Source organism: Salmo salar, chromosome 03 (genome assembly GCF_965601325.2).
Source record: "Salmo salar chromosome 03, fSalSal1, whole genome shotgun sequence".
Classification (NCBI taxonomy): Eukaryota; Metazoa; Chordata; class Actinopteri; order Salmoniformes; family Salmonidae; genus Salmo; species Salmo salar.
The window spans coordinates 1,502,917-1,575,005 of NC_138293.1; the positions used below are offsets into that span (position 1 = coordinate 1,502,917).

At 45.7% G+C, this 72,089-nt stretch overlaps 2 protein-coding genes across 4 annotated transcripts in view; both read right to left on the bottom strand.

Annotated features, from left to right (window-relative positions):
• Positions 1 to 4,617: 4,617 nt before the first annotated feature.
• Positions 4,618 to 22,621, bottom strand: LOC106596090 (tripartite motif-containing protein 29). 3 transcript variants are annotated; one of them, XR_014391814.1, is made up of 8 exons: positions 21,966 to 22,620; positions 17,161 to 17,256; positions 16,701 to 16,934; positions 16,383 to 16,542; positions 14,283 to 14,357; positions 13,327 to 13,449; positions 5,324 to 5,690; positions 4,618 to 5,253 (listed from the first exon to the last, which is right to left on the bottom strand). XR_014391814.1 is itself a non-coding variant. In XM_082973162.1 (7 exons), exons 1-7 carry the CDS (start codon positions 22,554 to 22,556, stop codon positions 5,614 to 5,616), a joined length of 1,356 nt encoding a protein of 451 aa, XP_082829288.1. In that variant the 5' UTR covers positions 22,557 to 22,620; the 3' UTR covers positions 4,618 to 5,613. The 3 variants fall into 3 exon arrangements, 2 of the variants coding, with proteins under 2 accessions (XP_082829288.1, XP_082829289.1); XM_082973162.1 differs by having other exon boundaries at positions 4,618 to 5,690; XM_082973163.1 differs by lacking the exon at positions 14,283 to 14,357 and having other exon boundaries at positions 4,618 to 5,690; positions 21,966 to 22,621.
• A 30,769-nt stretch (positions 22,622 to 53,390) lies between these two features.
• LOC106596172 (leucine-rich repeat-containing protein 24) overlaps positions 53,391 to 72,089 on the bottom strand; it is a 19,281-nt gene continuing 582 nt past the window's right edge. The window contains exons 2-7 of the mRNA XM_045714334.2: positions 69,821 to 69,983; positions 68,631 to 68,909; positions 65,217 to 65,385; positions 60,821 to 60,978; positions 58,018 to 58,695; positions 53,391 to 54,494 (exon numbers count right to left, since the gene is read on the bottom strand). Coding sequence (XP_045570290.2) covers positions 54,195 to 54,494; positions 58,018 to 58,695; positions 60,821 to 60,978; positions 65,217 to 65,385; positions 68,631 to 68,909; positions 69,821 to 69,983 — 1,747 coding nt within the window. The 3' untranslated portion in view covers positions 53,391 to 54,194. The remainder of the gene's footprint in view (positions 54,495 to 58,017; positions 58,696 to 60,820; positions 60,979 to 65,216; positions 65,386 to 68,630; positions 68,910 to 69,820; positions 69,984 to 72,089) is intronic.

Here is a 72,089-nt window from a genome sequence, read left to right on the forward strand (position 1 = left end):
CATTCAAACAGTTTTAGAAACTTCAAAGTGTTTTCTATCCAAATCTACTAATTATATGCATATTCTAGTTTCTGGGCAGGAGTAGTAACCAGATTAAATCGGGTACGTTTTTTATCCGGCCGTGAAAATACTGCCCCCTATCCCAAACAGGTTAATGAATATGATGTCAGATCAGTTGGTGTCTAATAATATGAAAATATTTTGACTCTGGTCCCAAGTAGCAGTTTACTCTGGGCACGCTTTTCATCCGAACATGAAAATACCCTGTCGCAAACAGGTTTTAATACGCTGGCGCTGCCACCATTATAATCTGAACTGAGCTAAGATTATTCAGCCAGAATTGAGACAGAAAGATAATGGTGGCGAGAGGCCAAGGGGTGTTAATCATTTACATAAGAAGGAGTGACCATGTGTGTCATCTGAAGGTGGAAACCTATAAAACCAGAGGTTTGGGAGCGAGTAATCAGATGTTCCATGGAATTACTTGGCTTTTGATACTTTTGTAATAAAGTCTAATTTAATTTACAAGTTCCAGTATCTGAGAAATATTTGATTCAATATTTCCACGACACAGGAAGGGTACCACATGAGGGAGGAGGATGTCTTCCCTGTAACACACAGCGTTGAGATTGCCTGCAATGCCAACAAGCTCTGTCCGATGATGCTGTGACACACCGCCCCAGACCATGACGGACCCTCCACCTCCAAATCGATCCCGCTCCAGAGTACAGGCCTCGGTGTAATGCTCATTCCTTCGACGGTAAACGCGAATCCGACCATCACCCCTGGTGAGACAAAACCGCGACTTATCAGAGAAGAGCACTTTTTGCCAGTCCTGTCTGGTCAAGCGACGGTGGGTTTGTGCCCATAGGCGACGTTGTTGCCGGTGATGTCTGGTGAGGACCTGCCTTACAACAAGCCTACAAGCCCTCAGTCCAGCCTCTCTCAGCCTATTGCGGACCATCTGAGCACTGATGGAGGGATTGTGCGTTCCTGGTGTAACTTCGGCAGTTGTTGTTGCCATCCTGTACCTGTCCTGCAGGTGTGATGTTCAGATGTTCCGATCCTGTGCAGGTGTTGTTACACGTGGTCTGCCACTGCGAGGACGATCAGCTGTCCGTCCTGTCTCCCTGTAGCGCTGTCTTAGACGTCTCACAGTACGGACATTGCAATTTATTGCCCTGGCCACATTTGCAGTCCTCATGCCTCCTTGCAGCATGCCTAAGGCACGTTCACGCAGATGAGCAGGGACCCTGGGCATCTTTTTTTTGTGTTTTTCAGAGTCAGTAGAAAGGTCTCTTTAGTGTCCTAAGTTTTCATAACTGACCATAACTTCTATGGGCTAGGTGGGACGTTTGCATCCCACCCTAGTCAACAGCCAGGGAATCGCGTAGCGCGAAATACAAATACCTCAAAAAAGCTATAGCTTCAATTTCACAAACATATTACTATTTTACACCATTTTAAAGACAAGACTCTCGTTAATCTAACCACATTGTCTGATTTCAAAAAGGCTTTACAGCGAAAGCAAAACATTAGATTATGTCAGGAGAGTACCCTGCCAAAAATAATCACACAGCCATTTTCAAAGCAAGCATATATGTCACAAAAACCAAAACCACAGCTAAATGCAGCACTAACCTTTGATGATCTTCATCAGATGACACTCCTAGGACATTATGTTATGCAATACATGCATGTTTTGTTCAATCAAGTTCATATTTATATCAAAAAACAGCTTTTTACATTAGCATGTGATGTTCAGAACTTGCATACCCACCGAAAACTTCCGGTGAATTTACTAAATTACTCATGATAAACGTTGACAAAATACATAACAATTATTTTAAGAATTATAGATACAGAACTCCTTTATGCAAACGCTATGTCAGATTTTAAAATAGCTTTTCGCGAAAGCACATTTTGCAATATTCTGAGTACATAGCTCGGCCATCACAGGCTAGCTAATTTGACACCCACCAAGTTTGGGGCTCACTGAACTCAGAATTACTATTAGAAAAATTGGATTACCTTTGCTGTTCTTCGTCAGAATGCACTCCCAGGACTTCTACTTCAACAACAAATGTTGTTTTGGTTCAAAATAATCCATAGTTATATCCAACCACCTCCGTTTTGTTCATGCGTTCAGGTCACTATCCGAAAGGTAACGCGCGAGCGCATTTCGTGACAAAAAAATTCTAAATATTCCATTACCGTACTTAGAGGCATGTCAAACGCTGTTTAAAATCAATTTTTATGCAATTTTTCTCGTAAAATAGCGATAATATTCCAACCGGGCAACGTTGTATTCATTCAAAGGCTGAAAGAAGAAAAATGGAGAAGTCTTGTGAACGCGCATCTCAGTCTCACTGTCCCCAGGCTGACCACTTACAAACTCTGCTGCTGTACTTTGCCCAGAGACAGCAGACACCCCATTTCCACTTTTTAGCGGCTTTAGAGAGCCAATGGAAGCCTTAGAAAGTGTCACGTTACAGCACAGATGCTGTATTTCCGATAGAGATGCAACAGAAGGACAACAAATTGTCAGACAGGGCACTTCCTGTATGGAATCTTCTCAGGTTTTGGCCTGCCATATGAGTTCTGTTATACTCACAGACACCATTCAAACAGTTTTAGAAACTTTAGAGTGTTTTCTATCCAAATCTACTAATTATATTCATATTCTCGTTTCTGGGCAGGAGTAGTAACCAGTTTAAATCAGGTACGTTTTTTATCCGGCCGTGAAAATACTGCCCCCTAGCCCCAACAGGTTTTAATTGCCTACCGTCGGTAAGATGTTAGTGTCTTAACGACCGTTCCACAGGTGCATGTTCATTAATTGTTTACGGTTCATTGAACAAGCATGGGAAACAGTGTTTAAACCCTTTACATTGAAGATCTGTGAAGTTATTTGGATTTTTACGAATTATCTTTGAAAGACAGGGTCCTGAAAAAGGGACGTTTATTTTTTTGCTGATTTTAGTAATGCTTGTCATTGTATGGAAACGGTCTATTGTGGTAAGTCTGTATATTGGAAGCCTTTTATTTCTACTGTGACACCTAGTGGACACCTGTGGGTTTTCTAATAAAGAAGCAAAGGGTTATGGGTAAGATGGCATTGTTAGTTGTGAACTCGTAGAGCCCCACGGTGGAGGTGTCATAATACCCATAAAACCTAGCGGTCAAACAGGGAAATGGTTACACTCGTTTTCCACCATTCATTTTTCCCATGGGGAATTTTAGAAAATCTTAAAATAAGGGCTGGTTTCGTGTGTCCTTTCCCTGGCATGAAGTTTTGATCACAATCTAAATCTCTTTCGGACAAGGTGACTTTTATCAATGTATTCAACTGTATTTACTCTCAGATTCTAAAATACTAATTATCATCAAAGTAGACATCTTGCAAAACTACAAATCCCTGCATGCTCCTGCACGTCGTTCTAGCTGATACATTTACTAACAGGTATTGATCCTACAGGTCATCTCTAACAGGTATTGATCCTGCAGGTCATCTCTAACAGGTATTGATCCTACAGGTCATCTCTAACAGGTATTGATCCTACAGGTCATCTCTAACAGGTATTGATCCTACAGGTCATCTCTAACAGGTATTGATCCTACAGGTCATCTCTAATAGGTATTGATCCTACAGGTCATCTCTAACAGGTATTGATCCTGCAGGTCATCTCTAACAGGTATTGATCCTACAGGTCATCTCTAACAGGTATTGATCCTGCAGGTCATCTCTAACAGGTATTGATCCTACAGGTCATCTCTAACAGGTATTGATCCTACAGGTCATCTCTAACAGGTATTGATCCTACAGGTCATCTCTAACAGGTATTGATCCTACAGGTCCTCTCTAACAGGTATTGATCCTACAGGTCATCTCTAACAGGTATTGATCCTACAGGTCATCTCTAACAGGTATTGATCCTACAGGTCATCTCTAACAGGTATTGATCCTACAGGTCATCTCTAACAGGTATTGATCCTGCAGGTCATCTCTAACAGGTATTGATCCTGCAGGTCATCTCTAACAGAGGTTTAACATGCCTGTTATAGTGTGGTGGACTGGTTAGTCTGGTTCCAGAGGTTTAACACGCCTGTTATAGTGTGGTGGACTGGTTAGTCTGGTTCCAGAGGTTTAACATGCCTGTTATAGTGTGGTGGACTGGTTAGTCTGGTTCCAGAGGTTTAACACGCCTGTTATAGTGTGGTGGACTGGTTAGTCTGGTTCCAGAGGTCAGCCTTATAACCCATGGTTATCATGGAGACATTGACAGGTAGACATCACTGCGTTAACGGCTCGTCAACCTGTTCTCCAACTTCATGCTAACCCGAACACATCGCTCCAACATTTGTTAAAAGTCTATTTAAGACTACAGTACCAAGCTCAGTGATTTTATTCTCTGTGGAACATGGAACAGGACACTGATCTCATTGTTGGAGGAACTTCCTCCTTAAGGCCTGCGTTTGTGTTGTGATACCAGCTATAGTAAAAACCCAAGTTGTATTTACTAGGAAGCAAACAGGAAGCAAACAGACCTAAACATTTTTGCAACAGTGTCCCACTAATGAATACACCACCAGAAAGAAGAAGCAAGACAGACGAGGTTAAAAGCAGATTTGTGTATTTATTTCATCGTGTCACTTAAAAGCATTCATTACAGACTGATTTATTATAATTAAAGATCTCTGGGGGGGGGGGGGTGGGGAGAAGAAAAAATAAAAATAACATAATTATAAATCGTGTCTTTAAAAAGTTATACTGTATAACTGTTGGTGTTGAAAGCAACAAGCACTGATTCATCACTACATTATGTCTGACAGAGAGAGGTTCCCACAGTCTCAACCTCTACTTTAGGCATCCCCTCTCCCTCTCCTCTGCAAAACCGTTCTCTCCCATCGTTCTTCCCACAGTCTTAACCTCTACTTTAGGCATCCCCTCTCCCTCTCCTCTGCAAAACCGTTCTCTCCCATCGTTCTTCCCACAGTCTTAACCTCCGCTTTAGGCATCCCCTCTCCCTCTCCTCTGCAAAACCGTTCTCTCCCATCGTTCTTCCCACAGTCTCAACCTCTACTTTAGGCATCCCCTCTCCCTCTCCTCTGCAAAACCGTTCTCTCCCATCGTTCTTCCCACAGTCTTAACCTCCGCTTTAGGCATCCCCTCTCCCTCTCCTCTGCAAAACCGTTCTCTCCCATCGTTCTTCCCACAGTCTCAACATCTCCTCTCCCTCTCCTCTGCAAAAACTGTTCTCTCTCCCATCGTTCTTCCCAGTCTCAACTTCTAGACATCCCCTCTCCCTCTCCTCTGCAAAACCGTTCTCTCCCATCGTTCTTCCCACAATCTTAACCTCCGCTTTAGGCATCCCCTCTCCCTCTCCTCTGCAAAACCGTTCTCTCACATCGTTCTTCCCACAGTCTCAACATCTCCTCTCCCTCTCCTCTGCAAAAACTGTTCTCTCTCCCATCGTTCTTCCCAGTCTCAACTTCTAGACATCCCCTCTCCCTCTCCTCTGCAAAAACAGTTCTCTCTCCCATCGTTCTTCCCAGTCTCAACCTCTAGGCATCCCCTCTCCTCTGCAAAACCCTTCTCTCTCTCTGGCTGAGTTACAGCTTCCTGCGTGGGTGTGATTTCCTCTGCAACATCCTCTGTCTGGAGCCGCTGGAAGAGGAGAGCTTGGATCCTGAGACGACAGAAGAGTTAGTCAGAATAACTCTAGGAGGACCTGGGACTTTACTGTAAAACTAGATACAACCTGGGACAGAGCGGTATAGTGACATGTCTTTACTGTAAAACTAGATACAACCTGGGACTTGGACTTGGGCTGTTGGGGGGGACTGGAGTTGGGCTGGAGAACTGGAGTTGGGCTGTTGGGGGGGACTGGAGAACTGGAGTTGGGGGGACTGGAGAACTGGAGTTGGGCTGTTGGGGGGGACTGGAGAACTGGAGTTGGGCTGTTGGGGGGGACTGGAGAACTGGAGTTGGGCTGTTGGGGGGACTGGAGTTGGGCTGTTGGGGGGGACTGGAGAACTGGAGTTGGGCTGTTGGGGGGGACTGGAGTTGGGCTGTTGGAGGGGACTGGAGTTGGGCTGTTGGGGGGGACTGGAGTTGGGCTGTTGGGGGGGACTGGAGTTGGGCTGTTGGGGGGGACTGGAGTTGGGCTGTTGGCGGGGACTGGAGTTGGGCTGTTGGGGGGGACTGGAGTTGGGCTGTTGGGGGGGACCGGAGTTGGGCTGTTGGGGGGACTGGAGAACTGGAGTTGGGCTGTTGGGGGGGACTGGAGAACTGGAGTTGGGCTGTTGGGGGGGACTGGAGTTGGGCTGTTGGAGGGGACTGGAGAACTGGAGTTGGGCTGTTGGGGGGGACTGGAGTTGGGCTGTTGGAGGGGACTGGAGTTGGGCTGTTGGGGGGGACTGGAGTTGGGCTGTTGGGGGGGACTGGAGTTGGGCTGTTGGGGGGGACTGGAGTTGGGCTGTTGGGGGACTGGAGGACTGGAGTTGGGGGACTGGAGAACTGGAGTTGGGCTGTTGGGGGACTGGAGAACTGGAGTTGGGCTGTTGGGGGGGACTGGAGAACTGGAGTTGGGCTGTTGGGGGGGACTGGAGAACTGGAGTTGGGCTGTTGGGGGGGACTGGAGTTGGGCTGGAGTTGGGCTGTTGGGGGGGACTGGAGTTGGGCTGTTGGCGGGGACTGGAGTTGGGCTGTTGGGGGGGACTGGAGAACTGGAGTTGGGGGGACTGGAGAACTGGAGTTGGGCTGTTGGGGGGGACTGGAGTTGGGCTGGAGTTGGGCTGTTGGGGGGGACTGGAGTTGGGCTGTTGGCGGGGACTGGAGTTGGGCTGTTGGGGGGGACTGGAGTTGGGCTGTTGGGGGGACCGGAGTTGGGCTGTTGGGGGGACTGGAGAACTGGAGTTGGGCTGTTGGGGGGGACTGGAGAACTGGAGTTGGGCTGTTGGGGGGGACTGGAGTTGGGCTGTTGGAGGGGACTGGAGAACTGGAGTTGGGCTGTTGGGGGGGACTGGAGTTGGGCTGTTGGAGGGGACTGGAGTTGGGCTGTTGGGGGGGACTGGAGTTGGGCTGTTGGGGGGGACTGGAGTTGGGCTGTTGGGGGGGACTGGAGTTGGGCTGTTGGGGGGACTGGAGGACTGGAGTTGGGGGGACTGGAGAACTGGAGTTGGGCTGTTGGGGGGACTGGAGTTGGGCTGTTGGGGGGGACTGGAGAACTGGAGTTGGGCTGTTGGGGGGGACTGGAGTTGGGCTGTTGGAGGGGGCTAGAGTTGGGCTGTTGGGGGGGACTGGAGTTGGGCTGGAGTTGGGCTGTTGGGGGGGACTGGAGTTGGGCTGTTGGCGGGGACTGGAGTTGGGCTGTTGGGGGGGACTGGAGTTGGGCTGTTGGGGGGGACTGGAGTTGGGCTATTGGGGGACTGGAGGACTGGAGTTGGGGGACTGGAGAACTGGAGTTGGGCTGTTGGGGGGACTGGAGAACTGGAGTTGGGCTGTTGGGGGGGACTGGAGTTGGGCTGTTGGGGGGGACTGGAGTTGGGCTGTTGGGGGGGACTGGAGTTGGGCTGTTGGGGGGGACTGGAGTTGGGCTGTTGGCGGGGACTGGAGTTGGGCTGTTGGGGGGGACTGGAGTTGGGCTGTTGGGGGACTGGAGTTGGGGGACTGGAGAACTGGAGTTGGGCTGTTGGGGGGACTGGAGAACTGGAGTTGGGCTGTTGGGGGGGACTGGAGAACTGGAGTTGGGCTGTTGGGGGGGACTGGAGTTGGGCTGTTGGAGGGGACTGGAGAACTGGAGTTGGGCTGTTGGGGGGGACTGGAGTTGGGCTGTTGGAGGGGACTGGAGTTGGGCTGTTGGGGGGGGACTGGAGTTGGGCTGGAGTTGGGCTGTTGGGGGGGACTGGAGTTGGGCTGTTGGCGGGGACTGGAGTTGGGCTGTTGGGGGGGACTGGAGTTGGGCTGTTGGGGGGACTGGAGGACTGGAGTTGGGGGGACTGGAGAACTGGAGTTGGGCTGTTGGGGGGACTGGAGTTGGGCTGTTGGGGGGGACTGGAGAACTGGAGTTGGGCTGTTGGGGGGACTGGAGTTGGGCTGTTGGGGGGGACTGGAGAACTGGAGTTGGGCTGTTGGGGGGGACTGGAGAACTGGAGTTGGGCTGTTGGGGGGGACTGGAGTTGGGCTGTTGGGGGGGACTGGAGTTGGGCTGTTGGCGGGGACTGGAGTTGGGCTGTTGGGGGGGACTGGAGAACTGGAGTTGGGGGGACTGGAGAACTGGAGTTGGGCTGTTGGGGGGGACTGGAGTTGGGCTGGAGTTGGGCTGTTGGGGGGGACTGGAGTTGGGCTGTTGGCGGGGACTGGAGTTGGGCTGTTGGGGGGGACTGGAGTTGGGCTGTTGGGGGGGACCGGAGTTGGGCTGTTGGGGGACTGGAGAACTGGAGTTGGGCTGTTGGGGGGACTGGAGAACTGGAGTTGGGGGGACTGGAGAACTGGAGTTGGGCTGTTGGGGGGGACTGGAGAACTGGAGTTGGGCTGTTGGGGGGGACTGGAGTTGGGCTGTTGGAGGGGACTGGAGAACTGGAGTTGGGCTGTTGGGGGGGACTGGAGTTGGGCTGTTGGAGGGGACTGGAGTTGGGCTGTTGGGGGGAACTGGAGTTGGGCTGGAGTTGGGCTGTTGGGGGGGACTGGAGTTGGGCTGTTGGGGGGGACTGGAGTTGGGCTGTTGGGGGGGACTGGAGGACTGGAGTTGGGGGGACTGGAGAACTGGAGTTGGGCTGTTGGGGGGACTGGAGTTGGGCTGTTGGGGGGGACTGGAGAACTGGAGTTGGGCTGTTGGGGGGGACTGGAGAACTGGAGTTGGGCTGTTGGGGGGGACTGGAGTTGGGCTGTTGGAGGGGGCTGGAGTTGGGCTGTTGGGGGGGACTGGAGTTGGGCTGGAGTTGGGCTGTTGGCGGGGACTGGAGTTGGGCTGTTGGGGGGGACTGGAGTTGGGCTGTTGGGGGGGACTGGAGTTGGGCTGTTGGGGGACTGGAGGACTGGAGTTGGGGGACTGGAGAACTGGAGTTGGGCTGTTGGGGGGACTGGAGAACTGGAGTTGGGCTGTTGGGGGGGACTGGAGAACTGGAGTTGGGGGGACTGGAGAACTGGAGTTGGGCTGTTGGGGGGACTGGAGTTGGGCTGTTGGGGGGGACTGGAGAACTGGAGTTGGGCTGTTGGGGGGGACTGGAGTTGGGCTGTTGGGGGGGACTGGAGTTGGGCTGTTGGGGGGGACTGGAGTTGGGCTGTTGGGGGGGACTGGAGTTGGGCTGTTGGGGGGGACTGGAGTTGGGCTGTTGGCGGGGACTGGAGTTGGGCTGTTGGGTGGGACTGGAGTTGGGCTGTTGGGGGGGACTGGAGTTGGGCTGTTGGGAGGGACTGGAGTTGGGCTGTTGGGGGACTGGAGTTGGGCTGTTGGGGGACTGGAGTTGGGGGACTGGAGAACTGGAGTTGGGCTGTTGGGGGGGACTGGAGAACTGGAGTTGGGCTGTTGGGGGGGACTGGAGAACTGGAGTTGGGCTGTTGGGGGGGACTGGAGTTGGGCTGTTGGAGGGGACTGGAGAACTGGAGTTGGGCTGTTGGGGGGGACTGGAGTTGGGCTGTTGGAGGGGACTGGAGAACTGGAGTTGGGCTGTTGGGGGGGACTGGAGTTGGGCTGTTGGAGGGGACTGGAGTTGGGCTGTTGGGGGGGGACTGGAGTTGGGCTGGAGTTGGGCTGTTGGGGGGGACTGGAGTTGGGCTGTTGGCGGGGACTGGAGTTGGGCTGTTGGGGGGGACTGGAGTTGGGCTGTTGGGGGGACTGGAGGACTGGAGTTGGGGGGACTGGAGAACTGGAGTTGGGCTGTTGGGGGGACTGGAGTTGGGCTGTTGGGGGGGACTGGAGAACTGGAGTTGGGCTGTTGGGGGGACTGGAGGACTGGAGTTGGGGGGACTGGAGAACTGGAGTTGGGCTGTTGGGGGGGACTGGAGTTGGGCTGTTGGAGGGGACTGGAGTTGGGCTGTTGGAGGGGACTGGAGTTGGGCTGGAGTTGGGCTGTTGGGGGGGACTGGAGTTGGGCTGTTGGGGGGACTGGAGTTGGGCTGTTGGGGGGACTGGAGTTGGGCTGTTGGGGGGGACTGGAGTTGGGCTGTTGGGGGACTGGAGTTGGGGGACTGGAGAACTGGAGTTGGGCTGTTGGGGGGACTGGAGAACTGGAGTTGGGCTGTTGGGGGGGACTGGAGAACTGGAGTTGGGCTGTTGGAGGGGACTGGAGTTGGGCTGTTGGAGGGGACTGGAGTTGGGCTGTTGGAGGGGACTGGAGTTGGGCTGTTGGGGGGGACTGGAGTTGGGCTGTTGGGGGGGACTGGAGTTGGGCTGTTGGCGGGGACTGGAGTTGGGCTGTTGGGGGGGACTGGAGTTGGGCTGTTGGGGGGACTGGAGGACTGGAGTTGGGGGGACTGGAGAACTGGAGTTGGGCTGTTGGGGGGACTGGAGTTGGGCTGTTGGGGGGACTGGAGGACTGGGGGGGACTGGAGTTGGGCTGTTGGGGGGGACTGGAGGACTGGAGTTGGGCTGTTGGGGGGACTAGAGTTGGGCTGTTGGGGGGACTGGAGTTGGGCTGTTGGGGGGGACTGGAGTTGGGCTGTTGGGGGGGACTGGAGTTGGGCTGGTGGGGGGGATTGGAGTTGGGCTGTTGGGGGGACTGGAGGACTGGAGATGGGGGGACTGGAGAACTGGAGTTGGGCTGTTGGGGGGACTGGAGTTGGGCTGTTGGGGGGACTGGAGTTGGGCTGTTGGGGGGACTGGAGTTGGGCTGTTGGGGGGGACTGGAGGACTGGAGTTGGGCTGTTGGGGGGACTGGAGTTGGGCTGTTGGGGGGACTGGAGTTGGGCTGTTGGGGGACTGGAGTTGGGTTGTTGGGGGACTGGAGTTGGGCTGTTGGGGGAACTGGAGGACTGGAGTTGGGCTGTTGGGGGGGACTGGAGGACTAGGTGGGGAGTGGAGTTGGGCTGTTGGGGGTACTGGAGGACTGGAGTTGGGCTGTTGGGGGGGACTGGAGTTGGGCTGTTGGGGGGACTGGAGGACTGGAGTTGGGGGGACTGGAGAACTGGAGTTGGGCTGTTGGGGGGACTGGAGTTGGGCTGTTGGGGGGACTGGAGGACTGGGGGGTACTGGAGTTGGGCTGTTGGGGGGGACTGGAGGACTGGAGTTGGGCTGTTGGGGGGACTAGAGTTGGGCTGTTGGGGGGGACTGGAGTTGGGCTGTTGGGGGGGACTGGAGTTGGGCTGTTGGGGGGGATTGGAGTTGGGCTGTTGGGGGGGATTGGAGTTGGGCTGTTGGGGGGACTGGAGGACTGGAGATGGGGGGACTGGAGAACTGGAGTTGGGCTGTTGGGGGGACTGGAGTTGGGCTGTTGGGGGGACTGGAGTTGGGCTGTTGGGGGGACTGGAGTTGGGCTGTTGGGGGGACTGGAGTTGGGCTGTTGGGGGGACTGGAGTTGGGCTGTTGGGGGAACTGGAGGACTGGAGTTGGGCTGTTGGGGGGGACTGGAGGACTAGGTGGGGAGTGGAGTTGGGCTGTTGGGGGTACTGGAGGACTGGAGTTGGGCTGTTGGGGGGGACTGGAGTTGGGCTGTTGGGGGGGACTGGAGTTGGGCTGTTGGGGGGGACTGGAGGACTGGGGGGGACTGGAGGACTGGGGGGGACTGGAGGACTGGGGGGGGACTGGAGTTGGGCTGTTGGGGGACTGGAGTTGGGCTGTTGGGGGGACTGGAGTTGGGCTGTTGGGGGGACTGGAGTTGGGCTGTTGGGGGGACTGGAGTTGGGCTGTTGGGGGGACTGGAGGACTGGAGTTGGGCTGTTGGGGGGACTGGAGGACTGGAGTTGGGCTGTTGGGGGGACTGGAGTTGGGCTGTTGGCGGGACGGGAGTTGGGCTGTAGGGGGACTGGAGTTGGGCTGTTGGGGGGACTGGAGTTGGGCTGTTGGGGGGACTGGAGTTGGGCTGTTGGGGGGACTGGAGGACTGGAGTTGGGCTGTTGGGGGGACTGGAGTTGGGCTGTTGGCGGGACGGGAGAACTGGAGTTGGGCTGTTGGGGGGAACTGGAGTTGGGCTGTTGGGGGGACTGGAGAACTGGAGTTGGGCTGTTGGGGGGACTGGAGTTGGGCTGTTGGGGGGACTGGAGTTGGGCTGTTGGGGGGACTGGAGTTGGGCTGTTGGGGGGACTGGAGTTGGGCTGTTGGGGGGACTGGAGGACTGGAGTTGGGCTGTTGGGGGGACTGGAGGACTGGAGTTGGGCTGTTGGGGGGACTGGAGTTGGGCTGTTGGCGGGACGGGAGTTGGGCTGTAGGGGGACTGGAGTTGGGCTGTTGGGGGGACTGGAGTTGGGCTGTTGGGGGGACTGGAGTTGGGCTGTTGGGGGGACTGGAGTTGGGCTGTTGGGGGGACTGGAGTTGGGCTGTTGGGGGGACTGGAGTTGGGCTGTTGGGGGGACTGGAGGACTGGAGTTGGGCTGTTGGGGGGACTGGAGTTGGGCTGTTGGCGGGACGGGAGAACTGGAGTTGGGCTGTTGGGGGGAACTGGAGTTGGGCTGTTGGGGGGACTGGAGAACTGGAGTTGGGCTGTTGGGGGGACTGGAGTTGGGCTGTTGGGGGGAACTGGAGTTGGGCTGTTGGCGGGACGGGAGAACTGGAGTTGGGCTGTTGGGGGGAACTGGAGTTGGGCTGTTGGGGGGACGGGAGAACTGGAGTTGGGCTGTTGGGGGAACTGGAGGACTGGAGTTGGGCTGTTGGGGGAACTGGAGGACTCGAGTTGGGCTGTTGGGGGAATTGGAGGACTGGAGTTGGGCTGTTGGGGGAACTGGAGGACTGGAGTTGGGCTGTTGGGGGGACTGGAGTTGGGCTGTTGGGGGAACTGGAGGACTGGAGTTGGGCTGTTGGGGGGACTGGAGTTGGGCTGTTGGGGGAACTAGAGGACTGGAGTTGGGCTGTTGGGGGAACTGGAGGACTGGAGTTGGGCTGTTGGGGGGACTGGAGAACTGGAGTTGGGGGGACTGGAGTTGGGCTATTGGGTGGGACTGGAGTTGGGCTGTTGGGGGGACTGGAGTTGAGAAACTGCTGTAGGGGACGGCTGAGTCATGTTACAGTTCTGTAGAACCTACAGCTACCTGACAGGTCTCCCTCAAAACAAGAGGTCGAGCAAGTCTCCACATCAGACCAAAACCCACAACTATCATCGTCCGGTACTGGATTTGACCAATAGAGTTATAAAGTTGGTTTCAGCATTATCTACTATTAGGTTTCTACTTACCGAAGGGTGAGAACGCGAAGCCCCCGAATGTGGGGACCGCAGCTCCGGGGCTGAGGAACGGGTTGAGACCCCCACCGCCGGGGGTCTGCTCTACTGCAGCCAGAGCTGGCGGAGGAGCCACAACTAGATAGGAGGAGACAGAACAGTCAGAACACAGGAAATACCCACAAACAACTGCTCGGACCGGTCCCAGACTCTAGCCCAGAAACAACTGCTAGGCCCGGTCCCAAACAGACTCTAGTCCACAAACAACTGCTAGGCCCGGTCCCAGACTCTAGTCCACAAACAACTGCTAGGCCCGGTCCCAAACAGACTCTAGTCCACAAACAACTGCTCGGCCCGGTCCCAAACAGACTCTAGTCCACAAACAACTGCTAGGCCCGGTCCCAAACAGACTCTAGTCCACAAACAACTGCTAGGCCCGGTCCCAAACAGACTAGTCCACAAACAACTGCTAGGCCCGGTCCCAAACAGACTCTAGTCCAGAAACAACTGCTCGGCCCGGTCCCAAACAGACTCTAGTCCACAAACAACTGCTATGCCCGGTCCCAAACAGACTCTAGTCCAGAAACAACTGCTCGGCCCGGTCCCAAACAGACTCTAGTCCACAAACAACTGCTAGGCCTGGTCCCAAACAGACTCTAGTCCACAAACAACTGCTAGGCCCGGTCCCAAACAGACTCTAGTCCACAAACAACTGCTCGGCCCGGTCCCAAACAGACTCTAGTCCACAAACAACTGCTAGGCCCGGTCCCAAACAGACTCTAGTCCACAAACAACTCCTAGGCCCGGTCCCAAACAGACTCTAGTCCACAAACAACTCCTAGGCCCGGTGCCAGAAACACAGAACCAACTGACCTAAATTAAAATAAAGGCTAAATGAAAACAAAAGCAGTGCAATAGATGAGAAAGCGTTCAGTCATTACATTAGAGATAGGAGGTGCTCAGTAACTCACACACTGTTTGTTGTGTTGGATCAGTCTGGAAGCAGCTGGAAGGTTTTGGTGACTCTACAATAGACACCTCTCTCACTGGGGGAGGAACACAGACAGTCTGCTGGATTTACTCAAGGTACTGTATGGCTTCTTCACGGTTCTCAGAGGAAGAAAATACCTTCAATCAGGGCCTTTTGAAGACAGGTGCTGACTATTTTTGTTTAACTTCTAGTATCAAATGGTTTTTGTTGTCTGAATAAAATATATATTAAATGATATACATATTTTAAGAAGTACCACTTTAACTTGAAGTTTAACAGAGAGAAGAGTAAAGAAGAGGTTCTCTGTACCTTCCTCAGGAGACGAATGGTTCTGTACCTTAGTAGATGATTGGTTCTGTACCTTAGTAGATAATTGGTTCTGTACCTTTCTCAGGAGACGATTGGTTCTGTACCTTAGTAGATAATTGGTTCTGTACCTTTCTCAGGAGGTGATTGGTTCTGTACCTTTCTCAGGAGGTGATTGGTTCTGTACCTTTCTCAGGAGGTGATTGGTTCTGTACCTTTCTCAGGAGACGATTGGTTCTGTACCTTTCTCAGGAGACGATTGGTTCTGTACCTTTCTCAGGAGGCGATTGGTTCTGTACCTTTCTCAGGAGGCGATTGGTTCTGTACCTTTCTCAGGAGACGATTGGTTCTGTACCTTAGTAGATAATTGGTTCTGTACCTTTCTCAGGAGGCGATTGGTTCTGTACCTTTCTCAGGAGGTGATTGGTTCTGTACCTTTCTCAGGAGGTGATTGGTTCTGTACCTTTCTCAGGAGGCGATTGGTTCTGTACCTTTCTCAGGAGGTGATTGGTTCTGTACCTTAGTAGATAATTGGTTCTGTACCTTTCTCAGGAGACGATTGGTTCTGTACCTTAGTAGATAATTGGTTCTGTACCTTTCTCAGGAGGCGATTGGTTCTGTACCTTTCTCGTAGATGATTGGTTCTGTACCTTCCTCAGGAGGCGATTGGTTCTGTACCTTTCTCAGGAGGCGATTGGTTCTGTACCTTTCTCAGGAGGTGATTGGTTCTGTACCTTTCTCAGGAGGCGATTGGTTCTGTACCTTTCTCAGGAGGCGATTGGTTCTGTATTGGTTCTGTACCTTTCTCAGGAGGCGATTGGTTCTGTACCTTTCTCAGGAGGCGATTGGTTCTGTACCTTTCTCAGGAGGCGATTGGTTCTGTATTGGTTCTGTACCTTTCTCAGGAGGCGATTGGTTCTGTACCTTTCTCAGGAGGCGATTGGTTCTGTATTGGTTCTGTACCTTTCTCAGGAGGCGATTGGTTCTGTACCTTTCTCAGGAGGCGATTGGTTCTGTACCTTAGTAGATGATTGGTTCTGTACCTTTCTCAGGAGGTGATTGGTTCGTGTACCTTTCTCAGGAGGCGATTGGTTCTGTACCTTTCTCGTAGATGATTGGTTCTGTACCTTCCTCAGGAGGCGATTGGTTCTGTACCTTTCTCAGGAGGCGATTGGTTCTGTACCTTTCTCAGGAGGTGATTGGTTCTGTACCTTTCTCAGGAGGCGATTGGTTCTGTACCTTTCTCAGGAGGCGATTGGTTCTGTATTGGTTCTGTACCTTTCTCAGGAGGTGATTGGTTCTGTACCTTTCTCAGGAGGCGATTGGTTCTGTACCTTTCTCAGGAGGCGATTGGTTCTGTATTGGTTCTGTACCTTTCTCAGGAGGCGATTGGTTCTGTACCTTTCTCAGGAGGCGATTGGTTCTGTATTGGTTCTGTACCTTTCTCAGGAGGCGATTGGTTCTGTACCTTTCTAAGGAGGCGATTGGTTCTGTACCTTTCTCGTAGATGATTGGTTCTGTACCTTTCTCAGGAGGCGATTGGTTCTGTACCTTTCTCAGGAGGCGATTGGTTCTGTACCTTTCTAAGGAGGCGATTGGTTCTGTACCTTTCTCGTAGATGATTGGTTCTGTACCTTTCTCAGGAGGCGATTGGTTCTGTACCTTTCTCAGGAGGCGATTGGTTCTGTACCTTTCTCAGGAGGTGATTGGTTCTGTACCTTTCTCAGGAGGCGATTGGTTCTGTACCTTTCTCAGGAGGCGATTGGTTCTGTACCTTTCTCGTAGATGCTGATGAAGCTCCCTTGACACACCTCCTCCAGGAGCCCTCTGAAGTCAGCTACCGATGACATCACCATGTTAAAGGTGAAGTTGGGGTCGAAGGTCACAGCTGGCAGGCCTCCAATCACAGGAGAGGAGCTCAGAGACTGACAGCTCTACAACAACAACAACACAGAGAGACAGACAGATTAGAGAGACATCGCACACTGCCTGATGTGTTACTAATCCTGAACATCAGGGAGACATAGCCTGGCCAGGAGAGCGGTCTCAGGCTGAGGATGGTATTGACAGGGACCTACTCTGCACCAGTCACCTGTAAGAAGAAGATGTGGTCCTCAGTGTGTGAAAGCTGCTCCAGCTCAGCATCTCCCCTCCTCATCTCAGACATCTCCTGTTCCAGTTTGGCCAGCAGTCCTTCAGCTTGGCTGACGGCAGTCTTCTCTTGGGCTTTGATCAATTCCCTCACCTCAAACCTCTTCAGCTCCATGGAGCGGATCAGCTCTGTAAACACCCTCTCAGTGTCCTCCAAGGCCGACCGCGCTGAACGCTGGAAGGGGGGGACACAGACGGACAGCAGAAGTCTATATAGGTCCTGAATATATCTAAAGTACTAATGTAATATTGTCTGAGGCTGAAGCCTTGTTATATATTTTAATGATCAAATAAGTTCAATGAATACAAACAGAAACAGACAGAAGTTTAGTATCAGGACTAGTGTGGCCCAGTCTATTCCTCCACGTCCTTCTCTCATCGTTAGACAGACAGATACTCACCGTTAGAGAGCTGATGGCCTGTCTCAGCTCCTCCACGTCCTTCTCTCTCTCCTGGATCCTCTGCTGAGACCTCCTCCTCAGCTCCCCGAGCTGGCTCTGAAGAGAGACGGACAGAGAAACAGAGAGACAGGCAGAGAGACAGAGAGACAGGCAGAGAGACAGGCAGAGAGAGAGACAGAGAGACAGGCAGACAGACAGGCAGACAGAGAGACAGGCAGACAGAGAGACAGAGAGACAGGCAGAGAGACAGACAGGCAGGCAGAGAGGCAGACAGGCAGAGAGGCAGAGAGACAGAGAGACAGGCAGAGAGACAGACAGGCAGACAGAGAGACAGACAGGCAGACAGACAGGCAGACAGACAGGCAGAGAGACAGACAGACAGACAGACAGACAGACAGACAGACAGACAGACAGACAGACAGACAGACAGACAGACAGACAGACAGACAGACAGACAGACAGACAGACAGACAGACAGACCAGATAATTAACATGGCTTCATGATATAAACATTAACTTTAGCTATACAACTTTAAAGGAAGGTCAGGGACTGATAATCCTAATAGAACTTTTAAATCACGCTGTAATGCTATGTAGCCATTGTCTTCACAAAAATGTCACCATCATCCCTCAGCTCTTTAACATACCACAAAATGCATTATTTTACACACTATCGTCACAGCACTGGCAAACCCAGCCATCTAATGCTCTAGGCAGCACTCTGCCTTCTCCCTGAGGTTCTCAGCCGTTAGCTTCAAACACGGCTGACTCGCGTTAACGACAAACCTGAGTTTTAACGTTTACAAACGTCAATAATAATAGTTACAGATCCATACAGCCCCCATCCTGCTAAACTACACTGTAGCAGTTACAGATCCATACAGCCCCCATCCTGCTAAACTACACTGTAGCAGTTACAGATCCATACAGCCTCCATCCTACTAAACTACACTGTAGCAGTTACAGATCCATACAGCCTCCATCCTACTGAACTACACTGTAGCAGTTACAGATCCATACAGCCTCCATCCTACTGAACTACACTGTAGCAGTTACAGATCCATACAGCCCCCATCCTACTGAACTACACTGTAGCAGTTACAGATCCATACAGCCTCCATCCTACTGAACTACACTGTAGCAGTTACAGATCCATACAGCCTCCATCCTACTAAACTACACTGTAGCAGTTACAGATCCATACAGCCTCCATCCTACTAAACTACACTGTAGCAGTTACAGATCCATACAGCCTCCATCCTACTGAACTACACTGTAGCAGTTACAGATCCATACAGCTATGGAGCCTCCATCATACTGAACTACGAGTTGCGTTTCCACTAGTGTCAGGAGCACGCTAGATAGCTAATTAGCAGGTCTTGTCTTCCATCTGTTTTAAAAAAACAAGCGCTGCAACATGAAGACATGGCCATGTGGGAACACTAACTCTATAATGTGGGTATATATATGCTAGCGAACGAGAGAAAACTGAAGGGACGCAAGCGTCAATAATCAGAAATCAACTCTACGCTTCTCACGTCTATTATAGTATAAATTGAGCTGATAAATTGAGCTGATAAATTGCCCGAAAAAAAATGCTGTTTGTGCATTTTTGCATCGGTAATTGTGACATGTATAATTTGTATAATGTCTATTTAGTGTGATATTATTATTATTATTATTATTAATACTGCCAGTACCAACAATACATATTTGAAAACAATAACATTATGCCTACCTCCTATTATGCCATATCTCAGACTGGCCAGTAAAAATAACAGATTAAGATGGTCAAAAGAACACAGACACTGGACAGAGGACCTCTGCCTAGAAGGGCAGCATCCCGGAGTCACCTCTTCACTGTTGACGTTGAGACTGGACAGAGGAACTCTGCCTAGAAGGCCAGCATCCCGGAGTCGCCTCTTCACTGTTGACGTTGAGACTGGACAGAGGAACTCTGCCTAGAAGGCCGGCATCCCGGAGTCGCCTCTTCACTGTTGAGACTGGACAGAGGAACTCTGCCTAGAAGGCCGGCATCCTGGAGTCACCTCTTCACTGTTGACGTTGAGACTGGACAGAGGAACTCTGCCTAGAAGGCCGGCATCCCGGAGTCGCCTCTTCACTGTTGACGTTGAGACTGGACAGAGGACCTCTGCCTAGAAGGTCAGCATCCCGGAGTCGCCTCTTCACTGTTGACGTTGAGACTGGACAGAGGAACTCTGCCTAGAAGGCCGGCATCCCGGAGTCGCCTCTTCACTGTTGACGTTGAGACTGGACAGAGGAACTCTGCCTAGAAGGTCAGCATCCCAGAGTCGCCTCTTCACTGTTGACGTTGAGACTGGACAGAGGAACTCTGCCTAGAAGGTCAGCATCCCAGAGTCGCCTCTTCACTGTTGACGTTGAGACTGGACAGAGGAACTCTGCCTAGAAGGGCAGCATCCCGGAGTCGCCTCTTCACTGTTGACGTTGAGACTGGACAGAGGAACTCTGCCTAGAAGGGCAGCATCCCAGAGTCGCCTCTTCACTGTTGACGTTGAGACTGGACAGAGGAACTCTGCCTAGAAGGGCAGCATCCCAGAGTCGCCTCTTCACTGTTGAGACTGGACAGAGGACCTCTGCCTAGAAGGGCAGCATCCCGGAGTCGCCTCTTCACTGTTGACGTTGAGACTGGACAGAGGAACTCTGCCTAGAAGGGCAGCATCCCAGAGTCGCCTCTTCACTGTTGACGTTGAGACTGGACAGAGGAACTCTGCCTAGAAGGGCAGCATCCCAGAGTCGCCTCTTCACTGTTGAGACTGGACAGAGGACCTCTGCGTAGAAGGGCAGCATCCCGGAGTCGCCTCTTCACTGTTGACGTTGAGACTGGACAGAGGAACTCTGCCTAGAAGGCCAGGATCCCGGAGTCGCCTCTTCACTGTTGACGTTGAGACTGGACAGAGGAACTCTGCCTAGAAGGGCAGCATCCCAGAGTCGCCTCTTCACTGTTGATACTGGACAGAGGAACTCTGCCTAGAAGGTCAGCATCACGGAGTCGCCTCTTCGCTGTTGACGTTGAGACTGGACAGAGGAACTCTGCCTAGAAGGGCAGCATCCCAGAGTCACCTCTTCACTGTTGACGTTGAGACTGGACAGAGGAACTCTGCCTAGAAGGTCAGCATCCCAGAGTCGCCTCTACACTGTTGACGTTGAGACTGGTCAGAGGAACTCTGCCTAGAAGGTCAGCATCCTGGAGTCGCCTCTTCACTGTTGACGTTGAGACTGGACAGAGGACCTCTGCCTAGAAGGGCAGCATCCCGGAGTCGCCTCTTCACTGTTGACGTTGAGACTGGACAGAGGAACTCTGCCTAGAAGGGCAGCATCCCAGAGTCGCCTCTTCACTGTTGAGACTGGACAGAGGAACTCTGCCTAGAAGGTCAGCATCCCAGAGTCACCTCTTCACTGTTGACGTTGAGACTGGTGTTTTGCGGGTAATATTTAATGAAGATCTTCAGTCTACACTATTTCTGATCTCTAACATTGAGTGGCTGCTGCCAACACACTGACTCAAATCTCTAACCACTCTAATAATTAAACATTGGATGGAATAAATGTATCACTAGTCACTTTAAACAATGTTTACATACCCTACATTTCTCATCTCATATGTATATACTGTACTCTATTCCATCTACTGCATCTTGCCTATGCCGTTCGGCCATCGCTCATCCATATATTTATATGTACATATTCTTATTCACCCCTTTAGATGTGTGTGTATTAGGTAGTTGTTGTGGAATTGTTAGATTACTTGTTAGATATTACTGCACTGTCAGAACTAGAAGGACAAGCATTTCGCTACACTCGCATTAACACCTGCTAACCATGTGTACGTGACAAATACAATGTGATGTTATTTTAATGGATAGCTTTTCTTCTAAAAACAAGGACATTTCTAAGTGACCCCAAACTTTTGAACGGTAGTCTACACACACACACACACACACACACACACACACACACACACACACACACACACACACACACACACACACACACACACACACACACACACACACACACACACACACACACACACACACACACACACACACACACACACACGGCTGGGGAAACTCGACGAACTCTGATTTGAAGAGAGAGTAGTATTATGAAGGAAGAACCAGACTAGCTGAACTCTCTATGAACTGTATTAGTTACAACTGTCCTCACGCATCCTGTGGACTAACGTCATAACAGTTCAGAGCAGGCAGGTACGGTGGCTCGCATAGGACATAAGGTGAGTCAAACGGTACACACAACAATAATGCATAAGGGCTACATAGCGAACATAACAAATACAACAGTTTATTATGGACTCTCATGACAACTAAATTGCCATGTGTGATGCAGTGTATGTGAATTGACACTCTCTACTAGTCCACGTAAATATTGTGTGATTTGGGCTTCATGCTTCACGTGTAATGTAAACACCTTCCCCTGTGGCTCAGTTGGTAGAGCATGGTGTGTGCAACGCCAGGGTTCGATTCCCATGGGGGACCAGAACAAAAAATGCACGAAATGAAAATGAGAAGTATGTAATGTATGCATTCACTACTGTAAGTCGCTCTGGATAAGAGCGTCTGCTAAATGACTAAAAATGTAAAATAAAACAGAGTAAATATTAAGGGCTATGGTTGACCAAAATGTCTTGACTTTTATCATGTTAAAATGTCCATTATAAAATATTCTAATTCCTACTTGTATGGTTAGATCGATCCTATAAAACGTGTTATTTAATCATCGACGGAGAACGGCGGTACCGATACCTGTTTCTGCTGGATCTCCGCGTCCACCGGGACCGTGTCGTGGCCCTTATGTTCCGCCGTCATACACAGGTAACATATACAGCGCTGGTCCGTCCGACAGTACACCTCCAGCAGCTTGTCGTGCTGGGGACAGATCGTCTCCTGTAGTTTCTTAGAGGCCTGGACCAGCTTGTGTTTCTTAAACGGAGCTGATTCGTAATGAGGCAAGAGGTGAGTGTCGCAGTAAGAAGCCAGACACACCAGACAGGATTTAACGGCTCGGTTCTTCCTCCCGGTGCACACGTCACATTCCACGTCCTCCGGTCCGGCGTAGCTCTGCGGCGGGGGAACAGCTTGAAGTCCTGTCTTCTTGAATTTATCTACCACCTCGGCTAACATGGTGTTTCTGCCCAGTACAGGCCTCGGGTTGAAGCTCTGGCGGCACTGGGGACAGCAGTAAACCCCCAGGAAATCGTCCTGGTCCCAGTAACCTTTAATACAGACCGAACAGTAGCTGTGTCCACACGGGATGGTCACCGGATCCCGCAGCACATCCAGACATACGGAACAGTTGAATTGGTCTTGGTCGAGGAAGAGTCCAGCTTGAGCCATTTTCTGAACAGAAACAACAGCAGTGAAGATAAAGAGACGAGCTTTGTTTACAGGAAGTGGAGGTAGATGTCGCCGGAAGAAGGCAGACGGTCCGTAAACCAACGTTAAAGGTCCATGCTGCCACCTACTGTGGTGGAGTGTGTGGTCAATCCCGGGTTACAACATTAGCTCATTTACATTTTACATTTTTAGTCATTTAGCAAACGCTCTTATCCAGAGCGACTTACAGTAGTGAATGCATACATTTCATACATTTATTTCTCCGTGCTGGTCCTCCGTGGGAATTGAACCCACAACCCTGGCGTTGCATACACCATGCTCTACAAACTGAGCCACACAGGACCAGCTCCACATGTCCTAATCCTCCTACTGAACTCAGTACTTCTGAGAAAATTAAAAAAGAGCCCTACTAACTTCTAATACACCCCCCCCCCAAATCCCTTCCAACACTCAACTTCAATTTAATAGAAACTCTGTCACTGCTTCCACAAATGATCTTCAACTTGGCAGTTCTTTCCACTAATGCAGTCAGGTTGATAACCTTTCCAATGAAGGCTATGAAGTCAATCTGATTAGCTATTCCCTGTGGTTCAGTTGGTAGAGCATGGTGTTTGCAACGCCAGGGTTGTGGGTTCGATTCCCACAGGGGACCAGTACGGGGGGAAAAAAATATATGAAATGTATGAATTCACTACTGTAAGTCACTCTGGATAAGAGCGTCTGCTAAATGACTGAAAGTGTAAAATGTAAATTATGCAGAATGAAAGAAAAACCAAGTTCTGACTAACATTAAGGATTATGTAAGGAGGACATTTTAAAAGATGTATGCATCTGAAACATAAACATGATAACACCTTTCGTCCCACAGATAGTCCTACACTGTCTCTACAACATGATAACACCTTTCGTCCCACAGATAGTCCTACACTGTCTCTACAACATGATAACACCTTTCGTCCCACAGATAGTCCTACACTGTCTCTACAACATGATAACACCTTTCGTCCCACAGATAGTCCTACACTGTCTCTACAACATGATAACACCTTTCGTCCCACAGATAGTCCTACACTGTCTCTACAACATGATAACACCTTTCGTCCTACACTGTCTCTACACTGTCTCTACAACATGATAACACCTTTCGTCCCACAGATAGTCCTACACTGTCTCTACAACATGATAACACCTTTCGTCCTACACTGTCTCTACACTGTCTCTACAACATGATAACACCTTTCGTCCCACAGATAGTCCTACACTGTCTCTACAACATGATAACACCTTTCGTCCCACCTAGCCTTCCCTGTAGCTCAGTTGGTAGAGCATGGTGTTTGCAACGCCAGGGTTGTGGGTTCGATTCCCACGGGGGGCCAGCAAAAAAAATGTATGAAATTGTATGTAATGTATGCATTCACTACTGTAAGTCGCTCTGGATAAGAGCGTCTGCTAAATGACTAAAATGTAAATGTAAAAAATGTCCCACAGATAGTCCTACACTGTCTCTACAACATGATAACACCTTTCGTCCTACACTGTCTCAGTTAACCTACAGTAGTTATATAGGGTGGTGTGTATAGACAGTAGTTATATAGGATGGTGTGTATAGACAGTAGTTATACAGGATGGTGTGTATAGACAGTAGTTATATAGGATGGTGTGTATAGACAGTAGTTATATAGGATGGTGTGTATAGACAGTAGTTATATAGGATGGTGTGTATAGACAGTAGTTATATAGGATGGTGTGTATAGACAGTATAGACAGTAGTTATATAGGATGGTGTGTATAGACAGTAGTTATATAGGATGGTGTGTATAGACAGTAGTTATATAGGATGGTGTATATAGACAGTAGTTATATAGGATGGTGTGTATAGACAGTAGTTATATAGGATGGTGTGTATAGACAGTAGTTATATAGGATGGTGTGTATAGACAGTAGTTATATAGGGTGGTGTGTATAGACAGTAGTTATATAGGATGGTGTGTATAGACAGTAGTTATATAGGATGGTGTGTATAGACAGTAGTTATATAGGATGGTGTGTATAGACAGTAGTTATATAGGATGGTGTGTATAGACAGTAGTTATACAGGATGGTGTGTATAGACAGTAGTTATATAGGATGGTGTGTATAGACAGTAGTTATATAGGATGGTGTGTATAGACAGTAGTTATATAGGATGGTGTGTATAGACAGTAGTTATACAGGATGGTGTGTATAGACAGTAGTTATATAGGATGGTGTGTATAGACAGTAGTTATATAGGATGGTGTGTATAGACAGTAGTTATATAGGATGGTGTGTATAGACAGTTATATAGGATGGTGTGTATAGACAGTAGTTATACAGGATGGTGTGTATAGACAGTAGTTATATAGGATGGTGTGTATAGACAGTAGTTATACAGGATGGTGTGTATAGACAGTAGTTATATAGGATGGTGTGTATAGACAGTAGTTATATAGGGTGGTGTGTATAGACAGTAGTTATATAGGATGGTGTGTATAGACAGTAGTTATATAGGATGGTGTGTATAGACAGTAGTTATATAGGATGGTGTGTATAGACAGTAGTTATATAGGATGGTGTGTATAGACAGTAGTTATATAGGATGGTGTGTATAGACAGTAGTTATATAGGATGGTGTGTATAGACAGTAGTTATATAGGATGGTGTGTATAGACAGTAGTTATATAGGATGGTGTGTATAGACAGTAGTTATATAGGATGGTGTGTATAGACAGTAGTTATATAGGATGGTGTGTATAGACAGTAGTTATATAGGATGGTGTGTATAGACAGTAGTTATATAGGGTGGTGTGTATAGACAGTAGTTATATAGGATGGTGTGTATAGACAGTAGTTATATAGGATGGTGTGTATAGACAGTATAGACAGTAGTTATATAGGATGGTGTGTATAGACAGTAGTTATACAGGATGGTGTGTATAGACAGTAGTTATATAGGATGGTGTGTATAGACAGTAGTTATATAGGATGGTGTGTATAGACAGTAGTTATACAGGATGGTGTGTATAGACAGTAGTTATATAGGATGGTGTGTATAGACAGTAGTTATATAGGATGGTGTGTATAGACAGTGTCGTGTCTTTGGCTATGCCGGATTAAGGGACATGTCACAAACCTCTTCGTCAGAAGATATGTTGAAATCGCTGTCGGACAAAGTGGACCAATATGCAGCGGATTGCTTGCTCATTATCATTTATTTAAAATGTGACCACGAGGAAAAAACAATAAGCAAAACTCACGACAGGAAACAGTGTCGCAGGCTAAACAAAAGCAGTGCTAACATACAACTACCCACAAGTGACAAACAAAACACACACCTACTTATAGGACTCCCAATCAGAGGCAACTAGAAACACCTGCCTCCAATTGAGAGTCCAGCACCCAAACCTGCACATAGAAAACTTAATCTAGAACCTACTCATACTAAAACATACACCACAAAACCCCGGAACACATAAATAACACACCCCTCTAAGCTATACACAAAAAAACCACCATACAAGACAAACATGCCTCTGCCACGTCCTGACCAAATAATACAAACAATCCTCTATACTGGTCAGGACGTGACATGACATGCTATTCTATAAAATCATTTCTCTGTAATTAACATTACCTGTTTAAGCTAATCTGTCACGTTCCTTGAAATGATCGGACCAAAGCGCACCGTGAGTAGCGTTCCACATAATTTATTAGAATGTGAAACTTTAGAAAAATACAAAACAAATAAAGAATAAACGAACCGTGGCTACAAAATCAGCTACACATAAACAATATCCCACAACCCACAAGTGGAAAAACAAGCTACTTAAGTATGATCCCCAATTAGAGACAACGATTACCAGCTGCCACTAATTGGGAATCATACACAATCACCAACATAGAAAAACAAAACCTAGAACCCCACATAGAAATAATAAACTAGACTAGCTAAACCACCAGTCATGCCCTGACCTACTCTAACATAGAAAATAAGAGCTTTCCATGGTCAGGACGTGACATAATCAGGTAAATGTGATTAACTAGAAAATCAGGGCACCATGAAATAATGTTTATAGAGCTGTTATCTTCCGAATAAACTCTTAAAAACCTAGTAATCTTTTATATCAGTAGCAGTCAATATTTAATCGTCACTTTATTCAGTCTCATCTGAAAGTTGTAAATTCTTGGTTATCTTCACGAACCCTGACTAACAAGTTGAATCAGCAATACAGAATTTGGTTTAATTATTTATTTACTAAATACCTAAATAATCACACAGAATTACATCTACACAGAATGGATCATACCTTAATTACAAATGATGTCATAAAGAAAAACGTCCCTAGCGGACGGAACAGATATGATGGCTGGTTACACAAAGAAAAGGGGGTTGGGTTTTGAATGAAAGAGCGGGAAGACTGAGGAACAAAAGGAGAAGCTATGCTATCGTAAATACAGAATCTTATGCATTCTAAATAACCGTCCATTTGAAAAAGGAAAATTGAAGGAATATTTACTCTGAGCTGCGCTTCAATAGGTTGGTCGTAGATGGAAGGCCACGTTGCCCAGCAGGGATCTCTTGTCCTCTGAAGAATGTCTCTGGTGGTAAACTGGGTACGTTGTAGTATCGTTGTGTGTGTTAGACTGGATACGTCGTCCGTCCTTTCCTAGCCCACGTTTACAGCGGCTGCTGCTAACTCAACGGCTAGGAGGTATCAATTCTGGAGTGAATAAGAGTTCAAAGTTCATACCAAGTTGCCATGCTTTTAAGCTAGTGCTATATTCTGGCTGGTATAGTTGAAATTCATCCTTTCGGCGTGTCGATCGTCACCTGAACATTGAACACGATACTAATTTCGTTAGGTTATTATCTGAGCCCTTTTAACGTCGGACCGTCGTCCTCACGTCCTCGGAACAGGAAGTTGAATTTTCGTCAACAGGTTTATATAGTGGTGAATAGAAGGGCGTGTTTCATACTTTACAACCAGTGTCTGTTCACTTGGGCGGGGCCTCTGAGTGAGCAGAGTTTAAGAAGCTAAAATTACATTTAATCTTTTCACAAATAGTTTCATATTTAAACATTTAAATTGCACAACAATTCCATGTGAATCTGATAACTAGAAGGTGTCGACTTTACAAGATGCAGTTTATGTCGTCCTGTCATCAGTCATAATGTCTCAGACGCCAACTGATCTGACATCAGATTCATTAAGTACCAACACATATTTTCAACTGGTTGGATTACCGAAATATGGTTCAGTTTCCCACCTTTTGATGTTACCAGACTCTCTATGTTAGCAAAGGGATTTTCAATAGTCACATCGGTAGAGTAGAGAGAGGAAAAAAATGGGAAAGGTATTTATGGGGGTCATAAACCTCCCCCAACAGGCCAACGTCATGACACCTGTATAGACAGTAGTTATATAGGATGGTGTGTATAGACAGTAGTTATATAGGATGGTGTATATAGACAGTAGTTATATTGGATGGTGTGTATAGACAGTAGTTATATAGGATGGTGTGTATAGACAGTAGTTATACAGGATGGTGTGTATAGACAGTAGTTATATAGGATGGTGTGTATAGACAGTAGTTATATAGGATGGTGTGTATAGACAGTAGTTATATAGGATGGTGTGTATAGACAGTAGTTATATAGGATGGTGTGTATAGACAGTAGTTATACAGGATGGTGTGTATAGACAGTAGTTATATAGGATGGTGTGTATAGACAGTATAGACAGTAGTTATACAGGATGGTGTGTATAGACAGTAGTTATATAGGATGGTGTGTATAGACAGTAGTTATATAGGATGGTGTGTATAGACAGTAGTTATACAGGATGGTGTGTATAGACAGTAGTTATACAGGATGGTGTGTATAGACAGTAGTTATATAGGATGGTGTGTATAGACAGTAGTTATATAGGATGGTGTGTATAGACAGTAGTTAAATAGGATGGTGTGTATAGACAGTAGTTATATAGGATGGTGTGTATAGACAGTAGTTATATAGGATGGTGTGTATAGACAGTAGTTATATAGGATGGTGTGTATAGACAGTAGTTATATAGGATGGTGTGTATAGACAGTAGTTATATAGGATGGTGTGTATAGACAGTAGTTATATAGGATGGTGTATATAGACAGTAGTTATATAGGATGGTGTGTATAGACAGTAGTTATATAGGATGGTGTGTATAGACAGTAGTTATATAGGATGGTGTGTATAGACAGTATAGACAGTAGTTATATAGGATGGTGTGTATAGACAGTAGTTATATAGGATGGTGTGTATAGACAGTAGTTATATAGGATGGTGTGTATAGACAGTAGTTATATAGGATGGTGTGTATAGACAGTAGTTATATAGGATGGTGTGTATAGACAGTGTCGTGTCTTTGGCTATGCCGGATTAAGGGACATGTCACAAACCTCTTCGTCAGAAGATATGTTGAAATCGCTGTCGGACAAAGTGGACCAATATGCAGCGGATTGCTTGCTCATTATCATTTATTTAAAATGTGACCACGAGGAAAAAACAATAAGCAAAACTCACGACAGGAAACAGTGTCGCAGGCTAAACAAAAGCAGTGCTAACATACAACTACCCACAAGTGACAAACAAAACACACACCTACTTATAGGACTCCCAATCAGAGGCAACTAGAAACACCTGCCTCCAATTGAGAGTCCAGCACCCAAACCTGCACATAGAAAACTTAATCTAGAACCTACTCATACTAAAACATACACCACAAAACCCCGGAACACATAAATAACACACCCCTCTAAGCTATACACAAAAAAAACCACCATACAAGACAAACATGCCTCTGCCACGTCCTGACCAAATAATACAAACAATCCTCTATACTGGTCAGGACGTGACATGACATGACATGCTATTCTATAAAATCATTTCTCTGTAATTAACATTACCTGTTTAAGCTAATCTGTCACGTTCCTTGAAATGATCGGACCAAAGCGCACCGTGAGTAGCGTTCCACATAATTTATTAGAATGTGAAACTTTAGAAAAATACAAAACAAATAAAGAATAAACGAACCGTGGCTACAAAATCAGCTACACATAAACAATATCCCACAACCCACAAGTGGAAAAACAAGCTACTTAAGTATGATCCCCAATTAGAGACAACGATTACCAGCTGCCACTAATTGGGAATCATACACAATCACCAACATAGAAAAACAAAACCTAGAACCCCACATAGAAATAATAAACTAGACTAGCTAAACCACCAGTCATGCCCTGACCTACTCTAACATAGAAAATAAGAGCTTTCCATGGTCAGGACGTGACATAATCAGGTAAATGTGATTAACTAGAAAATCAGGGCACCATGAAATAATGTTTATAGAGCTGTTATCTTCCGAATAAACTCTTAAAAACCTAGTAATCTTTTATATCAGTAGCAGTCAATATTTAATCGTCACTTTATTCAGTCTCATCTGAAAGTTGTAAATTCTTGGTTATCTTCACGAACCCTGACTAACAAGTTGAATCAGCAATACAAAATTTGGTTTAATTATTTATTTACTAAATACCTAAATAATCACACAGAATTACATCTACACAGAATGGATCATACCTTAATTACAAATGATGTCATAAAGAAAAACGTCCCTAGCGGACGGAACAGATATGATGGCTGGTTACACAAAGAAAAGGGGGTTGGGTTTTGAATGAAAGAGCGGGAAGACTGAGGAACAAAAGGAGAAGCTATGCTATCGTAAATACAGAATCTTATGCATTCTAAATAACCGTCCATTTGAAAAAGGAAAATTGAAGGAATATTTACTCTGAGCTGCGCTTCAATAGGTTGGTCGTAGATGGAAGGCCACGTTGCCCAGCAGGGATCTCTTGTCCTCTGAAGAATGTCTCTGGTGGTAAACTGGGTACGTTGTAGTATCGTTGTGTGTGTTAGACTGGATACGTCGTCCGTCCTTTCCTAGCCCACGTTTACAGCGGCTGCTGCTAACTCAACGGCTAGGAGGTATCAATTCTGGAGTGAATAAGAGTTCAAAGTTCATACCAAGTTGCCATGCTTTTAAGCTAGTGCTATATTCTGGCTGGTATAGTTGAAATTCATCCTTTCGGCGTGTCGATCGTCACCTGAACATTGAACACGATACTAATTTCGTTAGGTTATTATCTGAGCCCTTTTAACGTCGGACCGTCGTCCTCACGTCCTCGGAACAGGAAGTTGAATTTTCGTCAACAGGTTTATATAGTGGTGAATAGAAGGGCGTGTTTCATACTTTACAACCAGTGTCTGTTCACTTGGGCGGGGCCTCTGAGTGAGCAGAGTTTAAGAAGCTAAAATTACATTTAATCTTTTCACAAATAGTTTCATATTTAAACATTTAAATTGCACAACAATTCCATGTGAATCTGATAACTAGAAGGTGTCGACTTTACAAGATGCAGTTTATGTCGTCCTGTCATCAGTCATAATGTCTCAGACGCCAACTGATCTGACATCAGATTCATTAAGTACCAACACATATTTTCAACTGGTTGGATTACCGAAATATGGTTCAGTTTCCCACCTTTTGATGTTACCAGACTCTCTATGTTAGCAAAGGGATTTTCAATAGTCACATCGGTAGAGTAGAGAGAGGAAAGAAATGGGAAAGGTATTTATGGGGGTCATAAACCTCCCCCAACAGGCCAACGTCATGACACCTGTATAGACAGTAGTTATATAGGATGGTGTGTATAGACAGTAGTTATATAGGATGGTGTGTATAGACAGTAGTTATATAGGATGGTGTGTATAGACAGTAGTTATATAGGATGGTGTGTATAGACAGTAGTTATATAGGATGGTGTGTATAGACAGTAGTTATATAGGATGGTGTGTATAGACAGTAGTTATATAGGATGGTGTGTATAGACAGTAGTTATATAGGATGGTGTGTATAGACAGTAGTTATATAGGATGGTGTGTATAGACAGTAGTTATATAGGATGGTGTGTATAGACAGTAGTTATATAGGATGGTGTGTATAGACAGTAGTTATATAGGATGGTGTGTATAGACAGTAGTTATATAGGATGGTGTGTATAGACAGTAGTTATATAGGATGGTGTGTATAGACAGTAGTTATACAGGATGGTGTGTATAGACAGTAGTTATATAGGATGGTGTGTATAGACAGTAGTTATATAGGGTGGTGTGTATAGACAGTAGTTATATAGGATGGTGTGTATAGACAGTAGTTATATAGGATGGTGTGTATAGACAGTAGTTATATAGGATGGTGTGTATAGACAGTAGTTATATAGGATGGTGTGTATAGACAGTAGTTATATAGGATGGTGTGTATAGACAGTAGTTATATAGGATGGTGTGTATAGACAGTAGTTATATAGGATGGTGTGTATAGACAGTAGTTATATAGGATGGTGTGTATAGACAGTAGTTATATAGGATGGTGTGTATAGACAGTAGTTATATAGGATGGTGTGTATAGACAGTAGTTATATAGGATGGTGTGTATAGACAGTAGTTATATAGGATGGTGTGTATAGACAGTAGTTATATAGGATGGTGTGTATAGACAGTAGTTATACAGGATGGTGTGTATAGACAGTAGTTATATAGGATGGTGTGTATAGACAGTAGTTATATAGGATGGTGTGTATAGACAGTAGTTATATAGGATGGTGTGTATAGACAGTAGTTATATAGGATGGTGTGTATAGACAGTAGTTATATAGGATGGTGTGTATAGACAGTAGTTATACAGGATGGTGTGTATAGACAGTAGTTATATAGGATGGTGTGTATAGACAGTAGTTATATAGGATGGTGTGTATAGACAGTAGTTATATAGGATGGTGTGTATAGACAGTAGTTATATAGGATGGTGTGTATAGACAGTAGTTATATAGGATGGTGTGTATAGACAGTAGTTATACAGGATGGTGTGTATAGACAGTAGTTATATAGGATGGTGTGTATAGACAGTAGTTATAAAGGATGGTGTGTATAGACAGTAGTTATATAGGATGGTGTGTATAGACAGTAGTTATATAGGATGGTGTGTATAGACAGTAGTTATATAGGATGGTGTGTATAGACAGTAGTTATATAGGATGGTGTGTATAGACAGTAGTTATAAAGGATGGTGTGTATAGACAGTAGTTATATAGGATGGTGTGTATAGACAGTAGTTATATAGGATGGTGTGTATAGACAGTAGTTATACAGGATGGTGTGTATAGACAGTATAGACAGTAGTTATATAGGATGGTGTGTATAGACAGTAGTTATATGGGATGGTGTGTATAGACAGTAGTTATATAGGATGGTGTGTATAGACAGTAGTTATATAGGATGGTGTGTATAGACAGTAGTTATACAGGATGGTGTGTATAGACAGTATAGACAGTAGTTATATAGGATGGTGTGTATAGACAGTAGTTATATAGGATGGTGTGTATAGACAGTAGTTATATAGGATGGTGTGTATAGACAGTAGTTATAAAGGATGGTGTGTATAGACAGTAGTTATATAGGATGGTGTGTATAGACAGTAGTTATATAGGATGGTGTGTATAGACAGTAGTTATACAGGATGGTGTGTATAGACAGTATAGACAGTAGTTATATAGGATGGTGTGTATAGACAGTAGTTATATAGGATGGTGTGTATAGACAGTAGTTATATAGGATGGTGTGTATAGACAGTAGTTATATAGGATGGTGTGTATAGACAGTAGTTATATAGGATGGTGTGTATAGACAGGATGGTGTGTATAGACAGTAGTTATACAGGATGGTGTGTATAGACAGTAGTTATATAGGGTGGTGTGTATAGACAGTAGTTATAAAGGATGGTGTGTATAGACAGTAGTTATATAGGATGGTGTGTATAGACAGTAGTTATATAGGATGGTGTGTATAGACAGTAGTTATATAGGATGGTGTGTATAGACAGTAGTTATACAGGATGGTGTGTATAGACAGTATAGACAGTAGTTATACAGGATGGTGTGTATAGACAGTAGTTATATAGGATGGTGTGTATAGACAGTAGTTATATAGGATGGTGTGTATAGACAGTAGTTATATAGGATGGTGTGTATAGACAGTAGTTATATATGATGGTGTGTATAGACAGTAGTTATATAGGATGGTGTGTATAGACAGTAGTTATACAGGATGGTGTGTATAGACAGTAGTTATATAGGATGGTGTGTATAGACAGTAGTTATATAGGATGGTGTGTATAGACAGTAGTTATACAGGATGGTGTGTATAGACAGTAGTTATACAGGATGGTGTGTATAGACAGTAGTTATACAGGATGGTGTGTATAGACAGTAGTTATATAGGATGGTGTGTATAGACAGTAGTTATATAGGATGGTGTGTATAGACAGTAGTTATATAGGATGGTGTGTATAGACAGTAGTTATATAGGATGGTGTGTATAGACAGTAGTTATATAGGATGGTGTGTATAGACAGTAGTTATACAGGATGGTGTGTATAGACAGTAGTTATACAGGATGGTGTGTATAGACAGTAGTTATATAGGATGGTGTGTATAGACAGTAGTTATATAGGATGGTGTGTATAGACAGTAGTTATACAGGATGGTGTGTATAGACAGTAGTTATATAGGATGGTGTGTATAGACAGTAGTTATATAGGATGGTGTGTATAGACAGTAGTTATATAGGATGGTGTGTATAGACAGTAGTTATATAGGATGGTGTGTATAGACAGTAGTTATACAGGATGGTGTGTATAGACAGTAGTTATACAGGATGGTGTGTATAGACAGTAGTTATATAGGATGGTGTGTATAGACAGTAGTTATATAGGATGGTGTGTATAGACAGTTGTTAAATAGGATGGTGTGTATAGACAGTAGTTATATAGGATGGTGTGTATAGACAGTAGTTATATAGGATGGTGTGTATAGACAGTAGTTATATAGGATGGTGTGTATAGACAGTAGTTATATAGGATGGTGTGTATAGACAGTAGTTATATAGGATGGTGTGTATAGACAGTAGTTATATAGGATGGTGTGTATAGACAGTAGTTATATAGGATGGTGTGTATAGACAGTAGTTATATAGGATGGTGTGTATAGACAGTAGTTATATAGGATGGTGTGTATAGACAGTAGTTATATAGGATGGTGTGTATAGACAGTAGTTATATAGGATGGTGTGTATAGACAGTAGTTATATAGGATGGTGTGTATAGACAGTGTCGTGTCTTTGGCTATGCCGGATTAAGGGACATGTCACAAACCTCTTCGTCAGAAGATATGTTGAAATCGCTGTCGGACAAAGTGGACCAATATGCAGCGGATTGCTTGCTCATTATCATTTATTTAAAATGTGACCACGAGGAAAAAACAATAAGCAAAACTCACGACAGGAAACAGTGTCGCAGGCTAAACAAAAGCAGTGCTAACATACAACTACCCACAAGTGACAAACAAAACACACACCTACTTATAGGACTCCCAATCAGAGGCAACTAGAAACACCTGCCTCCAATTGAGAGTCCAGCACCCAAACCTGCACATAGAAAACTTAATCTAGAACCTACTCATACTAAAACATACACCACAAAACCCCGGAACACATAAATAACACACCCCTCTAAGCTATACACAAAAAAAACCACCATACAAGACAAACATGCCTCTGCCACGTCCTGACCAAATAATACAAACAATCCTCTATACTGGTCAGGACGTGACATGACATGACATGCTATTCTATAAAATCATTTCTCTGTAATTAACATTACCTGTTTAAGCTAATCTGTCACGTTCCTTGAAATGATCGGACCAAAGCGCACCGTGAGTAGCGTTCCACATAATTTATTAGAATGTGAAACTTTAGAAAAATACAAAACAAATAAAGAATAAACGAACCGTGGCTACAAAATCAGCTACACATAAACAATATCCCACAACCCACAAGTGGAAAAACAAGCTACTTAAGTATGATCCCCAATTAGAGACAACGATTACCAGCTGCCACTAATTGGGAATCATACACAATCACCAACATAGAAAAACAAAACCTAGAACCCCACATAGAAATAATAAACTAGACTAGCTAAACCACCAGTCATGCCCTGACCTACTCTAACATAGAAAATAAGAGCTTTCCATGGTCAGGACGTGACATAATCAGGTAAATGTGATTAACTAGAAAATCAGGGCACCATGAAATAATGTTTATAGAGCTGTTATCTTCCGAATAAACTCTTAAAAACCTAGTAATCTTTTATATCAGTAGCAGTCAATATTTAATCGTCACTTTATTCAGTCTCATCTGAAAGTTGTAAATTCTTGGTTATCTTCACGAACCCTGACTAACAAGTTGAATCAGCAATACAAAATTTGGTTTAATTATTTATTTACTAAATACCTAAATAATCACACAGAATTACATCTACACAGAATGGATCATACCTTAATTACAAATGATGTCATAAAGAAAAACGTCCCTAGCGGACGGAACAGATATGATGGCTGGTTACACAAAGAAAAGGGGGTTGGGTTTTGAATGAAAGAGCGGGAAGACTGAGGAACAAAAGGAGAAGCTATGCTATCGTAAATACAGAATCTTATGCATTCTAAATAACCGTCCATTTGAAAAAGGAAAATTGAAGGAATATTTACTCTGAGCTGCGCTTCAATAGGTTGGTCGTAGATGGAAGGCCACGTTGCCCAGCAGGGATCTCTTGTCCTCTGAAGAATGTCTCTGGTGGTAAACTGGGTACGTTGTAGTATCGTTGTGTGTGTTAGACTGGATACGTCGTCCGTCCTTTCCTAGCCCACGTTTACAGCGGCTGCTGCTAACTCAACGGCTAGGAGGTATCAATTCTGGAGTGAATAAGAGTTCAAAGTTCATACCAAGTTGCCATGCTTTTAAGCTAGTGCTATATTCTGGCTGGTATAGTTGAAATTCATCCTTTCGGCGTGTCGATCGTCACCTGAACATTGAACACGATACTAATTTCGTTAGGTTATTATCTGAGCCCTTTTAACGTCGGACCGTCGTCCTCACGTCCTCGGAACAGGAAGTTGAATTTTCGTCAACAGGTTTATATAGTGGTGAATAGAAGGGCGTGTTTCATACTTTACAACCAGTGTCTGTTCACTTGGGCGGGGCCTCTGAGTGAGCAGAGTTTAAGAAGCTAAAATTACATTTAATCTTTTCACAAATAGTTTCATATTTAAACATTTAAATTGCACAACAATTCCATGTGAATCTGATAACTAGAAGGTGTCGACTTTACAAGATGCAGTTTATGTCGTCCTGTCATCAGTCATAATGTCTCAGACGCCAACTGATCTGACATCAGATTCATTAAGTACCAACACATATTTTCAACTGGTTGGATTACCGAAATATGGTTCAGTTTCCCACCTTTTGATGTTACCAGACTCTCTATGTTAGCAAAGGGATTTTCAATAGTCACATCGGTAGAGTAGAGAGAGGAAAGAAATGGGAAAGGTATTTATGGGGGTCATAAACCTCCCCCAACAGGCCAACGTCATGACACCTGTATAGACAGTAGTTATATAGGATGGTGTGTATAGACAGTAGTTATATAGGATGGTGTGTATAGACAGTAGTTATATAGGATGGTGTGTATAGACAGTAGTTATATAGGATGGTGTGTATAGACAGTAGTTATATAGGATGGTGTGTATAGACAGTAGTTATATAGGATGGTGTGTATAGACAGTAGTTATATAGGATGGTGTGTATAGACAGTAGTTATATAGGATGGTGTGTATAGACAGTAGTTATATAGGATGGTGTGTATAGACAGTAGTTATATAGGATGGTGTGTATAGACAGTAGTTATATAGGATGGTGTGTATAGACAGTAGTTATACAGGATGGTGTGTATAGACAGTAGTTATATAGGATGGTGTGTATAGACAGTAGTTATATAGGGTGGTGTGTATAGACAGTAGTTATATAGGATGGTGTGTATAGACAGTAGTTATATAGGATGGTGTGTATAGACAGTAGTTATATAGGATGGTGTGTATAGACAGTAGTTATATAGGATGGTGTGTATAGACAGTAGTTATATAGGATGGTGTGTATAGACAGTAGTTATATAGGATGGTGTGTATAGACAGTAGTTATATAGGATGGTGTGTATAGACAGTAGTTATATAGGATGGTGTGTATAGACAGTAGTTATATAGGATGGTGTGTATAGACAGTAGTTATACAGGATGGTGTGTATAGACAGTAGTTATATAGGATGGTGTGTATAGACAGTAGTTATATAGGATGGTGTGTATAGACAGTAGTTATATAGGATGGTGTGTATAGACAGTAGTTATATAGGATGGTGTGTATAGACAGTAGTTATATAGGATGGTGTGTATAGACAGTAGTTATACAGGATGGTGTGTATAGACAGTAGTTATATAGGATGGTGTGTATAGACAGTAGTTATAAAGGATGGTGTGTATAGACAGTAGTTATATAGGATGGTGTGTATAGACAGTAGTTATATAGGATGGTGTGTATAGACAGTAGTTATATAGGATGGTGTGTATAGACAGTAGTTATATAGGATGGTGTGTATAGACAGTAGTTATAAAGGATGGTGTGTATAGACAGTAGTTATATAGGATGGTGTGTATAGACAGTAGTTATATAGGATGGTGTGTATAGACAGTAGTTATACAGGATGGTGTGTATAGACAGTATAGACAGTAGTTATATAGGATGGTGTGTATAGACAGTAGTTATATAGGATGGTGTGTATAGACAGTAGTTATATAGGATGGTGTGTATAGACAGTAGTTATATAGGATGGTGTGTATAGACAGTAGTTATATAGGATGGTGTGTATAGACAGTAGTTATATAGGATGGTGTGTATAGACAGTAGTTATACAGGATGGTGTGTATAGACAGTATAGACAGTAGTTATATAGGATGGTGTGTATAGACAGTAGTTATATAGGATGGTGTGTATAGACAGTAGTTATATAGGATGGTGTGTATAGACAGTAGTTATATAGGATGGTGTGTATAGACAGTAGTTATATAGGATGGTGTGTATAGACAGGATGGTGTGTATAGACAGTAGTTATACAGGATGGTGTGTATAGACAGTAGTTATATAGGGTGGTGTGTATAGACAGTAGTTATAAAGGATGGTGTGTATAGACAGTAGTTATATAGGATGGTGTGTATAGACAGTAGTTATATAGGATGGTGTGTATAGACAGTAGTTATATAGGATGGTGTGTATAGACAGTAGTTATATAGGATGGTGTGTATAGACAGTAGTTATATAGGATGGTGTGTATAGACAGTAGTTATATAGGATGGTGTGTATAGACAGTAGTTATACAGGATGGTGTGTATAGACAGTAGTTATACAGGATGGTGTGTATAGACAGTAGTTATATAGGATGGTGTGTATAGACAGTAGTTATACAGGATGGTGTGTATAGACAGTAGTTATATAGGATGGTGTGTATAGACAGTAGTTATATAGGATGGTGTGTATAGACAGTAGTTATACAGGATGGTGTGTATAGACAGTAGTTATATAGGATGGTGTGTATAGACAGTAGTTATATAGGATGGTGTGTATAGACAGTAGTTATACAGGATGGTGTGTATAGACAGTAGTTATACAGGATGGTGTGTATAGACAGTAGTTATATAGGATGGTGTGTATAGACAGTAGTTATACAGGATGGTGTGTATAGACAGTAGTTATACAGGATGGTGTGTATAGACAGTAGTTATATAGGATGGTGTGTATAGACAGTAGTTATATAGGATGGTGTGTATAGACAGTAGTTATATAGGATGGGTGTGCGTATAGACAGTAGTTATATAGGATGGTGTGTATAGACAGTAGTTATATAGGATGGTGTGTATAGACAGTAGTTATATAGGATGGTGTGTATAGACAGTAGTTATACAGGATGGTGTGTATAGACAGTAGTTATATAGGATGGTGTGTATAGACAGTAGTTATATAGGATGGTGTGTATAGACAGTAGTTATATAGGATGGTGTGTATAGACAGGATGGTGTGTATAGACAGTAGTTATATAGGATGGTGTGTATAGACAGTAGTTATACAGGATGGTGTGTATAGACAGTAGTTATATAGGATGGTGTGTATAGACAGTAGTTATACAGGATGGTGTGTATAGACAGTAGTTATATAGGATGGTGTGTATAGACAGTAGTTATATAGGATGGTGTGTATAGACAGTAGTTATATAGGATGGTGTGTATAGACAGTATAGACAGTAGTTATATAGGATGGTGTGTATAGACAGTAGTTATATAGGATGGTGTGTATAGACAGTAGTTATATAGGGTGGTGTGTATAGACAGTAGTTATATAGGGTGGTGTGTATAGACAGTAGTTATATAGGATGGTGTGTATAGACAGTAGTTATATAGGGTGGTGTGTATAGACAGTAGTTATATAGGATGGTGTGTATAGACAGTAGTTATATAGGATGGTGTGTATAGACAGTAGTTATATAGGATGGTGTGTATAGACAGTAGTTATATAGGATGGTGTGTATAGACAGTAGTTATATAGGATGGTGTGTATAGACAGTAGTTATATAGGATGGTGTGTATAGACAGTAGTTATACAGGATGGTGTGTATAGACAGTAGTTATATAGGATGGTGTGTATAGACAGTAGTTATATAGGGTGGTGTGTATAGACAGTAGTTATATAGGATGGTGTGTATAGACAGTATAGACAGTAGTTATATAGGATGGTGTGTATAGACAGTAGTTATATAGGATGGTGTGTATAGACAGTAGTTATACAGGATGGTGTGTATAGACAGTAGTTATACAGGATGGTGTGTATAGACAGTAGTTATATAGGATGGTGTGTATAGACAGTAGTTATATAGGATGGTGTGTATAGACAGTATAGACAGTAGTTATATAGGATGGTGTGTATAGACAGTAGTTATATAGGATGGTGTGTATAGACAGTAGTTATACAGGATGGTGTGTATAGACAGTAGTTATATAGGATGGTGTGTATAGACAGTAGTTATATAGGATGGTGTGTATAGACAGTAGTTATATAGGGTGGTGTGTATAGACAGTAGTTATATAGGGTGGTGTGTATAGACAGTAGTTATATAGGATGGTGTGTATAGACAGTAGTTATATAGGATGGTGTGTATAGACAGTAGTTATATATGATGGTGTATATTGAGAGTATAGAAGGTAGTGTATAAGCCATCCTTCGCTTCAGAGTGTAATAGTCGCTAACGTTCAGTCCCTGGACAATAAAGCAGATGATCTCAGGACGAGAATCTCCTACCAAGAGCAACATCAGGGACTGTAACATTTTATGTTTTACGGAATCGTGGCCCTCTCGGGATATATTCTCCCCATCCATTCAGCCAGCGGGGTTCATTGTGCAGACAGGAAGAAAGAACGTACAGGAACTCAAGTCCTTTTGTCCTCCCGATCTGGAATACCTCACCGTCAAATGCCGACTGCGTAACCTTCCAATATCATTTTCTTTGGTGATTGTAAAAACTGCAACTGCATATCCTGAGGCTGCATTTATTGGTTCTGCGGAGGTAACCATTATTGGTTCTGCGGAGGTAACCATTATTGGTTCTGCGGAGGTAACCATTATTGGTTCTGCGGAGGTAACCATTATTGGTTCTGCGGAGGTAACCATTATTGGTTCTGCGGAGGTAACCATTATTGGTCTTCAGGGTGTGGTTTAGAGTGGATCTCTCCCCTCAGTGATCTCCTCTTCTCAGTGATCTCCCCTCAGTGATCTCCTCTCAGCAGTGGATCTCTCCTCTCAGTAATGGATCTCTCCTCTCAGTAATCTCCTCTCAGCAGTGGATCTCTCCTCTCAGTGATCTCCTCTCAGCAGTGGATCTCGTAGGCCATCTGTATGTGGTAGAGGAGACTGTGGGTCTCTAGTCCCTCTACAGGGGCCCTGCTATGCCCCAGCCCTCTACAGGGGCCCTGCTATGCCCCCAGCCCTCTACAGGGGCCCTGCTATGCCCCCAGCCCTCTACAGGGGCCCTGCTATGCCCCAGCCCTCTACAGGGGCCCTGCTATGCCCCAGCCCTCTACAGGGGCCCTACTATGCCCCAGCCCTTTACAGGGGCCCTACTATGCCCCTGCCCTCTATAGGGGCCCTACTATACCCCTGCCCTCTATAGGGGCCCTACTATGCCCCAGCCCTCTACAGGGGCCATGCTATGTCCCAGCCCTCTACAGGGGCCCTACTATACCCCTGCCCTATACAGGGGCCCTACTATACCCCTGCCCTATACAGGGGCCCTACTATACCCCTGCCCTATACAGGGGCCCTACTATACCCCAGCCCTCTACAGGGGCCCTACTATGCCCCAGCCCTTTACAGGGTCCCTAATATGCCCCAGCCCTCCAGCCTGCCATTGTCCTGGATGATGATGATGATGATGATAATAATAATATGGACGTACATAAGTTTTAGTTACAACTTATAAGCACCTTTCAAAACACACAGTTAGGACCCTATATTAAACACACAGTTAGGACCCTATATTAAACACACAGTTAGGACCCTATATTAAACACACAGTTAGGACCCTATATTAAACACACAGTTAGGACCCTATATTAAACACACAGTTAGGACCCTATATTAAACACACAGTTAGGACCCTATATTTAACACACATGGACAGTTAGGACCCTATATTAAACACACAGTTAGGACCCTATATTAAACACACAGTTAGGACCCTATATTAAACACACAGTTAGGACCCTATATTAAACACACAGTTAGGACCCTATATTTAACACACATGGACAGTTAGGACACTATATTAAACACACAGTTAGGACCCTATATTAAACACACAGTTAGGACCCTATATTAAACACACAGTTAGGACCCTATATTTAACACACATGGACAGTTAGGACACTATATTAAACACACAGTTAGGACCCTATATTAAACACACAGTTAGGACACTATATTAAACACACAGTTAGGACCCTATATTAAACACACATGGACAGTTAGGACCCTATATTAAACACACAGTTAGGACCCTATATTTAACACACAGTTAGGACACTATATTAAACACACAGTTAGGACCCTATATTTAACACACAGTTAGGACACTATATTAAACACACAGTTAGGACCCTATATTAAACACACATGGACAGTTAGGACCCTATATTAAACACACAGTTAGGACCCTATATTTAACACACATGGACAGTTAGGACCCTATATTAAACACACAGTTAGGACCCTATATTAAACACACAGTTAGGACCCTATATTAAACACACAGTTAGGACCCTATATTAAACACACAGTTAGGACCCTATATTAAACACACAGTTAGGACCCTATATTAAACACACAGTTAGGACACTATATTTAACACACATGGACAGTTAGGACACTATATTAAACACACAGTTAGGACACTATATTAAACACACAGTTAGGACCCTATATTTAACACACATGGACAGTTAGGACCCTATATTAAACACACAGTTAGGACCCTATATTAAACACACAGTTAGGACCCTATATTAAACACACAGTTAGGACCCTATATTAAACACACAGTTAGGACCCTATATTAAACACACAGTTAGGACCCTATATTAAACACACAGTTAGGACCCTATATTAAACACACAGTTAGGACCCTATATTAAACACACAGTTAGGACCCTATATTAAACACACAGTTAGGACCCTATATTAAACACACATGGACAGTTAGGACCCTATATTAAACACACAGTTAGGACCCTATATTAAACACACAGTTAGGACCCTATATTAAACACACAGTTAGGACACTATATTTAACACACAGTTAGGACACTATATTTAACACACAGTTAGGACACTATATTTAACACACAGTTAGGACACTATATTTAACACACATGGACAGTTAGGACCCTATATTAAACACACAGTTAGGACCCTATATTAAACACACAGTTAGGACCCTATATTAAACACACAGTTAGGACCCTATATTAAACACACATGGACAGTTAGGACCCTATATTAAACACACAGTTAGGACCCTATATTAAACACACAGTTAGGACCCTATATTAAACACACATGGACAGTTAGGACCCTATATTAAACACACAGTTAGGACCCTATATTAAACACACAGTTAGGACCCTATATTAAACACACAGTTAGGACCCTATATTTAACACACATGGACAGTTAGGACCCTATATTAAACACACAGTTAGGACCCTATATTAAACACACAGTTAGGACACTATATTAAACACACAGTTAGGACCCTATATTAAACACACAGTTAGGACCCTATATTAAACACACAGTTAGGACCCTATATTAAACACACAGTTAGGACCCTATATTAAACACACATGGACAGTTAGGACACTATATTAAACACACAGTTAGGACCCTATATTAAACACACAGTTAGGACCCTATATTAAACACACAGTTAGGACCCTATATTAAACACACAGTTAGGACACTATATTAAACACACAGTTAGGACCCTATATTAAACACACAGTTAGGACCCTATATTAAACACACAGTTAGGACCCTATATTAAACACACAGTTAGGACCCTATATTAAACACACAGTTAGGACCCTATATTTAACACACATGGACAGTTAGGACACTATATTAAACACACAGTTAGGACCCTATATTAAACACACAGTTAGGACACTATATTAAACACACAGTTAGGACACTATATTAAACACACATGGACAGTTAGGACACTATATTAAACACACAGTTAGGACCCTATATTAAACACACAGTTAGGACCCTATATTAAACACACAGTTAGGACCCTATATTAAACACACAGTTAGGACCCTATATTAAACACACAGTTAGGACCCTATATTTAACACACAGTTAGGACCCTATATTAAACACACAGTTAGGACCCTATATTTAACACACATGGACAGTTAGGACCCTATATTAAACACACAGTTAGGACACTATATTTAACACACATGGACCGTTAGGACCCTATATTAAACACACAGTTAGGACCCTATATTAAACACACAGTTAGGACCCTATATTAAACACACAGTTAGGACACTATATTAAACACACATGGACAGTTAGGACACTATATTAAACACACAGTTAGGACACTATATTAAACACACAGTTAGGACCCTATATTTAACACACATGGACAGTTAGGACACTATATTAAACACACAGTTAGGACCCTATATTAAACACACAGTTAGGACCCTATATTAAACACACAGTTAGGACCCTATATTAAACACACAGTTAGGACCCTATATTTAACACACAGTTAGGACCCTATATTAAACACACAGTTAGGACCCTATATTAAACACACAGTTAGGACCCTATATTAAACACACAGTTAGGACACTATATTAAACACACAGTTAGGACCCTATATTAAACACACAGTTAGGACCCTATATTAAACACACAGTTAGGACACTATATTTAACACACAGTTAGGACCCTATATTAAACACACAGTTAGGACCCTATATTAAACACACAGTTAGGACCCTATATTAAACACACAGTTAGGACCCTATATTAAACACACAGTTAGGACCCTATATTAAACACACAGTTAGGACCCTATATTAAACACACAGTTAGGACACTATATTAAACACACAGTTAGGACCCTATATTAAACACACAGTTAGGACCCTATATTAAACACACAGTTAGGACACTATATTAAACACACATGGACAGTTAGGACCCTATATTAAACACACAGTTAGGACCCTATATTTAACACACAGTTAGGACCCTATATTAAACACACAGTTAGGACCCTATATTAAACACACAGTTAGGACCCTATATTTAACACACATGGACAGTTAGGACCCTATATTAAACACACAGTTAGGACCCTATATTAAACACACAGTTTGGACCCTATATTTAACACACATGGACAGTTAGGACCCTATATTAAACACACAGTTAGGACCCTATATTAAACACACAGTTAGGACCCTATATTAAACACACAGTTAGGACCCTATATTTAACACACATGGACAGTTAGGACCCTATATTAAACACACAGTTAGGACCCTATATTAAACACACAGTTAGGACACTATATTAAACACACAGTTAGGACCCTATATTAAACACACAGTTAGGACCCTATATTAAACACACAGTTAGGACCCTATATTAAACACACAGTTAGGACCCTATATTAAACACACATGGACAGTTAGGACACTATATTAAACACACAGTTAGGACCCTATATTAAACACACAGTTAGGACCCTATATTAAACACACAGTTAGGACCCTATATTAAACACACAGTTAGGACACTATATTAAACACACAGTTAGGACCCTATATTAAACACACAGTTAGGACCCTATATTAAACACACAGTTAGGACCCTATATTAAACACACAGTTAGGACCCTATATTAAACACACAGTTAGGACCCTATATTTAACACACATGGACAGTTAGGACACTATATTAAACACACAGTTAGGACCCTATATTAAACACACAGTTAGGACACTATATTAAACACACAGTTAGGACACTATATTAAACACACATGGACAGTTAGGACACTATATTAAACACACAGTTAGGACCCTATATTAAACACACAGTTAGGACCCTATATTAAACACACAGTTAGGACCCTATATTAAACACACAGTTAGGACCCTATATTAAACACACAGTTAGGACCCTATATTTAACACACAGTTAGGACCCTATATTAAACACACAGTTAGGACCCTATATTTAACACACATGGACAGTTAGGACCCTATATTAAACACACAGTTAGGACACTATATTTAACACACATGGACCGTTAGGACCCTATATTAAACACACAGTTAGGACCCTATATTAAACACATAGTTAGGACCCTATATTAAACACACAGTTAGGACACTATATTAAACACACATGGACAGTTAGGACACTATATTAAACACACAGTTAGGACACTATATTAAACACACAGTTAGGACCCTATATTTAACACACATGGACAGTTAGGACACTATATTAAACACACAGTTAGGACCCTATATTAAACACACAGTTAGGACCCTATATTAAACACACAGTTAGGACCCTATATTAAACACACAGTTAGGACCCTATATTTAACACACAGTTAGGACCCTATATTAAACACACAGTTAGGACCCTATATTAAACACACAGTTAGGACCCTATATTAAACACACAGTTAGGACACTATATTAAACACACAGTTAGGACCCTATATTAAACACACAGTTAGGACCCTATATTAAACACACAGTTAGGACACTATATTTAACACACAGTTAGGACCCTATATTAAACACACAGTTAGGACCCTATATTAAACACACAGTTAGGACCCTATATTAAACACACAGTTAGGACCCTATATTAAACACACAGTTAGGACCCTATATTAAACACACAGTTAGGACACTATATTAAACACACAGTTAGGACCCTATATTAAACACACAGTTAGGACCCTATATTAAACACACAGTTAGGACACTATATTAAACACACATGGACAGTTAGGACCCTATATTAAACACACAGTTAGGACCCTATATTTAACACACAGTTAGGACCCTATATTAAACACACAGTTAGGACCCTATATTAAACACACAGTTAGGACCCTATATTTAACACACATGGACAGTTAGGACCCTATATTAAACACACAGTTAGGACCCTATATTAAACACACAGTTTGGACCCTATATTTAACACACATGGACAGTTAGGACCCTATATTAAACACACAGTTAGGACCCTATATTAAACACACAGTTAGGACCCTATATTAAACACACAGTTAGGACCCTATATTAAACACACAGTTAGGACCCTATATTAAACACACAGTTAGGACCCTATATTAAACACACAGTTAGGACCCTATATTTAGTACATAATACAATCAAATGCACGGCGTCATCATCAGAAACAACAACAACATTCACTCTCCTACGTGTTTATTCGGACAGTGAAGCTTTTAATTTGATCACATGTATATGTTGCTGAAAACGTCAACATTAATGTGGATGCTACCATGATTACAGATAATCCTGAATGAAGTGTGAATAATGATGATTGAGAAAGTTACATGGAGGGGGGGGGGGGGGGGGGGGGACTGCGTAGCCTGAGCCTACATTGTTACCATGACATTGAAAACCAAAAGGTGGAGAGGACAGTGTGTCTCTATCACAGGTGAACAATCTTTTTTTAAACAAACAAAAAAAAAGGATTCTACAAGCAGTTGTTACAACAACAGGAAAATAGTTTCAAGAGCTTTGTCCAAATACTGATGGACTCGACTAACAAAAGAACGAACGATCTGAGTAGAGAGGTCCAGGACCTTAAAGAACAGTTTGCAGTTCTCCCAGGGAGAGGTGGATGTCCTCAAACCAAACAACCAACCGTAGAGTGCCGAGCACTCTCTGTGATTCATTAACAGTTCCAACTGTTCTGCCTGCAGCTATGGAACCCTGACCTGTTCACCGGACGTGCTACCTGTCCCAGACCTGCTGGAACCCTGACCTATTCACCGGACGTGCTACCTGTCCAGACCTGCTGTCCCAGACCTGCTGTTTTCAACTCTCTAGAGACAGCAGGAGCGGTAGAGATACTCTCAAAGATCGGCTATGAAAAAGCCAACTGACACTTCCTCTTGTGTTACTGACTTGTTGCACCCTCGACAACCACTGTGATTATTATTATCTGACCCTGCTGGTCATTTATGAACATTTGAACATCTAGGCCATGTGCTGCTATAATCTCCACCCGGCACAGCCAGAAGAGGACTGGCCACCCCTCATAGCCTGGTTCCTCTCTAGGTTTCTTCCTAAGGTTTTGGCCTTTCTAGGGAGTTTTTCCTAGCCACCATGCTTCTACACCCGCATTGCTTGCTGTTTGGGGTTTTAGGCTGGGTTTCTGTACAGCACTTTGTGATATCAGCTGATGTAAGAAGGGCTATATAAATAAATTTGATTTGGTTATTAGAGATGACTGAGAAAACATAGAAGGACAATGCAGAAGGACATCGTCGTAGATGGCATACCATAGCTTTCATATAATAACTGGGCCGAGTCTGAGGAGAAAGTAAGAAACATGTTCACTGAAAAGCTTCCGTTAAATCATACCAGAGATTGAGGTGTAGTACGCCCACAGGTCTGGAAAACAAGATGGCTGTCCCCGGAGAGAGCCAAGAACTTGAGAGGAACCAACATCTTCCTCAACAAGGACTTCTCTGAGGCTATGCGCCAGAGGCGTGAAAACAATTATCCCAGCTATGAAAGCTGCCAGAGAGCATGGGAACATTGCTTACATCAGCTTCGACGGGCTTATTGTCCACTCTCCCTCCCAAAAGACCGGGAGGAATGAGAGAGCCTCAGGGTCAGTGGCTGCAGCCCAACAGCGCGCACACGCACACACACACACACACACACAATTTATTTTTAATCCATATTATGTCATTCTCTGATCAGCTACCCAGGAAAGGGTTGAACATAGCCCATATTAGTATCTGTAGCCTTAGAAATAAGGTTCATGAAATCAATAACTTCCTAACGTCTGTTGGATTCTGGGAACTTTGAGCGTTGTTATAGTCAGAGTATAGGAACATTCGTTACAAAGGAGACATGAGTGGTCCATAATGAAGCTTGTGTCACGGCCCCTCTCCTTGTTCGGGCGGCGTTCGGCGGTCGACGTCACCGGCTTACTAGTTGCCACCGATCGATGTTTCACTGTTCGTTTGCTTTTGTCTTTTATTGTGTACACCTGTTTTTTGATTTCCCTAATTATGTTAATTATTTAAACCTCTGCATTTCCTGTTTGTCTTGTCGGTGATTTGTTTCCTGTTTTGTGTAGTTGGAGGTGTTTCTCCAAACGATGTCTTTTCCTATGAGAAGATTTATTGATATTTTTTGTAAACACGTTTGTTTACATTGATCTCTGTGTCCTGCGCCTGACTCCTCTACTTCTCTAAAGAAAACCATTACAGCTTGGGAGGGGCTGAGCGTGTTACGATTGTGTGGAGAGACGGACCAAGGAGCGGCGTGCTCTGAGTTCCACATCTTTATTTGTGTGAAACTTTACAAAACAAAAGAGGAAACAAACAACTAACCGTAACAACAGAGATCCTCAAAATAAGATCCCCACAAAACACAGTGGGGAAATGGCTGCCTAAATATGATCCCCAATCAGAGACAACGCTAAACAGCTGCCTCTGATTGGGAACCATACCAAGCACACCAACATAGAAATACAAAACATAGAACACCCCCCTAGTCACGCCCTGACCTACTATACCATAGAGAACCAAGGGCTCTCTATGGTCAGGGCGTGACATCAATACTCTAGCACCCTCCACTGTTGGAGGGTGCTTGGGAAGGACTGAGTGCAGGGAAATCAACCGCATGTGACAGTACTGATAAGGGGAGAAACACTTCTCCTAAATGTAACCGCTTTGTCAGATTTCAAAAAAGGTTCACGGCGAAAGCACAATTTGCAATAATCTGAGTACAGCCTAGATGACACTAACAACTAGCAAACAGAAACCCGCCATCTTGGAGTCAATAACACTAGGAAATTACATTATAAATATTCACTTACCTTTGATTATCTTCATCAGAAGGCACTCCCAGGAACCCCAGCTCCACAATAAATGTTTGATAAAGTTCATATTTATGTCCAAATACATGCATTTTGTTCACGCGTTAGGTTCACTATCCAAATCCACTACGCGCGTGCTTACTCAGTCCAGACGAAAAGTCCAAAAAGTTATACTACAGTTTGTAGAAACATGTCAAACGATGTATAGAATCAATCTTTAGGTTGTTTTTATCATATATCTTCAATAAAATTTCAACCGGATCTATCCGTTCTCTTTAGGAGTGAATATGAACTCAGCTCCTCATAAGTGTGGCTTGTTTAGTGTCCGCTGTGAAGGAATACCACAACAAGTCAACTACTTGATTGATGAAGGCACGTCATCCAGCAAAGGTAGCAGCACAGTCTTCTTCATGCACCATTTCTTCACCAACTACGGAGTTGGGGAAACACGTGTGGACCTGAATTGTGATAACTGCAGTGGCCAAAACAAGAACAAGGTTATGCTCTGGTATTGTGCCTGGTGGACCATGCTCAAGCTCCACTACAGTCTGGACCTTCACTTCCTGATCACAGGCCACACCAAGTTTGCCCCCGACTGGTGAAATCCATAGATTAGGGTCTAATGAATTTATTTAAATTGACTGATTTTCCTTATATGAACAGTAACTCAGTAAAATCCTTGAAATTGTTGCATGTTGCGTTTTATATTTTTGTTCAGTATATTATTCTGAGAAATATGTAACTACTGACTTTCAGCATCCATATAGAGAAGGGCAATCAACTTGTACTGCACTCAGATGACCGATGACTAGTTAAAATAAATGGATAATAAGATGATATTTGGAGCTGTATTGTTAGATTTCAGTTCAGCCTTTGATATTATTGATTGTTTTGATTATTATAAATTGTTCTTCAATAGAAGCTTCTCTAACATCAGATATGTCCAGTGCGGTGTCCCTCAAGGCAGTTGCTTTGGGCCGTTACTCTTATAATTTTTATTTTATTTTTTACAAATGATTTGCCACTGGTCTTACACAAAGCTAGAATTACTATGTAGGCAGATGATTCCCCAATCTACATGTCAGTACCCAAAGTCAGTGAGCTCACTGAAATTCTAAATGGGGAGTTACAGTCAGTTAGACCAAAACCTGAACTGTAGTTGTACATAAAGGGTGTGACCATTGATGAAGTTGAGGAAGCTGAACTCCTGGGAGTAACACTGGATTATCAATCATCATAGTCAAGTCATATTGACAAAGTTGTTGTGAAGATGGGTAGAGGTATGTCTGTTATTAAAACATGTTTTGCGTTTTTTTTACACAAAAATCAACAATACTACTTGTTCAGGCTTTGGTCTTGTCCCATCTTGATTATTGTCTGGTAATATGGTCAGGTGCAGCAAAGATATACAATATGCAAAGTAGCAGCTGGCTCGAAAAAAAAAGAGCAGCACATGCATAGTAACTAACATCAACAACATGCATGATAGTCTTTCCTGGTTGACGAGAGATTAGCTGTTTTTCTTCTTCTAGACTTTATGAGAAATATTACTGTGATGAACATTCCAGATTGTCTGCATAATCAGATAACACACAGCTCAGACATCCATGAATACCCCACATGCATGTCAGACAGATGTCTTGTACCTAAGAAAGAAAAGATAACTGAACTAAATGACTATCGCGCCGTAGCATTCACTTCTGTCATCATGAAGTGCTTTGAGAGGCTAGTTAAGGATCATATCACCGCCACCTAACCTGACACCCTGGACCCACTTCAAGTTGCTTACCGCCCCGATAGATCCACAGATGATGCAATCGCCATCGCACTGCACACTGCCCTATTCCATCTAGACAAGAGGAACACCTATATAAGAAGGCTGTTCATTGACTACAGCTCAGTCTTCAACACCATAGTACCCTCCAAGCTCATCTTTAAGCTTGAGGCCTTGGATCTGAACCTTGCTCTGGGTCGTGGACTTCCTGACCGGCCGCCCCCCAGCTGGTAAAGGTAGAAAATAACCCCTCCACTTAGCTGATCCTCAACACTGGGGCCCCAACCTGGGTGCTCAGCCCCCTCCTGTACTCCCTGTTCACCCATGACTACGTGGCACGCCTCCAACTCAATCATCAAGCTTGCAGACGACACAACAGTAGTGGGTAGCTTGATTACCAACAATGACGAGACACCCTACAGGGAGGAGGTGAGGGTCCTGGCGGAGTGGTGCCAGGAAAATAACATTTCCCTCAATGTTAACAAATCGAAGGAGCTGATCGTAGACTTCAGGAAACAGCAGAGAAAGCACACCCCTATCCACATCAACAGGACCGCAGTGGAGAAAGTGAAAAGCTTCAAGTTCCTCGGTGTCCACATCACCAACGACCTGAAATGGTCCACCCACACAGAGTGTGGTGAAGAAGGATAAACAGCACCTCTTCAACTTCAGGAGGCTGAAGAAAATCGGCTTGGCTCCCGAAGACCCTCACAAACTTTTACATATGCACAATTGAGAGCGTCCTGTCGGGCTGTATCACCGCCTGGTACGGCAATTGCACCGCCTGGTACGGCAACTGCACCGCCTGGTATGGCAACTGCACCGCCCGCAACCACAGGGTTCTCCAGAGGGTGGTGCGGTCTTCCCAACGCATCACCGGGGGCAAACTAGCTGCCCTCCAGGACACCTACAACACCTGATGTCACAGGAAGGCCAAAAAGATAATCAAGGACAACAACCACCCGAGCCACTGCTTGTTCACCCCACTATCATCCAGAAGGCGAGGTCAGTACAGGTCCATCAAAGCTGGGACCGAGAGACTGAAAAACAGCTTCTATCTCAAGGCCATCAGACTGTTAATAAACAGCCATCACTAACTCAGAGAGGCTGCAGCCCACATGGAGACCCAATCACTAGCCGGCTACTCAACCTGCACATTAGAGGCTGCTGCCCTATATACAGAGACATGGAACACTGGTCACTTTAATAATGGAACACTGGTCACTTTAATAATGTTTACATACTGCTTTACTCATCTCATATGTATTTACTGTCTTCTATTCTACTGTATTTTAGTCAATGCCACTCCAACATTGCTCGTCCTAATATTTATATATTTCTTAACCATTATTTTACCTTAGATTTGTGTGTATTGTTGTGAATTGTTAGATATTACTGTTACTTTCGTTACTTATCATGTTTTGTATGTTTTGTGGACCCCAGGAAGAGCAGCTAATGGGGTTCCATATAAATAAACATACTAACCTTCCCTGGTATTGGTAATGGTCAGAGGTTATCATGTTTTAGAGGAATGGTCTTAGAAGCGTCTAACTTTCTCACTCATCATTATTCACGATTCATTTATGATTATCTGTAATCATGGGAACAACAAAATTCACGTAGAAGTGTTCAGAAACATCTTATTTACAATAAAAGTGACTCCAAAAATGACACAATACATTATTTACCATTCATTTCTATTGGGCACAAAATAATCTGAAACACAACCAAAACAAACAGCAAATGCATCCCAGTTTGTAGAGTCAGAAAGTTGATGCAATCATTGCATTTTAGCAATATGGGACCAAATACTAAACTTTTGACTAAATGTAAAATGTAAAACACTATAAAATAAATTCTTTAAATATGTATGACACCTTCAAATGGGGGGGACTAGATACATAAAATACATTCATCTCTAAACGGTAAAACAGTTTTGCATGAAAATGTCCCACGAATAAAAAGGTGACATTCTGTACTGTCACCTCCATATAAAACATTTGATCTTAAGTCCAAAATGTTGGAGTACAAAGCCAAATGAAAAGTTTTAGCTTCACTGTGTTTAACAATCCTATTTAGAGTATTTTATAGGATTTTTTGGGGGGGGGGCACAATGTAAAAGGTTCTTTACCTTCCTAACCTGGGCATGAATAACTTCCTGTAGTACCAGCGCCGCCTGCTGATTGGCTAGGAGTCCTGCATGTGTTGGCAGGGCGGGGCCAGGGCAGGAGCAGTTGTGGATGGACGTCATCTGTCCAGCGTCGTCACGGTACTCTTCCAGCTGAGAGAAGGTGGTGGGCCCGTCTGAGTAGTTATTAACGTACAATATCCTCTCTTCCTTACTGCTGCTTCTACTACTGCTGCAGAATGGCTGGTAATACAACAACACAACAAATTAACGTATTAACACAACACACAATTCTCTACCTTTGGCACAACCTTCACAACTAAAATCTATTGTGTTCAAATGAAAAGCAACACTGTTCAACAAGCTAAGCTCAATTACCAATTTTATCACTTTCTCTCTTCTCATCTGCAAACACGAATTGCTTAAATGTTCACTTTGCAATCAGACCTTTGGTGTGGATAAAAAGGCCACAGTGTCACGTCCTGACCAGTAAAGGGGGTTATTTGTTATTGTAGTTTGGTCAGGGCGTGGCAGGGGGTGTTTGTTTTATGTGTTTCGGGGCTTTTGGTTTATGTTCTATGTTAGTATATTTCTATGTTTGTTCTAGTGTGTCTATTTCTATGTTTAAGTTTCTTGGGTTGACCTTCAATTGGAGGCAGCTGTTCCTCGTTGTCTCTAATTGAAGGCCCTATTTAGTAGGGGTGTTTGTTCCTGTGTTTTGTGGGTGGTTGTTTCCTGTTTTGTGTATGTTGCACCTGACAGGACTGTTTACGGTCGTTTTGTTGTTTTGTTGTTTGAGAGTTTAATAAAAGTAAATATGAGCGAGACACACACCACGTCTTGGTCCCCATTAGACGACCCACGTTACAGACAGCATCTGTTTACAGATGAACAGCAGGCTGGTAGAACCCGTCTGTTTACAGACGAACAGGAGGATGGTAGAACCCGTCTGTTTACAGACGAACAGGAGGCTGGTAGAACCCGTCTGTTTACAGACGAACAGGAGGCTGGTAGAACCCGTCTGTTTACAGACGAACAGCAGGCTGCCATGGTGCAAATGATAGTTGAAAATAATGTCATTAGACTGCGGGGAAATCCAACAACAGATGATTGAAAAACCCCCTGCCATCTTCCATAACATCAGAGTGAGTTTATCAACCACAGCATCCTTCAGAAACACCATCTCTGGATGAAGCAAATCTACAGAGTCCCGTTTTGAAAGGAATTCCCGAAGAGTGAAGGATAAACGGTACGGAATATGTTCAAGTAATTAATGTACTAGCGTTACCCTCTTAAAAACATTAGACTCATTGATGTTGCCAGTGAACTTTACTGTACAATATTTACAGTATGTACTGTCATTTCAGATAATCCTGGAGTTGGATGTCCGTCCCGTCGCCCCAGGAACTCATATTCATAGATGAGGCTGGATTCGATTCAGCGAAGACGAGGGTGACGAGGAAGGAACGTCATTGGTCAACGCGCCAATCATTGAGGTACCTGGCCAGCGCGGGGGGAAATGTTCCCCATATGCACAGCTACGTTGGCATTTTTTTACTGTATGTGTGCATACAGTATGCTGTTAGAGTCATGTTGAAATATAAAACTTTGATTTTTGCATTTGTGTTCCTTTCTTGTTTGAGAAAACACACAAACAATATACAGTATAACAATATCTTAGTCTTTACACCGAAATAGATTCTAATAGTACATTTACATTTTTTTACATTTAATTGTACATTTTACACATAGTAGTGTTTTGAATATGTCCCATTAGTGTGATCTCAGTTGTCACTAAGTTAGATTAATTTGGTGTGTGTGTGTGTGTGTGTGTGTGTGTGTGTGTGTGTGTGTGTGTGTGTGTGTGTGTGTGTGTGTGTGTGTGTGTGTGTGTGTGTGTGTGTGTGTGTGTGTCTGTGTGTGTGTGTGTGTCATTTCTACGTAAAGTTTCATTTTGAGCAGAGACTGATTGCTGTGTTTTTATTTTTGCAGATGTCTGTGGGGTTGAAAAGGGAGAAACTGTTTTTGTGATTTGTGTTTAAAGTTTTTAGTATTTGAGATGTAGTTTCAGCAAACGGGGAAAACTGTAATACATTGGGGAACAATTGGGGAAAACTGTAATACATGAACACAACACATATTAATAACACATATTAATACATACTGAAGGGTGTATTGAGTAGTATGCAGTTAGTACTACATACTGAAGGGTGTATTGAGTAGTATGCAGTTAGTACTACATACTGAAGGGTGTATTGAGTAGTATGCAGGTAGTACTACATACTGAAGGGTGTACTGAGTAGTATGCAGTTAGTATTACATACTGAAGGGTGTACTGAGTAGTACGCAGGTAGTACTACATACTGAAGGGTGTATTGAGTAGTACGCAGTTAGTACTACATACTGAAGGGTGTATTGAGTAGTATGCAGTTAGTACTACATACTGAAGGGTGTATTGAGTAGTATGCAGTTAGTATTACATACTGAAAGGTGTATTGAGTAGTACGCAGGTAGCACTACATACTGAAGGGTGTACTGAGTAGTATGCAGTTAGTACTACATACTGAAGGGTGTACTGAGTAGTATACAGTTAGTACTACATACTGAAGGGTGTACTGAGTAGTATGCAGTTAGTACTACATACTGAAGGGTGTATTGAGTAGTATGCAGGTAGTACTACATACTGAATGGTGTATTGAGTAGTACACAGTTAGTACTACATACTGAAGGGTGTACTGAGTAGTACACAGGTAGTACTACATACTGAAGGGTGTAATAATTAGTACTACATACTGAAGGGTGTACTGAGTAGTATGCAGGTAGTACTACATACTGAAGGGTGTACTGAGTAGTATGCAGTTAGTACTACATACTGAAGGGTGTATTGAGTAGTATGCAGGTAGTACTACATACTGAAGGGTGTATTGAGTAGGTCGCAAGTAGTACTACATACTGAAGGGTGTACTGAGTAGTATGCAGTTAGTACTACATACTGAAGGGTGTATTGAGTAGTATGCAGGTAGTAATACATACTGAAGGGTGTAATAATTAGTACTACATACTGAAGGGTGTACTGAGTAGTATGCAGGTAGTACTACATACTGAAGGGTGTACTGAGTAGTATGCAGTTAGTACTACATACTGAAGGGTGTATTGAGTAGTATGCAGGTAGTACTACATACTGAATGGTGTATTGAGTAGTACACAGTTAGTACTACATACTGAAGGGTGTACTGAGTAGTACACAGGTAGTACTACATACTGAAGGGTGTAATAATTAGTACTACATACTGAAGGGTGTACTGAGTAGTATGCAGGTAGTACTACATACTGAAGGGTGTACTGAGTAGTATGCAGTTAGTACTACATACTGAAGGGTGTATTGAGTAGTATGCAGGTAGTACTACATACTGAAGGGTGTATTGAGTAGGTCGCAAGTAGTACTACATACTGAAGGGTGTACTGAGTAGTATGCAGTTAGTACTACATACTGAAGGGTGTATTGAGTAGTATGCAGGTAGTAATACATACTGAAGGGTGTACTGAGTAGTATGCAGTTAGTACTACATACTGAAGGGTGTATTGAGTAGTACGCAGGTAGTACTACATACTGAAGGGTGTATTGAGTAGTACGCAGGTAGTACTACATACTGAAGGGTGTATTGAGTAGTACGCAGGTAGTACTACATACTGAAGGGTGTATTGAGTAGTATGCAGTTAGTACTACATACTGAAGGGTGTATTGAGTACTAAGACATGTCCAGACCTGTTTGTGTTGCTGCTGGCGACTGTAGATCAGAAGGACTAGCAGCAGAACGATCAGAACCAGCAGAGAGATGCTCGCTGCGATGACAGTCTGAGCGGCCGGGCCCAGAGCCGAGAAGTCCATACTGCCCATATCGTACAGGAGCTCCTGGCTAACCCCCACCTCCTCCCCCAGGTAGAGGGACGACGAGGAGGAGTGCAGCCGAGGCCAGAGCGCGGTTGATGACGTCGTGTTGATGGCGAGGTGAAAGGTCATGTGGGCCACCCCACCAGGGTTCAAGGCCTCGCACACGTAGAGCCCGGCGTGAGCCACCGTCACGTTGCTTAGGAACAGCATTCCACTTCCTGTGTCCGGGTCGAAGCTCTCCATCTCTCCCCCTTCCACTTCCTCCTCTGTCAGCACGCCCATTGGCCCCCGCACATCCCTTGCTACCCCTCCTCCTCTTCCTCCTCTCCTCTTCACCCCCTCTTCTCCCCTTTCCTGTCTCCTCGTGTCCCCGTCTCCTCCCAGCTCCTGCAGCTGTCCTCTGGGCCCTAGCAGGGCCCTGCCCTGGGAGATCTTTCTCCAGGTGACCAGGGGCCGGGGGAATCCAGAGGCCTGGCAGGCCACTCTGAGACTCTCTCCCAGCTGCACGGTGAGTTGGCTGGGCTCCAGGTGTAAAACAGGAGGGATACACACCTGTGGGATCAAGACCAACATGGATGACATGTGGACGAACGTGTACAGGTGTGTGTGTGTGTGTGTGTGTGTGCTGGGATGTGTGTGTTTGTATTTCTCTGTGTGAGTGTGTGTACAGGTGTGTGTGTGTGTGTGTGTGTGTGTGTGTGTGTGTGTGTGTGTGTGTGTGTGTGTGTGTGTGTGTGTGTGTGTGTGTGTGTGTGTACAGGTGTGTGTGTGTGTGTGTGTGTGTGTGTACAGGTGTGTGTGTGTGTGTACAGGTGTGTGTGTGTGTGTGTGTGTGTGTGTGTACAGGTGTGTGTGTGTGTGTGTGTACAGGTGTGTGTGTGTGTGTACAGGTGTGTGTACAGGTGTGTGTGTGTGTGTGTGTGTGTGTGGTGTGTGTGTGTGTGTGTGTGTGTGTGTGTGTGTGTGTGTGTGTGTATACAGGTGTGTGTGTGTGTGTGTGTGTGTGTGTGTGTGTGTGTGTGTGTGTGTGTGTGTGTGTGTGTGTGTGTGTACAGGTGTGTGTGTGTGTGTGTGTGTGTGTGTGTGTGTGTGTGTGTGTGTGTGTGTGTGTACAGGTGTGTGTGTGTGTGTGTACAGGTGTGTGTGTGTACAGGTGTGTGTGTACAGGTGTGTGTACAGGTGTGTGTGTACAGGTGTGTGTGTGTGTGTGTGTACGTGTGTGTGTGTACGTGTGTGTGTGTGTGTGTGTGTGTACGTGTGTGTACAGGTGTGTACAGGTGTGTGTGTGTGTGTGTGTGTACAGGTGTGTGTGTACAGGTGTGTGTGTGTGTAGTACAGGTGTGTGTGTGTGTGTGTGTAGTACAGGTGTGTGTGTGTGTGTGTGTGTGTACAGGTGTGTGTGTGTGTGTGTGTGTGTACAGGTGTGTGTGTGTGTGTGTGTGTGTGTGTGTGTGTGTGTACAGGTGTGTGTGTGTGTGTGTGTGTGTGTGTGTGTACAGGTGTGTGTGTGTGTGTGTACAGGTGTGTGTGTGTGTGTGTGTGTGTGTACAGGTGTGTGTGTGTGTGTGTGTGTGTGTGTGTGTGTGTGTGTGTGTGTGTACAGGTGTGTGTGTGTGTGTGTGTGTGTGTGTGTGTACAGGTGTGTGTGTGTGTGTGTGTGTGTGTGTGTGTGTACAGGTGTGTGTGTGTGTGTGTGTACAGGTGTGTGTGTGTGTGTACAGGTGTGTGTACAGGTGTGTGTGTGTGTGTGTGTGTGTGTGTGTGTGTGTGTGTGTGTGTGTGTGTGTGTGTGTGTGTATACAGGTGTGTGTGTGTGTGTGTGTGTGTGCTGGGATGTGTGTGTTTGTATTTCTCTGTGTGAGTGTGTGTACAGGTGTGTGTGTGTGTGTGTGTGTGTGTGTGTGTGTGTGTGTGTGTGTGTGTGTGTGTACGTGTGTGTGTGTGTGTGTGTGTGTGTGTGTGTACAGGTGTGTGTGTGTGTGTGTACAGGTGTGTGTGTGTGTGTGTACAGGTGTGTGTGTGTGTACAGGTGTGTGTGTGTGTACAGGTGTGTGTGTGTGTACAGGTGTGTGTGTACAGGTGTGTGTGTACAGGTGTGTGTGTGTGTGTGTACAGGTGTGTGTGTGTGTGTGTACAGGTGTGTGTGTGTGTATGTGTGTGTACAGGTGTGTGTGTACGTGTGTGTGTGTGTACGTGTGTGTACAGGTGTGTGTGTGTGTGTGTACAGGTGTGTGTGTGTGTGTACAGGTGTGTGTGTGTGTGTGTACAGGTGTAGGTGTGTGTGTGTGTGTGTGTGTGTGTGTGTGTGTGTGTGTGTGTGTGTGTGTGTGTGTGTGTGTGTGTGTACAGGTGTGTGTGTGTGTGTGTGTACAGGTGTGTGTGTGTGTGTACAGGTGTGTGTGTGTGTGTGTGTGTACAGGTGTGTGTGTGTGTACAGGTGTGTGTGTGTGTGTGTAGTACAGGTGTGTTTGTAGTACAGGTGTGTGTGTGTGTACAGGTGTGTGTGTGTACAGGTGTGTGTGTGTACAGGTGTGTGTGTGTACAGGTGTGTGTGTGTACAGGTGTGTGTGTGTGTGTACAGGTGTGTGTGTGTGTGTGTACAGGTGTGTGTGTGTGTGTGTACAGGTGTGTGTGTGTGTGTGTGTGTGTGTGTGTGTATAGGCGTGTGTGTACAGACCAGGCTGTTAGCTGCCACCTCCAACAGACTGAGGTATGCCAGGCGAGGGGGTTCGGCACACAGCAGACGGCGCTCCGACCAGCTCAGAAACCTCTGACCCTCAGCGTCGATCCACGACCTCAGCCAGTGGAGAGCACAGTCACACCGCCACGGGTTCTCTGTAGAGGAGGGTTAATGTCATTCTGTCTCAGTTCAGTCACCCCGCCACGGGTTCTCTATAGAGGAGGGTTAATGTCATTCTGTCTCAGTTCAGTCACCCCGCCACGGGTTCTCTATAGAGGAGGGTTAATGTCATTCTGTCTCAGTTCAGTCACCCCGCCACGGGTTCTCTGTAGAGGAGGGTTAATGTCATTCTGTCTCAGTTCAGTCACCCCGCCACGGGTTCTCTGTAGAGGAGGGTTAATGTCATTCTGTCTCAGTTCAGTCACCCTGCCACGGGTTCTCTGTAGAGGAGGGTTAATGTCATTCTGTCTCAGTTCAGTCACCCTGCCACGGGTTCTCTATAGAGGAGGGTTAATGTCATTCTGTCTCAGTTCAGTCACCCTGCCACGGGTTCTCTGTAGAGGAGGGTTAATGTCATTCTGTCTCAGTTCAGTCACCCCGCCATGGGTTCTCTGTAGAGGAGGGTTAATGTCATTCTGTCTCAGTTCAGTCACCCTGCCACGGGTTCTCTGTAGAGGAGGGTTAATGTCATTCTGTCTCAGTTCAGTCACCCCGCCACGGGTTCTCTGTAGAGGAGGGTTAATGTCATTCTGTCTCAGTTCAGTCACCCTGCCACGGGTTCTCTGTAGAGGAGGGTTAATGTCATTCTGTCTCAGTTCAGTCACCCTGCCACGGGTTCTCTGTAGAGGAGGGTTAATGTCATTCTGTCTCAGTTCAGTCACCCCGCCACGGGTTCTCTATAGAGGAGGGTTAATGTCATTCTGTCTCAGTTCAGTCACCCCGCCACGGGTTCTCTGTAGAGGAGGGTTAATGTCATTCTGTCTCAGTTCAGTCACCCCGCCACGGGTTCTCTGTAGAGGAGGGTTAATGTCATTCTGTCTCAGTTCAGTCACCCCGCCACGGGTTCTCTGTAGAGGAGGGTTAATGTCATTCTGTCTCAGTTCAGTCACCCCGCCACGGGTTCTCTGTAGAGGAGGGTTAATGTCATTCTGTCTCAGTTCAGTCACCCTGCCACGGGTTCTCTATAGAGGAGGGTTAATGTCATTCTGTCTCAGTTCAGTCACACCGCCACTGGTTCTCTATAGAGGAGGGTTAATGTCATTCTGTCTCAGTTCAGTCACCCCGCCACGGGTTCTCTGTAGAGGAGGGTTAATGTCATTCTGTCTCAGTTCAGTCACCCCGCCACGGGTTCTCTATAGAGGAGGGTTAATGTCATTCTGTCTCAGTTCAGTCACACCGCCACGGGTTCTCTGTAGAGGAGGGTTAATGTCATTCTGTCTCAGTTCAGTCACCCCGCCACGGGTTCTCTGTAGAGGAGGGTTAATGTCATTCTGTCTCAGTTCTGTCACACCGCCACGAGTTCTCTATAGAGGAGGGTTAATGTCATTCTGTCTCAGTTCAGTCACACCGCCACGAGTTCTCTATAGAGGAGGGTTAATGTCATTCTGTCTCAGTTCAGTCACCCCGCCACGGGTTCTCTGTAGAGGAGGGTTAATGTCATTCTGTCTCAGTTCAGTCACCCCGCCACGGGTTCTCTATAGAGGAGGGTTAATGTCATTCTGTCTCAGTTCAGTCACCCTGCCACGGGTTCTCTGTAGAGGAGGGTTAATGTCATTCTGTCTCAGTTCAGTCACCCCGCCACGGGTTCTCTATAGAGGAGGGTTAATGTCATTCTGTCTCAGTTCAGTCACCCTGCCACGGGTTCTCTATAGAGGAGGGTTAATGTCATTCTGTCTCAGTTCTGTCACACCGCCACGAGTTCTCTATAGAGGAGGGTTAATGTCATTCTGTCTCAGTTCAGTCACCCCGCCACGGGTTCTCTATAGAGGAGGGTTAATGTCATTCTGTCTCAGTTCAGTCACACTGCCACGGGTTCTCTGTAGAGGAGGGTTAATGTCATTCTGTCTCAGTTCAGTCACCCCGCCACGGGTTCTCTGTAGAGGAGGGTTAATGTCATTCTGTCTCAGTTCAGTCACCCTGCCACGGGTTCTCTGTAGAGGAGGGTTAATGTCATTCTGTCTCAGTTCAGTCACCCCGCCACGGGTTCTCTATAGAGGAGGGTTAATGTCATTCTGTCTCAGTTCAGTCACCCCGCCACGGGTTCTCTGTAGAGGAGGGTTAATGTCATTCTGTCTCAGTTCAGTCACCCCGCCACGGGTTCTCTGTAGAGGAGGGTTAATGTCATTCTGTCTCAGTTCAGTCACCCTGCCACGGGTTCTCTGTAGAGGAGGGTTAATGTCATTCTGTCTCAGTTCAGTCACCCCGCCACGGGTTCTCTATAGAGGAGGGTTAATGTCATTCTGTCTCAGTTCAGTCACCCCGCCACGGGTTCTCTGTAGAGGAGGGTTAATGTCATTCTGTCTCAGTTCAGTCACCCCGCCACGGGTTCTCTATAGAGGAGGGTTAATGTCATTCTGTCTCAGTTCAGTCACCCCGCCACGGGTTCTCTGTAGAGGAGGGTTAATGTCATTCTGTCTCAGTTCAGTCACCCCGCCACGGGTTCTCTGTAGAGGAGGGTTAATGTCATTCTGTCTCAGTTCAGTCACCCCGCCACGGGTTCTCTGTAGAGGAGGGTTAATGTCATTCTGTCTCAGTTCAGTCACCCCGCCACGGGTTCTCTGTAGAGGAGGGTTAATGTCATTCTGTCTCAGTTCAGTCACCCTGCCACGGGTTCTCTGTAGAGGAGGGTTAATGTCATTCTGTCTCAGTTCAGTCACACCGCCACTGGTTCTCTATAGAGGAGGGTTAATGTCATTCTGTCTCAGTTCAGTCACCCCGCCACGGGTTCTCTGTAGAGGAGGGTTAATGTCATTCTGTCTCAGTTCAGTCACCCCGCCACGGGTTCTCTATAGAGGAGGGTTAATGTCATTCTGTCTCAGTTCAGTCACCCTGCCACGGGTTCTCTATAGAGGAGGGTTAATGTCATTCTGTCTCAGTTCAGTCACACCGCCACTGGTTCTCTATAGAGGAGGGTTAATGTCATTCTGTCTCAGTTCTGTCACACCGCCACGGGTTCTCTATAGAGGAGGGTTAATGTCATTCTGTCTCAGTTCAGTCACCCCGCCACGGGTTCTCTGTAGAGGAGGGTTAATGTCATTCTGTCTCAGTTCAGTCACACCGCCACGAGTTCTCTATAGAGGAGGGTTAATGTCATTCTGTCTCAGTTCAGTCACCCTGCCACAGGTTCTCTGTAGAGGAGGGTTAATGTCATTCTGTCTCAGTTCAGTCACCCTGCCACGGGTTCTCTGTAGAGGAGGGTTAATGTCATTCTGTCTCAGTTCTGTCACACCGCCACGGGTTCTCTATAGAGGAGGGTTAATGTCATTCTGTCTCAGTTCAGTCACACCGCCACGGGTTCTCTGTAGAGGAGGGTTAATGTCATTCTGTCTCAGTTCAGTCACCCCGCCACGGGTTCTCTGTAGAGGAGGGTTAATGTCATTCTGTCTCAGTTCTGTCACACCGCCACGAGTTCTCTATAGAGGAGGGTTAATGTCATTCTGTCTCAGTTCAGTCACACCGCCACGAGTTCTCTATAGAGGAGGGTTAATGTCATTCTGTCTCAGTTCAGTCACCCCGCCACGGGTTCTCTGTAGAGGAGGGTTAATGTCATTCTGTCTCAGTTCAGTCACCCCGCCACGGGTTCTCTATAGAGGAGGGTTAATGTCATTCTGTCTCAGTTCAGTCACACTGCCACGGGTTCTCTGTAGAGGAGGGTTAATGTCATTCTGTCTCAGTTCAGTCACCCCGCCACGGGTTCTCTGTAGAGGAGGGTTAATGTCATTCTGTCTCAGTTCAGTCACCCCGCCACGGGTTCTCTATAGAGGAGGGTTAATGTCATTCTGTCTCAGTTCTGTCACACCGCCACGAGTTCTCTATAGAGGAGGGTTAATGTCATTCTGTCTCAGTTCAGTCACCCTGCCACGGGTTCTCTGTAGAGGAGGGTTAATGTCATTCTGTCTCAGTTCAGTCACCCTGCCACGGGTTCTCTGTAGAGGAGGGTTAATGTCATTCTGTCTCAGTTCACAGTCAGTTGTGTTTAACGTGACGTTCCAGTCCATCTGTTTTTGTCGTTAGTGAAATCGACATCAGTAGACTGCTAACAGCTTTCTCTTCCTGTCCCTGTCCCCTCCGATCACAAACCCACATGACCACCCTATTGGACAACGTACAAACTAGTGGCAACATTTAACAAGCTAGCTACGGAGGGAGTTTTAGGGCACGCCCTTCCATGTACCTGTGACTCTGAGGACCTGCAGGCTGACGAGGGGCCGTATGGAAGCTGGTCCGAGAGTGTGTAGCTGGTTCCTGCTGAGGTCCAGGAGAGCCAGAGAGGAGAGTCCAGACAGAGCTTGGTCACCCAGCACCTCTATACTGTTCTCCTGGAGGTGTAGCTCCTGTAGACTCTGTGGGGGGGTAGAGGTTAGGGGTCAGGTGTAGACTCTGTGGGGGGATAGAGGTTAGGGGTCAGGTGTAGACTCTATGGGGGGGATAGAGGTTAGGGGTCAGGTGTAGACTCTGTTGGGGGATAGAGGTTAGGGGTCAGGTGTAGACTCTATGGGGGGATAGAGGTTAGGGGTCAGGTGTAGTCTCTGTGGGGGGGTTAGAGGTTAGGGGTCAGGTGTAGACTCTGTGGGGGGGATAAAGGTTAGGGGTCAGGTGTAGACCCTGTGGGGGGGGATAGAGGTTAGGGGTCAGGTGTAGACTCTGTGGGGGGATAGAGGTTAGGGGTCAGGTGTAGTCTCTGTGGGGGGATAGAGGTTAGGGGTCAGGTGTAGACTCTGTGGGGGGATAGAGGTTAGGGGTCAGGTGTAGACTCTGTGGGGGGGGATAGAGGTTAGGGGTCAGGTGTAGACTCTGTGGGGGGATAGAGGTTAGGGGTCAGGTGTAGACTCTATGGGGGGATAGAGGTTAGGGGTCAGGTGTAGTCTCTGTGGGGGGGTTAGAGGTTAGGGGTCAGGTGTAGACTCTGTGGGGGGATAGAGGTTAGGGGTCAGGTGTAGACTCTGTGGGGGGATAGAGGTTAGGGGTCAGGTGTAGACTCTGTGGGGGGGGATAGAGGTTAGGGGTCAGGTGTAGACTCTATGGGGGGGATAGAGGTTAGGGGTCAGGTGTAGACTCTGTGGGGGGATAGAGGTTAGGGGTCAGGTGTAGACTCTGTGGGGGGATAGAGGTTAGGGGTCAGGTGTAGACTCTGTGGGGGGATAGAGGTTAGGGGTCAGGTGTAGACTCTGTGGGGGGATAGAGGTTAGGGGTCAGGTGTAGACTCTGTGGGGGGATAGAGGTTAGGGGTCAGGTGAAGACTCTGTGGGGGGGGGGGGGGATAGAGGTTAGGGGTCAGGTGTAGACTCTGTGGGGGGATAGAGGTTAGGGGTCAGGTGTAGACTCTATGGGGGGGATAGAGGTTAGGGGTCAGGTGTAGACTCTGTTGGGGGATAGAGGTTAGGGGTCAGGTGTAGACTCTATGGGGGGATAGAGGTTAGGGGTCAGGTGTAGTCTCTGTGGGGGGGTTAGAGGTTAGGGGTCAGGTGTAGACTCTGTGGGGGGGATAAAGGTTAGGGGTCAGGTGTAGACCCTGTGGGGGGGGATAGAGGTTAGGGGTCAGGTGTAGACTCTGTGGGGGGATAGAGGTTAGGGGTCAGGTGTAGTCTCTGTGGGGGGATAGAGGTTAGGGGTCAGGTGTAGACTCTGTGGGGGGATAGAGGTTAGGGGTCAGGTGTAGACTCTGTGGGGGGGATAGAGGTTAGGGGTCAGGTGTAGACTCTGTGGGGGGATAGAGGTTAGGGGTCAGGTGTAGACTCTATGGAGGGATAGAGGTTAGGGGTCAGGTGTAGTCTCTGTGGGGGGGGATAGAGGTTAGGGGTCAGGTGTAGACTCTGTGGGGGGATAGAGGTTAGGGGTCAGGTGTAGACTCTGTGGGGGGATAGAGGTTAGGGGTCAGGTGTAGACTCTGTGGGGGGGGATAGAGGTTAGGGGTCAGGTGTAGACTCTATGGGGGGGATAGAGGTTAGGGGTCAGGTGTAGACTCTGTGGGGGGATAGAGGTTAGGGGTCAGGTGTAGACTCTGTGGGGGGATAGAGGTTAGGGGTCAGGTGTAGACTCTGTGGGGGGGGATAGAGGTTAGGGGTCAGGTGTAGACTCTGTGGGGGGATAGAGGTTAGGGGTCAGGTGTAGACTCTGTGGGGGGATAGAGGTTAGGGGTCAGGTGAAGACTCTGTGGGGGGGGGGGGGATAGAGGTTAGGGGTCAGGTGTAGACTCTATGGGGGGGATAGAGGTTAGGGGTCAGGTGTAGACTCTGTGGGGGGATAGAGGTTAGGGGTCAGGTGTAGACTCTGTGGGGGGATAGAGGTTAGGGGTCAGGTGTAGACTCTGTGGGGGGATAGAGGTTAGGGGTCAGGTGTAGACTCTGTGGGGGGATAGAGGTTAGGGGTCAGGTGTAGACTCTGTGGGGGGATAGAGGTTAGGGGTCAGGTGAAGACTCTGTGGGGGGGGGGGGATAGAGGTTAGGGGTCAGGTGTAGACTCTATGGGGGGATAGAGGTTAGGGGTCAGGTGTAGACTCTGTGGGGGGATAGAGGTTAGGGGTCAGGTGTAGACTCTGTGGGGGGATAGAGGTTAGGGGTCAGGTGTAGACTCTGTGGGGGGATAGAGGTTAGGGGTCAGGTGTAGACTCTGTGGGGGGATAGAGGTTATAGAAGGGGTTCTGTAGGGTTAACCCTCTACAGTCTAATCCCGGTCTAAACCGGGGGGAGGGGGGTTCTGTAGGGTTAACCCTCTACAGTCTAATCCCGGTCTAAACCGGGGGAGGGGGCGGGGTAACATATGGAATTGTTTTAAGATGTTCCTACCAGTGATGATTTAGCTATTTGATTTAAATATCTATAGCTTTAACAGACATGGATGTGGACTTTTCTATTATTATTAACTAGATTTCCACAATGGGGCACAAACATTGTAGGCCAGGGGTTAAGGGTTAAGGGCCAAGGTTCAAGGGTTAAGGGCCAAGGGCCAAGGTTCAAGGGTTAAGGGCCAAGGGCCAAGGTTCAAGGGTTAAGGGCCAAGGGTTAAGGGCCAAGGGTTAGGGGCCAAGGGTTAAGGGCCAAGGTTCAAGGGTTAAGGGCCAAGGGTTAAGGGCCAAGGGTTAAGGGTTAAGGGTTAAGGGCTAAGGGCCAAGGGTTAAGGGTTAAGGGTTAAGGGTTAAGGGCCAAGGGTTAGGGGCCAAGGGTTAAGGGTTAAGGGTTAAGGGTTAAGGGTTAAGGGTTAAGGGTTAAGGGCTAAGGGCTAAGGGCCAAGGGTTAAGGGTTAAGGGCTAAGGGCCAAGGGTTAAGGGCCAAGGGTTAAGGGCCAAGGGTTAAGGGTTAAGGGCCAAGGGTTAAGGGCCAAGGGTTAAGGGCCAAGGGTTAAGGGTTAAGGGCCAAGGGCCAAGGGTTAAGGGTTAAGGGCCAAGGGTTAAGGGCCAAGGGTTAAGGGTTAAGGGCCAAGGGCCAAGGGTTAAGGGCCAAGGGTTAAGGGCCAAGGGTTAAGGGTTAAAGGCCAAGGAACAAGGGTTAAGGGCCAAGGGTAGTGTTTCCTACTGATCTGTAGACCTATAAAGGTAATGTTTGTGTAGGGTTCAGGGGTTAGCGGTCAAGGGTCAAGGTTTGAGACTGACCTGCAGCCCAGTAAAAGTGTGATCATGCAGCCGTGTGATCTGATTGGCTGCCAGGTAGAGGATGCGGAGGTGGTCCAGGCCGGTGAAGGTGTCCGGGGTAAGCAGGTGGATGAGGTTCCCATTGAGGGCTAACTCTAGCAGCGGGCCCTGAGCCAGGAAAGCCCCAGGCTCCAAGGCTGAGATGCTGTTGTTCTGGAGATAGAGGTGGAGCAGCCGGCCCAGCCCTGACAGGTCCAAACGACGGATGTGGACGATAGCATTGTCCTGCAGGAATACTGTCTGGGAGGAGCAGAGCGACAGCCTGACATTACTACACACTCTGAGTCACATTACTACACTGAGGAGAACTTAGCTGCTGTAGTCTACCAGTCTACCAGTCTACCAGTCTACAGTCTACCAGTCTACCAGTCTACCAGTCTACAGTCTACCAGTCTACCAGTCTACCAGTCTACCAAGTCATTTAAAACGTCTTCGGGATCGGTGTCCCTTCCACGGGACGGTTGAGCTAACGTAGGCTAATGTGATTAGCATGAGGTTGTAAGACACAAGAACATTTCCCAGGATATAGACATATCTGATATGGGCAGAAAGCTTAAATTATTGTTAATCTAACTGTACTGTCCACTTTACAGTAGCTATTACAGTGAAATAATACCATGCTATTGTTTGAGGAGAGTTCACAGTTTTGAACATAAAAAGGTATTAATAACCAAATTAGGCACATTTGGGCAGTCTTGATACAACATTTTGAACAGAAATTCAATGGTTCTTTGGATCAGTTTAAAACTTTGCAATACACTGCTGCCATCTAGTGGCCAAAATCTAAATTGCACCTGGGCTGGAATAATAAATTATGGCCTTTCTCTTGCATTTTAAAGACGATGGTACAAAAAAATACAAAAGAACGGTTCGTTTTTTTCTTTGTATTATTTTTTACCAGATCTATTGTGTTATATTCTACTACATTCCTTTCACATTTCCATAAACTTCAAACTGTTTCCTTTCAAATGGTACCAAGAATATGCATATCCTTGCTTCAGGGCCTGAGCTACAGGCAGTTAGATTTGGGTATGTCATTTCAGGAGAAAACTGAAAGGGGCGGATCCTTAAGAAGTTTTAAAAAGCAACCTCAGTGTTTATGGGTTAGTGTGAGTACAGACACAAACCTGTGTATTACAATATATATTTACCTGTGTTGTGTCAGGAACTCTCTGTGGGATCTCTCGGAGTCCCAGAGATCCACACTCTACAGTCAGGCTGTAGCAGTGACATCCTGACGGACAGGCATCACAGGACAGGGGGAGGAGGAGGAGGAGGAGGGGCAGCCTGGGGAACTGAAGGAGAAACATCACACTGAGAGGAGAGGAGGAGGAGGAGAGGAGGGGAGGAGGAGGAGGAGGAAGAAGAGGAGAGGAGGAGGAGGAGAGGAGGAGGAGGAGGAGGCACAGAGGAGGAGGAGGAGGAGCAGAGGAGGAGGAGCAGGAGGAGGAGGAGGAGCAGGAGGAGGAGGAAGAGGAGGAGGGGAGGAGGAGGAGGAGGAGCAGAGGAGGAGGAGGAGCAGAGGAGGAGGAGGCACAGAGGAGGAGGAGCAGCAGAGGAGGAGGAGGAGGAGCAGAGGAGGAGGAGGGTCAGAGGAGGAGCGGAGGAGGAGGAAGAGGAGGAGGAGGAGCAGAGGAGGAGGAGGAGGATAGGAGGAGGAGGAGGAGGAGGAGCAGAGGAGGAGGAGGAGGAGGAGGAGGAGGAGGAGGAGGGTCAGAGGAGGAGCAGAGGAGGAGGAAGAGGAGGAGGAGGAGCAGAGGAGGAGGAGGAGAAGGAGGAGCAGAGGAGGAGCAGAGGAGGAGGAAGAGGAGGAGGAGGGGAGGGGCAGAGGAGGAGAAGCAGAGGAGGAGGAGGAGAAGCAGAGGAGGAGGAGCAGAGGAGGAGGAGGAGGAGCAGAGGAGGAGAGGAGGAGGAGGAGGAGGAGGAGGAGCAGAGGAGGAGAGGAGGAGAGGAGGAGGAGGAGGAGGAGGAGGAGCAGAGGAGAAGGAGGAGCAGAGGAGGAGGAGGAGGAGGAGCAGAGGAGGAGGAGGAGGAGAGGAGGAGGAGGAGAGGAGGAGCAGAGGAGGAGGAGGAGGAGCAGAGGAGGAGGAGAGGAGGAGGAGGAGGAGGGGGAGCAGAGGAGGAGGAGGAGGAGGAGGAGAGGAGGAGCAGAGGATGAGGAGGAGCAGAGGAGGAGGAGCAGAGGAGGAGGAGAAGGAGGAGCAGAGGAGGAGGAGAGGAGGAGCAGCAGCAGAGGAGGAGGAGGAGGAGGAGAGGTGGAGCAGAGGAGGAGGAGGAGGAGCAGAGGAGGAGGAGGAGGAGGAAGAGGAGGAGGAGCAGAGGAGGAGGAGGAGGAGGAGGAGCAGAGGAGGAGGAGAGGGGAGAGTAAAGAATGGGAGATCAACATTACCATAGAAAAAGTCTCCACAGTCTCCAAACCAACCTTGTTTCTAGTGATGCTCTACAAGGTGATCGTTAACCATGTTAATAGTGATGCAGTATCTAGGCTTCCTGTGGTCTAAGGAACTGCATCTCAGTGCTAGAGGCATCACTACAGACTCTGGTTCGATCCCGGGCTGTATCACAACTGGCCGTGATCGGGAGTACCATAGGGCGGCACAGAATTGGCCCAGCGTCAGCCTGGCTAGGGGAGGGTTTGGCCGGGGCAGGCTGTAGCTATTAAATAAGAATTTGTTCTTAACTGACTTGCCTAGTTAAATAAAGGCTAAATAAAAAATATATAAATAAATATAGACTTCTCCGCTCCTTTCTGCTCCTCTCCTCTCCTCAGTAAAACCAAGAGGTATACAGACCTCTCCTCTCTCTCTCTCTCTCTCTCTCTCTCTCTCTCTCTCTCTCTCTCTCTCTCTCTCTCTCTCTCTCTCTCCTCTCTTCTCTCCTCTTCTCAGTAAAACCAGGAGGTATACAGACCTCTCCTCTCTCTCTCTCTCTCTCTCTCTCTCTCTCTCTCTCTCCTCTCTTCTCTCCTCTTCTCAGTAAAACCAAGAGGTATACAGACCTCTCCTCTCTCTCTCTCTCTCTCTCTCTCTCTCTCTCTCTCTCTCTCTCTCTCTCTCTCTCTCTCTCTCTCTCTCTCTCTCCTCTCTTCTCTCCTCTTCTCAGTAAAACCAGGAGGTATACAGACTGCTCCTCTCTCTCTCTCCTCTCTCCTCTCCTCTCCTCAGTAAATCCAGGAGGTATATAGACTGCGCCTCTCCTCAGAGTCAGTATAATACTCCTGGCTTAGATCCTTTAGTTGGTCTGAGGAGAATTTGTTTCTACAGCAACAGAATTGTTGACTAAATGAGCTGTGAGAAGGATGTGAATGTTTAATTCAGTGTGTATTTACGAGCTGGAATCCACTAAGGTGACCTACTTAACATAACCAATCCTATCAGTCTCCCATGTAACATCAGACACACTGTGTCACGACTTCCTCCG

What these genes read in the sequence shown, in the direction of transcription:
- LOC106596090 (XM_082973162.1), bottom strand. Translation starts at nt 22,556, where the DNA reads ATGGCTCAAGCTGGACTCTTCCTCGACCAAGACCAATTCAACTGTTCC. An exon ending in ACCACATCTTCTTCTTACAG is followed by an intron (nt 16,543 to 16,700) that starts GTGACTGGTGCA and finishes TTGTTGTTGTAG; the next exon opens with AGCTGTCAGTCTCTGAGCTC. An exon ending in CATCAGCATCTACGAGAAAG is followed by an intron (nt 14,358 to 16,382) that starts GTACAGAACCAA and finishes TTCCTCCCCCAG; the next exon opens with TGAGAGAGGTGTCTATTGTA.